This window comes from Protopterus annectens, chromosome 5.part0 (assembly GCF_019279795.1).
Source record: "Protopterus annectens isolate FY-2018-M chromosome 5.part0, PAN1.0, whole genome shotgun sequence".
Taxonomy (NCBI): domain Eukaryota; kingdom Metazoa; phylum Chordata; order Ceratodontiformes; family Protopteridae; genus Protopterus; species Protopterus annectens.
Window position 1 is genome coordinate 847,125,812 of NC_056735.1, and position 72,089 is coordinate 847,197,900.

Genomic DNA, 72,089 nt, shown 5'->3' on the forward strand with positions numbered 1-72,089 from the left:
TTTCTTCCAGCACGTGAAAAGAAAAAACAACATTGGCAACATATGTTCTGTCATTTTAATGATGTCTTGCCCTCTTTGGCATTATTTTTCCTATTATTAACTACTGTGGGTAAAGCTATAGATGTGTAAGAATGAACAGAACTGTCTCAGCCAGGAAAACACAGCACCCCATTTTAAACTTATGTGGTACAAATTCTTTTGTCCTGAGGAGCAAGTTTCTTTAAGTCACTTTAGTCATTCTTAAAACTCTGTGTTTGGTGAAAAAGAAAAAAAAAACAGCAAGACCTACGGGAAACGCAGATTAAGCGTTGAGTGTGCATGTTACCATGGGAAAATATTTACTAAAAGTATATATCATTGTTGCTGTAACTGAGATCACATCTATCTATAAATGTTGTAAATGGTGCAAATTCTCAGTTACTACTGCAGGATCTGTTAATGAAGGACAACATTTTTTTATCCTTAACATCAGTTGCTAGCTTTACTGCAGTGGTGGTGCTGCGGTAGCGTTGTCGCCTCACAGTAAGATGTTGTCCTGTTCGATTCTCAGCTAGAGCGTCTTCTGGGTGAAGACATGCATGAATGGGCGTACCTTCGTTGAAGGTTGTGCATCAGGGCCGGCAACTCGGCATGTAAAAATCTACTGCCAATCATTAGCAGACCGGAGTTCCGCTGTGGCGACCCCTAACTGGGAAAAGCGAAAGACACAACAACAATCAGTTGCTAGCTTTACCTCATTTCTCTGCTTTTCATTAATACTTTTTTTCTATCTGGTTAATTTTTTCCATATTTACATTTCACAGCATGGGACAAGGCATGCAGAGTTTATAAATGTTAGGATTCACAAGGACCTAAACTGTGGCAGAAAACAAGGTTAATACCAAGCAATAAGCTAAGCATTGTGGCTACATGTACAGATTGTGCAATGTGGTGTGAATTCAGCAATAAAAGGGATAGCACAGCATGCAGTTGGCAATCTCCAAACGGAGTATACAGTAAAACATGACTAAGAATATCACAACAAAATTCACAATTAACAGTGTCCAAATGGTATGCAGCAAAATATGGCAAAGTAACAGATTAGAAACCCAGAAATGTTAATAGATCCTAAACCGTTATGCAAAACATACAACTAAAACCAAAAGGAAAGCAATAGTACACAGGTAACAGCAATAATGGGGCAGATGGAGAAGGAATACTATACAGCATACGGAGCAAAGACATAATACCCATCAAGTACTTCCAGATTCTTTACTATCCTTCATAAAATCCTTAATTTGTAGCATAACTATAAGGATTACAGTCACAAATTGTAACAGACAGTATTGGTAGAAAAATCATATTTTTCAGAAAATTTAAATTAATAAAATAGTTGCTATTCTATTAATGTCAAGCTCATTAATGTCAATATTTGAATCATCCCATAATGGTGCCCTTTCTTATTTTAACATGTCATTGTTTGAGGTGTATAATTCAAAAATATCATAGACTGTGGCATGTATTACCCAAAATGCAGGCCCATTTACCTGATAGATAGATCCAAAGTTCCAAAGTTTTCCATATTACACGTGTCTTATCTTCCAATGTACTATTACAACCTGCACTCAGTTACCCTGCACTCAATACAGTACCTTATATATATATATATATATATATATATATATATATATATATATATATATATACATATATGTATGTATATATATATATATATATATATATATATATATATATATATATATATATATATCAGTTAGAGCGTCTTCTGTGTGTCGACATGCGTGAATGGGCGTTCCTTCATTGAAGGTTGTGTGTTAGGCCTGGCAAGCCAGCACGTAAAAATCTACTGCCAATCATTAGCGGACCGGAGTTCTTCTGTGCGATTCTAACCGGGAAAAGCGGAAAGACACAAACAAACAAATATATATATATATATATATATATATATATATATATATATATATATATATGTGTGTTTTATTACCTTATCTCTCCAGATATCATTATTCATAGATTCATAGATTAGTACTAGGCTAATTGCCTGCCGCATTAAGCATAAGCCTAGCCAATCATCCCCCCTGTGATCAAAATCTGTACCTTGTATTTGTAAGGCAAACACCTTAACCATTAGGCCACCCTCCCTATTTATTATTTTTTCCACTTATCTCAATTATCCACCTGTTTGGCAAGTTGCTCTATTGCATTGTAATATTAGTTTTTGAGGTAAGCATAATGAACTTTGTTTCAATCTGATGTAGAAAAGGCGTTCTGAAATAAACATACACATGTTGAGCAATGCATTTAAAAAAATTAAGTCACATTAGGTATGATGCATGATTATAATGAAAAAGTATCACTGCTATTAGAAGCCTTTTAATGTAAATAAAAACAAATTACTTGTATTACTTGTATCAACTACTGCAGACATTTATTATTAATCAGCTTAACTACGTTTTACTCTTTATAATTTATTATTTTTTATAGCAGTTTCTAACAGATTTTGAATATTGTGTAACTCTCTCAAAAACAGTGGAAAAAAGTTTGATTTCCTTGACAGAACACATAACTCTATACATAACTAACATGAAATATATTTCACTTCCCTTATTACTCTTGGCGATGAGTGTTACATTGTCTATTAGCTAATATCACATTTCTAAGCTAGCGACTGCATAACCATTTATAAGCTACCACTGACTGCAAGGTTAGGAGCAGTTATTTTCATAAGTAGAGTCATATATGTCCTTAAATTTAATAACTCTTCCGATGTCTAGTTCAGTGGAAAGTGTCGGATTGAAGAAATAGAACCAGGTGCATGATTACAAGTACTGTTGCATACACAAATGTGTTATTTTTTAGGTCTTTTGCAAAATAGTTTGACTTTTTTATTTTATCTTTATTTTGTTTATCCTATGTTCACTGGGTTAGTCCCACTAGTCTAGTAGCCTCTTTTCAAGGGGAGGCTCAAGATGGTATTAATACCACTAGAGAAAATGTGCTCAGGGTATTGGGAAACTTCCCCTACCCATTAGGAGAGTGCTTGCTCTGTTCCTAGTGCAGTCATAGCTGGGAGAACAGCACTCAAGGAGATCCAAGATGGAGGATAGCACAGAGGGGAATGTCAGTGTGGTGTCTAAAGCTCTACAAGATTCTAAGAAGCTGTTTCAACAGAATTTGTTTGTTTCATCTGAAGCAAATGTTCAAAACAATGATGGATGTGTTATTACAACCTTACTACTGGAGGGTTGCAGGATATTTTGGGTGAATTGTTGTCACAGAACGAGCCAGAGAGTGGAAAAGATGTTTTATGGGGTGAAATTATGGACAAAATTCAATGAGAGGAATTGGAAGCTATTTTGATAGAAGATTGCCAGACAAAGAAATCATATGCCGAGGCTGTTAAAGAAATTGCAGGGAAGGTGATGAGAGGTGAACAGAGGAAAAGGAATATCAATAATCAAAGGAAATTTATGGTGAGAATTCAGAACACAGAAGAAACAGAAGTGGACAGATATGACATTTCAAGTAACTGAATGGCCCATTGACAGTAAAGGCTCAGGAGGTAAAAGCTTTTATTCTTATTTGTAAAGAGATATTTTTTGACATTATTTTTTGAGACTGGTTCTGTTCTGGAATGTTTTTTGGGGTAGCATGAGAAAAAAAAAAGAACTGTAATCCATGGAATTCTTATGTGGTTGAAGCATTTCAAAGAGAACCAAAATAGAAAATACATCTTCAATTTCGAACTGAAGTTGAAAAAGAGACTTTATAGAGACATTTAAACAAACTTTATAAAGAAGTTATGGGCATTAGCAAAGTCTATCATAACAGAGGATTATGGGCTGGAGATGGGACTGTCATACTGTACTGAAATGGAGAAAGAAAACATTGTTCATATCCCTAGTATGATAAATGCAGATGGTAACAGAGGTGTTGTAAAGTACTGGGGACAACAGAAACATGTTTTGTTTTCCTGTTTAAAAGATAATCATTTGATAATTAACTGTGATAAGAGGAAATGTTATTTTTGTGGGAAAACAGGTCATAATGCAAATAAAGTGTGAATTGAAATGTTATAAATGTAACAAAATTGGGTATTTATGGTTGGATTGTAATCTAGAAAAAAAGGATAAAGAAGAAGAAAGTAAAAGTGAGGACAGTATACGAAGAGAAGAAACAGTCCCAATTAACAAGAAAAATGAAGTAGGGAAGCAAGACCAAGGTAAAAATAAAGAGAAAAATGAAACAGAAGATAATATAGGAGAAGGTTCTAAAATAAGAGATGAGGAAGATATAAACTGGAAAAATGTTGATGGATAAAAAGAATTCTATTCACAAAAAAGAAAGTTTCAAGAGATAAGTGTAAAAAAGAAAAAAAGAAAATGGATACTGTAAATGAGGTAAATACTTCAAATTTAACATAATTTCAGGCAAGCTACAATACAGACATAATGACAATTTTAGAGTGCTTTCAGTAAATGTAAATAGTATCAAATATAAGTAGAAAATAGTTGGTGTAGTAAGTGTGATGCTGACATAATAATATTAGACGTTGTAAGACTTATGACACACGAAGAAAGATTACAAAGAAACTTTGGAGAGGGGATACAATATGGAACCTCGGAAAGGAACTATGTTCAGACATAGTTGTTCTTTGTAGAAAGTCTGTAAAAATATTGAATATAACATTGGCAAAGATGGGAAGGTTAACTATTGTCGAGCTCCGGTGGCATAATCAAGTATGTAGAATTAAAGCAGTGCACTCCAGTATTACAAGTAAAGAAAGGGAACTTTTATTTCCTAAAGTTTTGGATTATGTAGAAAATTTTTGAAGTTATAAAATGTGGTAATGTAGAGATTTGGAATAATAATTTGTGGGCTTATAGTTGAGGTATATATAAGACAGAAACAGACTATTTTATTATATCACAAGATTTAAATAATGCTAAGGGATAGACACTTGTAACAGGTTTTTCAGATCATGCAGCCATATGGATAGAAATAGAAGAAAATAAGGAGTGTACCATTCAACAGTAAAAACTGGGCTAACTTATATAACAAAATAATAAAAAGCCGGTAGATAAAATCAAAGACGTTATTATTGAAAAAAAAAACTTCAATAAGTGCTTTCATCTCTGAACATACTGAGACTTCATCAGACTGAAAATGCATCTATAAAGAACTACTTAAATACTTAAAATCACATCACATGATTTAATTGCCAATTAATGTTTTAAACCTTTCCTTTTTAAATATGCTATAAGTCTTCTTGATTATTCAACCCCAGCGGGTAACATGCATTGAATTTGACCTGCTATGAATATTCAAGCGACCCCAATTCATCTTCAGCATTAAACATTCTCTCAGGATTTTTAAAATCACCTAGTACTACAAACTTGAACACAGCCTTATACTGCCCATTCTTGAAATGCCTTCCCAAGGCATTCCTCTCATCTCCTGCCTGTACTGCATGTTTATGTTCATATATTCTTTTGTATAATTCTCTTACAGTACAGCCCACATAAAATGCCATGCATGAGACACAAAAAAACAAATAAGCCACAAATTTTGATTTACAGGTGTGACATGCTTTGATTTTTATACTGTAATTATTTTGTTTGTGTCAGTATACAAATAATCTCATAAAATACAGTTTAAATATTTAAACATGCCAGCTTTATAATGTTTCTCTTTTGGCATATTCAGTTTGGCTTGAAAATAATTTTTAAAGCTTTTCTCTTTCTTTTGTGTAAATACTGGATGATCACCTAAAACCTTACTGCTATCAGAACACTCACTAAAAATCTTCAAATTATTAATTGTAATATTTTTAATAGTTTTGGCATCAATACTGTTCCAGATCTGCCTAGATGTCATAAAATCCCTTTTGTTAGAACTTTTACTGTCAGCACTTTCCTGTTTCCTAAGCTTAATTACTTCAGTAAAAATGTCAGACAGCAATTTCTTTGGGTACTCTCTACTCAGCAATTTGCTACATAAACGCAAATCTTCTGCCAAAAAATCCTGATCCCTCACTGTCAAATTACTGACTCGCATGAGTTGTCCTTTAACTAAAATTTCTTTCGTGTTTTTAGGGTGTATACTTTTATAATGCAAATCCACATTATTATGTATATCCTTCTTATATACTTTCATGAGTAACCTAGTATTAACTTTAAAGACAGTGACAGCCAAAAAAATTAATATGAGTCAAGCTATACTCACATGTAAATTTTAAGTAAGAATTGATGCTATTAATATACTTGATAAAATTCTGTAATGATTTATTATTAACAGAAGCTTTGTTGCTGGAATTTTTCTGAGCTAAATGCTCTGATCTCCATACACCACTCACTTCTCCTTCTATGTTGTTGTCATTTCCTCTTCCTCTCTCATCTTCTCTCACTGCTTCAAAATTCTGTGCTGATATCTGATTGACATATGCCACTTCCCTCTCATAGTCTGCATGGTCCTTCTTGAACTTTTTCATTTTCCTTTTGAATAAAATGTCATTTTCTTTAATAAGTTAGATTTGTATTAGACAAAACTTAGTGTCAAAATTATTGACAGTTGTATAGTCTTTAAGGGAGAAAAAACTGGAATAGATTTTTTCACTCAACATTCCAATTTTTTTTTTTTGTTATAGGTAGCCAAAAGCTCCACATACTGTAAACCAGTCTTTTGATTTAATTCAATCCATTTATCAAAGAGTTTTCTATGTAATTCAGCACCTATAGGCAATTTGGTGACTCTTAAGCCTTTTGGAACCCTTTGCACTCATAAGCAATTCTCAAAATAAATGTCCCATTGCAAGCATTTTAATTTCAGCAAGTCCTTCTTTAATTCTTTAAATGCTTCCATATAATTAAAAGGCAGAGTACCTGTATTATTCATTCCATTATTTAAAAATGGATCCTTAGATGGAGCTAAACAACCCATAAGTGCCTCATTACTTCTGATAATGGGAGCATTGGAATTAGGGTTATTCACTCTTTGTTGTACCGATCTGTTCATACTTCCTTCTTGGCTATCCACAAATGAACCAGTAGGGGTATCGTACAGAGTGAAACCCATTGGCAACATCAAAAAATACCATTCAACAGTAAAACCATACTAACTTATATAACAAAATAATAAAAAGCCAGTGCATAAAACCAAAGAGAGAATGTTTAATGCTGAGGATGAATTGGGGTGGCTTGAATATTCATGGCAGGTGAAATTAAATACATGTTATCCTCCAGAGTTGAATAATAAAGAACACTTTGTAGCATATTTAAAAAGAAAAGGTTTAAAACATTAATTGGCAATTAAATCATGTGATGTGATTTTAAGTAGCTAAGTAGTTCTTTAGTGATGCATTTTCAGTCTGATGAAGTCTCAGTATGTTCAGAAATGAAAGTGTTTACTGCAGGTGTTTTTTTTTCAATAATAAAGTCTTTAGTTTTATATGGAGTATAACATATTGGGAGAATGAATAAAAAGAATAAATGATAAATTATGGGATGAAAATGGAAAAAAATATGTATCTGTTTATGGAAAGATCACATTTCCACTACAGTGTGTTATAAAAATTGGTCTGAGTGATGGCTAGCTTTGAAAGAAAAATATTTAAAACATTTTTTTAGAATGGCAGTCAGATGTATTAAAAGCGGAAAAAAGTATAATACATTGGGTATAGATGCTTTAAAAATTGTAAAGGGATGATAGAGAATATTATGTGAAAGAATGAATTTAGGAAATGAATCAAGAGAAAATTAAAGCATTATTTTTAAACAAAGATATTTATAAGGTAAAAAAGAAGAGGTATCAGCTTATTTGAGTAACATAGTTAAAGAGAATACTAGTATAATAAGAGAAATGAAAGGAGATAGAGGAGAGGTAAGAAGACATCAGAAACAAATTAAGTATATCATAATAAATTATGTAAAGAAAATTGTTCAAGATAGAAAGGACAAAAAGAATGGCATGGTAAAACATTTCACAGAAAAAGAAAATAAAGAATTGGAAAAACAGATTTCCTTATATGAATTAGATAAGGTACTTAGATAAGTTAAATTACAGTCAGTTTCAGAATCAGATGTAATATTATACCAATTTTAGCAGAAAAAATACTTCTTAACATGTATGAATGAGGGGTTAAATGAATGTTTTATGTATAAAGATTTATGCAGTGGTATACTTAAATTTGTATGGAAAAAGGAAGATAAAAATAAAATTGAAAAATGAAGACCTATAGCATTGAACAATACAAATTATAAGATTTTATGAAAATAATTCAGAATAGAATGGAAAGTAAAATATAAAGTATTATGGAAGATAGTATATATAGTTTAAAGGGAAAGGGATGTCAGGAATTATTATTTATAGTAAGGGAGATTGTGGATAATATTATAAACATGACTGATGAGACCAAGATCATGATAGGAGATTTAAATAAAGCTTTTGCTATAGTAAAACATAAACTTCTGTGGACAATTATGGAAGAGTATAACATTAGTAAGACAAGAAAGTATGTTGTTCTTCATGTAATAAAAATAAATAATTTTTGTGAATGAATGGTTAAGTGAAGAAATAGATATAAACAATGGCATACATCAGGGATGTCCCATGAGCTGTATGTTATTTGCATTAGTTATGAATGTATTCATCAGAGAAGTAAATTTGCACATGAGAGTTGCTACTTAAATTACTAATGAAGGGATAAAAATTCCAGTCATGTTTACTTATGCAGAGGATATTATACTGATTAGGGGAAACAAAGTATGGATGAAAGAAGTTATATGTTCTATTCCTCACTGTTTAAATATAATAGGCATGACTTTAAATAAAGAAAAAAGTAAAGGACTGGGTGATATAGTAAAGACAGGAGGAGTATCTTTCTCGATCAAAGAAATCTCTGTGTTTGGAATAAGATTTGGGAGGATGTAAGTGAAGAACACTGGAATAAAATACTAGATGAAATAAAGGAGCATTGTTGTTTCTGGAAAACATGCAAACTATCATTTAATAAAAAAGGTTTATTTGATTAATTCATTTATACTGGGAAAGATTGTATTTTAGCTAGTGTCTATATGTTGCCAATGTTTGTTTGTGTCTTTCGGCTTTTCCCGGTTAGGGGTCACCACAGCGGAACTCCGGTCGGCTAATGATAGGCAGTAGATTTTTACGTACTGGCTTGCCAGGCCTAATGCACAACCTTCAACGAAGGAATGCCCATTCACGCATGTCGCTACACAGAAGACGCTCTAACTGAGAATCGAACGGGCAACATCTAACTGTGAGGCGACAACGCTACAGCAGCACTACCACCGCAGTTTGAAATATAACAAGTAATTTTTTTCTTTCATATGGAGTTCAAGAAGAAATCCAATGAAGGCAGGAACTTATACATGGACAAGGAAGATGGAGTTTTAGGATTAATAAACCCAATTATTGATGCTGCTTCTTTGAACTGGTATAATGTTTTGCTTGGGATAAATGATAAAAATGAAAAGGTATTAGTACATTTACTAAGGTATGAATATAAGCAGCATTTGGATATGCTTAAAAAAATTCAAGAGGAAAACCATGTTTAAATGATGTAATGAGATGTTATCAAGAAAAAATATTTTATGGAAAGTAAAAATTGATTAAATAGAAAATGAGAGGAAGGTGTGGTGTAAAAACATCATTATACAATATTATTATGTTATTCCCTGGGCTGAACTAATGAATGAAAAGTTAAAGACATAAAATTATGAAAGCATGGTGTAATAAGTAAATAGTATGTCAAGATTTTTATGGAGGTTAGAGATTAATAAATTACCACTAAAGGGAAATATGCCATATAAAAAATCAAAAACAAAGACTGAAAAGGTCACACAGAAAAAAACAATCAGTAAAAGCTAAATGAAAATTCCAGCCAAGCTAGAACTTCCACTGAGTGACCTCTCAAACCTCTTGTATCAGAGGCACATGGGATTTATGCAAATGACCCTTATGAGCATCGGTGTTTCAGCTATATGGCCTGACTGATACAAGAGGTTTGAGAGTTCACTCAGTGGAAGTGCCATATAAAAAATCAGTGAAGGAGTTTGTATATGTGGTAAAGAAGAAACTGCATCACTTGCCTTACAATGTATAAGGGTTGCAAAATTGTGGGAAAAATTGTGTAAAGAAAATTTCTTTGAAAATATAAATATGGTAAATGAACTAAGTATGTATATAATTATGTATGGATATTATAGCCATAAACATAAGGAATATGTTAGTAAAACAGATAAAAAGATAATTTTATGTTGTGTGAAACATTTGGAATGAAAGGCTAAGTGAAATCATGTTTAATGGTAAATGAAGAATAGCAGCAATTTTAAGAAAAATTAGATGGTTGTGGAAAATGGAGTGGGGTTCAACTATAATAATCAAGGTTTAACATAATAATGAAAAGCACTATATCTATGATGGTATGGCACTAATGGAAATATTTGATTCTATAACAGTAATGGAAAGGAATGGAACTTTGTACATTGTATAAATTTGTAAATATGTAAGTTTGTAAATAGTATTGCACATTTTTTTAAATAAAGAACCCTCACTCTTTTAAATAGTTGCTGTTGAATCTTTTGCATCCACCCCAGATACCACCAACTCAAGTAGATGGGGCCCTCGGGTTAACATCTCATCTAAAGGATGGCACACTCAGGAGTGCAGCACCCCCTTTATGCTGCATTTCAGTGTCAGCAATTGATCTACCTAGCATGGGAATAGAACCCATAGCCTTCTTAACCAAAGGTGAATGTGACACAAACAGCTGCAACAACAACCAGAGCTGGATCTGGCACTAGATGACCCGGGCACCTGCCTAGGGCTTACTGCTGGTCACTGGCCTTAAAAAGTTAAAAATTATGCTCTTCTACCTTTCCCAGAAGCACTTGAATTGGTATAGGAGAAAAATAAAAAAAATACCTCTGCTGAGCACTCAATTTGGCACAGGAGATTGTTTCAGCAACCCAGAAAAACATCTTCACATCCACACTCGCAGTGGCAAGGTGTCACATCTGCACAGACATGCAGTGTCAATGTCTATGCTGCAGATTTGTATCCAGGAGATCAGGCAGGGAATTGGTTGAAAGCAGAACCACAGCACTTTGTTTTTTCCAGTATTCAAAGTCTCCTGTAAATTGGATTTATTTTGTAAAAAGTCTTGTTTTATGTTTGTTTGCTCCCAGACATGAGGTAGTGCGCAGGGGATAGTCACTGATGAATGGAGATATGTTTTGCAGAATGTTATGTGTGTGTGTGTGTGTGTGTGTGTGTGTGTGTGTGTGTGTGTGTGTGTGTGTGTGTGTATTTCCCCTTTCAGTAATGAAAAGTTAGTAGTAAATTTATTAAAGTGGCATTGGGATATGTGAAATATCTATAAAGACCCTGTGGAACATAACAAGATGCTAAATGGATAGAAGAAATAAAGGAAACCGAAAGACATTCAAATGTACAGGATATGAAATGGGATGAAGTAATATCCATAGAAACTGAAACAAAATTAAGAAAATCTCCCAAATGGAAAACCCCAGGACCAGATACAGTACCTTACTTCTGGTTAAAAGTATTAACATCTTTACACATAGATTTAGCCATGAGTAAGAACTACTTGCACATCCCAGACACCAGAGTGAACCTGCAAGCTATCTTAAAGACTATAGACCAATAATTTGCCTTCCAGCAATGTATAAACTACACACTGGAATTGATGCTGACAGAGTTTATAGTCATTTAGGAGAAAATTCAATCATGGCAACAGAACAAAAAAGTAACACAAGAAAGGCATATGGAACAAAGAATCATTTATTGTTAAAGTCATAATGGGGAATTGTAAAAAGAGAAGACTCTAAGTATGGCATGTATAGATTACAAAACAGCATTTCACAGCATTACACATTCATGGATAAAGGAGATCTTACAGATGTATAAGATACACCTTACACTGATCAGTTTCTTTATAGCAGCCATGAAGCAGTGCAGACCACTTTGCAGCTAAGCCATGATAAAGGAGAAATTATTATCCCAGGGATAAAAATTCAAAAGAGGGTATTCCAAGGTGACTCTTAGTCACCACTGCTGTTTTGTTTTGCCCTTAACCCATTAAGTTGTCTACTTAACATATTAGGTCATTGTTACAATTTGGCTCCCAGATAACAATGGAGCATAGAGATTATAATCTTCTTTTTGTGGATGATTTAAAACTGTATAGTTCATCAGATGAGGAGCTGGAAGCACAACTACAAGTGGTCAAAATTTTCTCAGATGATATAAGAATTTCATTTGGTCCTGATAGATTTGCTAAAGCAACATTTAAAGCAGAAAAGCTGCAGCACCAGGAAAATATCAATCTGGGACAGAAAAGTAATATAAAAGAACATTAACAGGAGGGAGTGTACAGATGTTTGGGAACTGATGAAGGATCAGCAAAAAAATATGAACAAATGCAAACAAAACTCAGTAAAGAATATTTTAGAAGACTAAACTAATACTGAAAACAGCCCTGATATCTACGAACAAAGTCCAAGCTATAAACCAGTTTGCTCTTCCTGTTCTAACTTACAGTTTTGGGGTGATTGACTGGCCCCAAAAGGTAATTGATCAGCTGGACAGGAAAATAAGAAAAGTTACATAAAAATCAGTCCCCGGAATTCAATAAACTCCATGCAGGACTAGTGCTATTCCTGCACAGATTGGTTCGTGTCCATTTAGCCTTAGCTTTAACAGCAGCGCGCCTTGCATATTCATAAAGGCACACTCCTGTTAAAGCTAAAAGGACACGAACAGTGAATGAGTGCAGGGGGTGTGTCTAAGCAGTGCAAACACATCCAACACACACCCTGCACTCAGAAAGTGCCGTATAGCACTTTGTAAAATTATTTCAGTCAGACATTGAAATTAAATAAAATGAGCATTTCCATGTTCATGGACACTGAAATAGCTAGGGAAGCAAGAAACAATGCAGGGGGTGTGTGACAGGTTCTGTCACACACACCCTGCATTGTAAAAGTGCCATACGGACATAGCCATCAACTGTACAGGTTTCTCCAGAATGCCCAGAATCCTGCCTCATATATATATATATATATATATATATATATATATATATATATATCACACCCTCACAGAGGAATAAAGCAGTACAAAGCCATAAATAATGGGGGGGGGGGGCAAAGCCACATAAATAGGGACACATTTTAAATATTGCACTGACAAACCCGAAAGCTGATAGAATAAAAGGTTTGCAGTAGCATGGACTTCCTGCAGGGTAAGAAGACTGAAACGCAAATGTTTGCCAAGTGAAAGTGCAATACGGCCATAGCCGTTAAGTGTACAGGTGTCTGCAGAATGCCCAGATGCCTGCCTCACATACTTCTCACCCTCCTAGAGCAATAAACAGTACAAAGCCATAAATAATGGGGAGACAAAGCCACAAAAATAGGGACATGTTTTAAATATTGCATTGACAAACCTGAAAGCTGATAGAATAAAAGGTTAACATTAGCACAGACCTCCTGAAGGGTATGAAGACTGAAACACAAATGTCTGCCATCTGAAAGTGCCGTACGGGCAATGCCCTCAACTGTACAGGTGTCTGCAGAATGCCCAGATGCCTGCCTCACATACCTGTCAACCTCCTAAAGTAACAAAGCTGTACAAGGACATAAATAAATAAAAATATATTTTTTTCATAATAAGTTATGTTTAACCATAGCTGAGTGGGTGTACACATTATGGCCCTCTGGCCAGCATTGCTTAAACACCCCAGAGGAGATAAATAAAAATATACAACTAAAAGCTTAATGCTGGTATAATGTAGTGGTTAGAGTCCCAGCTTTGTATGCAGATGTGCACAGTTCAAGTACCAAGACAGGCACTTTATTTTTACATAAGAAAGCAGTGTTAAAATTATTTTTTTTGGTAAATGATGTAGTAAGTGATATTTGTCAACCAGGGTAATGTAGCTGGTCTAAAATGGAAGTGTGAGTGCATATAACATGTGAAACCACCCATGTATACACAAATGTCCCATACAGTATAGTCACACCCCTTGGTAATGTAATGAAAGCACACAGAGGGATGTTGTGTAAAGTAAATCATATACACTTACTAAATTAAGTCATTATTCTAATATTTTTAAAAATTAAAAGTGAGCAATGATTAGCAGTCCTCAGCTATGCTTAGCCGATTTAAGCAGTGCTTAGATGTGAATGGTAAGCAACAGTCAGCTTAGCTAAATGGATTTGCGCACTGTTAAGCAGTGCTCAACAATGTCCCCTTTAAGCATTGCTAAAATTAGCTTACCGAGTTTGCGCACTGCTAAGCTATACTCAACATTTTCAAAATCGACCAATGACGGCAAAAGGTGGGAATATGGCCTTATTTAAACCGCAGAGGTGGGAACACAGCCAGTACCTGTTATAGTTCAACTTGTGCAGGAATCATGGCTGGCGTAGATGAGGGTTTGTGCTTTAGCGTGCAGTGCTGGGGCATTGTGGAGTCCAGGGTCATGGCTGTACTCCTCATAAGTAACCATGATGAGAGACTGCTGCAGGGCCAGTACTAGGGCTCACAATATAAAGTGGAGGCCTGGGGCCATCTCACCTGTGATCTCATCAGTGCTACTGGCATCCCCCAAACTGGTGAGCAGGTCTGGCACCACTCTGCTGACCTAAAGCAGAGGAAGGGGGTGCTCTTGGACCAGTGGATCCAAGATGCCAGGGACAGCCGTGCTCCAGCAGTTTGTAAGTATCACAGATATAGGTGTATCAAATTCTAGCCTGAGGATGTCATAGACATGTATGCATAATGTATGTTTTTCTCCCCAACAGCTACAGCAGAGAGGGCTGGTAACATGGAAGCCCATGCGACAGACAGCTGAGGCTGTGCCAACAGGCTGGTGAATAAAAATCTATTATGCAGTTTATTGTGCAAATAACTAAGGAGTATTAGTAGGTATACTGTTACTGTTTTAACTGAATAAATAAAGTTTGTCCTACTAATATTGGTCTGAAATAAACATCTATAACACAAACTGTTGTGCTTACTTTGGTATGTTCTTGTTGACTTAGACTGGCACTGCAAAACAAGATATAAATGCCCTGTGTTAATCTTTGCTTTCCAGATTGTACTAATTCAAAGGATTAATGCACAGTACACTAACTGTCATGCATGCATCACAGGATTGCAAGTTCAGACTGTCTAACCAAGAGACTAATAGGCAGAAACCAGTGAAACAAGAAACAGCAGTTTACCAGTAGCTCAGTATGATGAGAAATAGCTTAGTTGTTATTTTGCACGGCCAGACACGGTTCAAATTCAGGGAGTGGTACTAAGATGTGTGCATATCTACACACAAGGAATCAGGAATATATATAAAAACAGTCAAGTAGTGTTAGCAGATATTTTTCCAGAGGTTTTACAGGTAAGGAAATGTTGGTAGTAGCTGTTTGAAGGGTATACTAATAAACTGTGTACAACTGTTCAACTGTCCCACCACATACCTGCAAATGACAGCAAGATAGGTGCATACTACATGCACACTTCTCAGGTGTCAAACCTTTATGGCCAGTGGTCAGTGCTGCAATAACCCTGGCACAGATAGGAAACCAGTTGAAGTTTGACAGTAGCACACTCATATAACAGCAGTTCAGGGTACCCCTTCTCTGCCAGATATGTAACCTGACATGTTCGAGTCCCCTTTAGTCATATACCCAGAGTTGTCACAGTTTTCCCCATACCATTTCAGGTTGACAGTTTAATAGGTATGTTTGTGCTACAGAATCTATGGGCCATAAGTAAATGTAAAGTGAGGGCAGACCCAGTATTGAGCAGTACTGTTGTGGAAAATAGAAGCATAAACAGTTGTTAATGGACTTTTTGTCTCTTCCCCCCACCACTCATATGCATCTATAATTATTATTCATATACTATGGGTATGCTGTTCTCCAAACCTAATCTTGGGACTTGTGATCTATTATTGTTCATATATTTGATTGGTTGCATGTTAACATACCTTGTTCAAATACCATTGTTGGTGGCCTGTTGCCATCAATGTTACTGGCATGCTGTTACGATGCATACTGTTATTCCATTTATGCATGAATTCTGTTTATAGGTTCATAGGTAGGTACTAGGCTATTGGCCCTAGGGCCTATAAAACCTAGCCAAAAGGTACCCTGGCTTTCGCCACCCAAGAAAATTATTTTCCTGTGCCACTGTCAAGCAGAGCCACAGAAGAGATCCCCAAAGTGAATTTCCTATCTCCCATCCAGTCATCAAAATTTTTCTTGAAGAGTGCTAATGAGGAGCTTTGTTTGATATAGATAGGTAGTTTGTTCCAGACTATGGAAAGTCTCTGGGACAGGAATCTATCCCTCCAGCATGTTCTGTTTATTGTGGGGGCAAGGTTTAGGTCCTTAGAGCATGTAGCTCGGAGGGATTGGGATTTCTTTAAGTGGAGTATGTCCAAATGCTCTGGGTTTGACCTAGCTTTGTGCGTTAGGCAGAGATCGCCTCTGAGTAGGTGATATGCGACAGAGTAAAGCTGCAGTTTTTTGAGACGGTCTGCATAAGGCATCTGTTTGAGGCCAGTAATCCTCTTTGTGAGGTATTTCTGTGGCTTTTTCAGTTGTTGTAAATGTCTTGTGAGGTACATACAAAAATGGGCGTTGTACTCTATAATGGATCTAATGTGTGATGAGTAGAGGGGAACAATGACCTGTTATTTCCTAGATGAGAAACCTTTTGTGATGAGGTGTGCCACATAGAAGGATTTCCTGACTACTGTGGTGATGTGATTATCAAAGGAGAGACTACTGTCCACCTGTGTCCCAAGGTCTCTTATCACACATTCGGTGTTAAGTAGACTATCGCCTATGTGGTAGTTCATGGGTACAGAGTTTTTACCAAAAGGGATGACAATGCACTTTTTGGCATTGAGCTTTAGGCCATGGCTTTGACACCAGGCATCTGTCTCAGCAAGGCCCTTTTGTAGGATGTCCACATATTTTGGAGTTTTGATTATGGCTCCTAGTTTGCAGACATCTGCGAACTTCATTAGCCAAAGACCTTCTGTGTTAGCCTGTACTTCAGAGAAGTAGATACCAAACAGGAGAGGACCCAGGATTGATCCCTGTGGTACTCCACTTGTCACTGGTCTGAAGTTGGATTTGGAGTCTGCTACTTTCACAGTGTGGGTTCTGTCAGTGAGCCAGTTGGCAACCCATCTTGTGACATGTTTGTTATGCAACTGTTTCAAATCTGTTTTATGGAGTTAATTGGAACACCCACGCATGCTGTTATAACTAACCTTGAAATGTGTTGTTCATGACTAACCAACATATTCTGTAAAACCTCAGCACCATAGCACGTTTGGGAAGGCAGATCCCAGTGGATCCACCTGTCCCACCTCATCTGGCCATGGCACCAGGCCCTAGCACGTGTGGGACCCAACCTGGAATTTCTTTCTCCGTTGGTCCTGCACCACCTTTGGGTGGAAATGCCTCTGGGGACAGGAACTGTCCCCCCCCCAAGAGCAGGCAAGGACAGGAGCCTGTCACCCACAGTCAGTTCTGGGGTACGGTGTGCAGCAGCTTTCAAACAGAGTTGGATGACCGGCTGTGCCAGATGGAGGGCTGCCTGGTGCACTTTGTGGGCAGGCTTCCCCTCTTGTTCAGCCCCCAACACAGCCACCTTTGGGCCTATGAAGGTGCAGTGGTGACTGCCCATGGGTGGGGACCTCAGTCCCACTGTATCCATTTGGGGACTCATGGGCTTCAAATTCCCAACCACCATCACCGTCAAAGGTGTTTACCCCCCCGCTCATGTGTCATATACCAACCTTGTCTGCTGTCTTGTCTGTCTTATCTATCTCCCTACCCAACCTACCTCCTCAGACGTACCTACAATCCTTCCCCAACATCCCACTCTCACCTTTAAAAAAAAAAGGGTATCTGTCCCAAAAAAAAACATCACCCCATACATAGCTGTCCATTTCACACACATGTCCACTGGACACATGTAATCTGGCCCAATTGGCTTGAAAACACATTTGTGTTTTCCTCACCCCTCTTTCTGGGGTTTGAGTGTCCAAATTCACCTCCAAATTCTGTACAAATGCACAGCTGTTGCTGTATAAGAAATGGACAGCTATGGACCTTCCCTACACAAGTCCTGCATATCCCTAGCTACCTCTTATATTGTTTTTCTCTCTGCATGCCTCTTTCACCACTTTACTATCAACCCTTTTTCTTTTCTTTTAAAGAAATTAGCACCGGAGTAAGTGGGAATAAGCACTGCTAAGTGAAGCCAAAATGGACTAACCATGTTTTGGCATCGCTTAGCGTTGCACAAAACCATGCAAACCCACTTAAAGCCACTTATAACTGCTTTAATCACTCTGTCTCCATTGGCCTCTGTTCTGCTCAACAACAAAATAGATGGCTGTGGCAGGTCTCAAACCCAGGACTCTGTACACTATGGTCAGAGTAATGTACCACTACACCATTTGAGCTGTAGGAATCTTTGTTACCTTTTCAAATATATCATGCAATAGAGGCATTCAACATTAGGGAAAAAGCTCTGTGGAATCAGTCATGTTTTGCATATATAAATATACACATTATATATATGTACGGTGATACATATATATGAAAAAAGTATATACATAATATATATATATATATATATATATATATATATATATATATATATATATATATATATGCATACATATATACATACATAAAATATATATATGGTTTCACTTCATAATCTCGAATTGCTGAAATCTCAAATTTCAGCATTTCGAGACCATGAAGCTGAAACTGCAGAATGCCGAAAGGGCATAAGAGCAAATTTGAATATCTCAAATCCACGCTTATGCATTTCCGGTATGTTATGTGAAGTATTTGGCTGGTATACTGTCTGGAATTGAAGGTGAGTGAGTGAGTGTATGTGTGTGTTTTTGTACGTCGTATGTGTGGGAAAGGATAGGGAGGTGTAAGTATGAGTGTGAGTGTTGGAATTGTTGGTGTTTGTGTATGTGTTATATGTGATGTGTAATTGTGTGTGTGTGTGTGTGTGTGTGTGTGTGTGTGTGTGTGTGTGTGTGTGTGTGTGTGTGTGTGTGTGTGTGTGTGCACGCGAGTGTAAAATGCCGTGGTGTGATTGTTTTTTTTTTTTTTCGCTATATGCGATCTCGGAGTTGGTATATATAAGTAGGGGGTGGGGGTGCAATCCCCCCACATGGGGGGTGCAAGAGGGCTTGCCCCCCCTTCTTACATAAAATGTAGGGTTGTGTGGTTTGCGTGCTGTGGGTAGAATGGTGTGTTATGTGGTGTATGGTGTATGTATGTTCATGATTGTGGGTTTCAGGATTGTGAATGGTTTAGCTTTATAGTTTCAAAATACTGAAATCTGAGATTTCAGTAATTCAAGATTATGAAGTGGAACCATATATCAATATATATATATATATATATATATATATATATATATATATATATATATATATATATATATGTATGTATGTATGTATGTATATAACATGCAGTGCAGTCATACCTCAGAATCATAACTCCCAACTTCTTAGTGCAGGAAATCCGGACAAAGTCCATCAAAATGGCGGGACAATGGGCCACAAATAGGGACATATTTTAAAAATTGCCCTTACAAACTTATAAAGATGCTACAGTAACAGGGTTTGTTTCAGCATACATCTTTTGAAGGATATGAGGTCTGAAACAGAAATGTATATGTCATTATTTACAGACATAACTCCTCAGATCATCACAGTGATTTACCAGACACATACAAATAATTAGTGGAACAGACAAAAAATATGAGCCAAACATCTGGGCATCCTGTGGAATCCCTGGCAGTTGACAGGTATGCTCAGAACCCCTTAGTGCAATGAATCCGGACCAATTCGGACAAAGTGGGGGGACAAACGCATGATAACAGGGACACATCTGAAATACTTGAATAGATAATCTGAGCAAGTTGCTGCAGTAACACCGTCTACTCTAATGTACAGTATATTGCCTGAAATATTACAAGTCCGACACACAATTGCTTCTCATAAATTAGTGACCTCAATCCTCACATCATCCCACTGACTTGTCAGAAATACACAACAGTTATGGGGACTAGGTGAAAGATATGAGTCACACAACTGCACTTCCTACGAATAGCTGGACATAATGTAACATTAGGGAAACTATACTGAGCTACCAAGCACCATCCAAACTACAGTCAAACCAACACAACACCACCCCAAATCAGCTCTGTGGACTTATACATCTATTAGCAAATAAAACAGGCATTACAGGGATGTAACAGTAGTGGAAAATAGACACTGGTGTGACAGTACATACCCATAACCAATTGCACCACAGTCATAGCGATATACCGGTAAAACAACTGAATACTACAGTATAATGACTGTGTCAACAAAAATATCCTGTTTACCATTCACACACTACCCCTACATATACTGCCCTAAGTCACAGTGTAGTGGGAATCATGAAGTGTTACAGGACATGTCACAGTCTGCCCATACAAACAGATACAGGCAATAGACCACCAGAAACTGGAGCAGCATGCACAGTCAGATAGAAAGGACCCATGACACTCACATGTGCCCCCTCCCTACACAGCCCAACTAACATTTACACACTACGCTGCTACACTATCCTGTCAGTCTGTTAAAATGGCCAGACATACACAGACATCTCAACTCTACAGATTCCCACAGACTGTCCAGGCTTTGGCCTCATATCTATGGCCTTTTCCTCGTAACATGTCTTGGAGTCTGCTACATCACTGGGGTGATAGCAGGAATGAAGGCACTAAATATGATGTAACATACTTCTGAACCTCTTAGTGCATGACATCTGGAAAAAGCCTGACATAACTGGGGGACAGAGGCCCAAACACAGGGACATATTGGAAATATTGCTGTCATAAACTGAGAAAGTTGCTGATGTTACAGGGTTTGTTGTAACATATCTTTTCTGAGGGATATGAAGTCAGAAACACAAATGAATGTCAGCATTTACTGACTGCAGTCCCCAGAGTATCCTTCTGGTTTGACAAGGACAAAAACTGTCTGGGGAACAGACCAAACATAACAGGCAAACCTCTGGCCATTTTGCAGATAGCCCTACAGTTGAGAGTTATGTCATCTACATAACACTGTCAGACTTGAAATCATGCTGAAAATGCATAGGCAGGCAAACCCTGTTAAACTAGCATTATTCCAACTGTATAACAGCAATATTTACATTCTGTCCTTAAGTCTGGAACATTCTCCCCCAATTAGTTTCACTGTCTTCACAAGTTTTATTGTAAGATGGATTCCCACCTACCCTCTGTGATGCTGTAGCTCACACACCTCCATGATGTTCTCCTCACAGGCAAGTAAAAGGGGCAACACACACATGAAGTACTCAATTATAGGAGTGTGTTGCCATGCCATTGGCTATTGGAACAACAACACAACTGTTCTGCATGCTATTAGCAAGTGGGGAAACACCAATTGGTGCACAGGCCATCACCTGCTCATGACCATTACCTACAAAAGGCAAGCTGTTGCCTATGCAAAACAGGTGTAAACCTCTACATAAGTGGACAGAGAGAGAGAGAGAGAGAAATACTACAAAACAAACTGAACAAAACCAAAACACAACTATTCAGGGCTACTTGGAAAAAAACAAGAATGTGAAACAAGTAAGAATGTAATGGAATGCAGTTGGGGGCATGTAATAATGAGAAATAGGAAGTTAAACAAATATGTCTCAACAAAACTTGTTGTACTGATATATTGCTGAATAGCACCTATGGCCATATCATCCAGCTCTGTCTGCAGTGACACAGATCACAGCTCAGGCCCCTGAGTCATCCTAGGAAAGGACAGCTCACATATGACTACTATTGAAGTGTCTGTTGAACAATACTGACTGTGACACTGCTAGGCCAGCTACTGGGATGTTGTACATATCCATATGTTACTTGTGAATATATCTATAATACACATATTTGTGTTGCAAATCTAAGAGACCTATACAGGGTATGTGCATAGTAAACTACTGTCGCAGAAGTGTGTGTGTTGAACTGCATTCGATATACTGAGCTCATACCATTCAAATGTACAGTGTCCTGTTGCACAATAACTACATGTGTGCCTAATATTTGTAGTCATTTACACATAGAGGTGTGTTATGTCTGGCAACCTATTGGCAAATCTGTGGACACTAACATCAGAACACAATAGCGTACTTATGAATGTTGGACATCCTCCAGGGTATTTCTTAGAATGCAAAGCCTACTGTGCTACCAACTGACTTAAGTATGTTACAGCAATAGTCATACAGTGTCAATATTTTTGGGTCTTTGCACCCCATTTATGTGTGCTGTCGTCCAGGTGTCCTGCTCTAACAGGTTGAGAGGTATGACTGAACAGCAAGAGTGTAAATACAGTGTGCCATACTGACATAGAACAGAAATGTATATTAGGTATCACCTGTGCACATGCATGAATGAGTAGGTTCAGCTGGAAGCCAGAAAACAACAGACATGAGTTGCGAGCAGTCGGGTAAATAAGCTGTACATATTGTACACATGTGTAGTATGAGTGTTAGTGCATCTAACAGACATATATGTCTACAGCTACTGGTTGTTGCATTGCCCTGGCACAGAAATGGGTACTACAATAAGCATAATTATCAGGTTGAAATTGGAGAAGTGTCCAACTGTGTTATGACCTTGTGTCCATGCCTACTACAAATAGTTATAGGAGCACCTACATAGCTGTATGGTTTCAGCAATACCTGATTCGTAAAAACCCGCCTCCACCAAGGTAAGGCAATCCTCTTTGTTGGACAGCAGCAATACACCAACCACATAATAGGTCACTATATTGGCAGTACAGGGCCAAGTAGGTGCAGGGACCAACATGGAAGCATGTCCACCTTTGTCTGAACAAGCATATAAGGTCACATGTGAATCACAGTAAGGCTAACTATGAGTACAAATTGGACACATCCACTCCACCAAGGCCAATCACAAGGCCGTCCTCACATATGTCTTCAGTCTCAGAGGCAACAACCCAACCCACCCTGTACTGGTGGTCAATCACACCACATACACACATGCCATAGCTATAGCGAACTCCCTGCAGACAAGTTAACTGGAAAAGTCCCCCCCCGTCCCCCCCCTCAGTATAGGTGGATATGCACAGCACCCACACCCCACTTCTCATCATCAGGGAGCAGGTCCATAATGCCTACTGAAAGGCAACAAAATTAGGTCTCCATGGGACCTGATAACATCCATGTCTGCATCCTACATGAATTCATGCATGTGCTCCCAGCTCCATTACACACTGTAGTCAAACAAAGCCTGAGCACCATCCACACCCCATCCACATGGAAGATGGCCACTGTCATCCCTCTACACAGAAGTGAATGATGAAGAGAGGATTATGCAATTTACTAGCCCTCATTGGGGGGAACATGGCACATAAGGACCAGGAGTGCAATCCAAGCTGATACTGTGCTGATAGCTGACAGGGGTATGATGTGATTCTGAGGGGTGGCTACTGCTAGTCAATGTTGATGTGCAGGTTCTGTAAATACTGTTGACAAATGTATGAGGTCCTGTGATGTGTTTCCCTGTTTATGTTTTCCAGTTTCAATGCATCATGCCAGAAACCTTGCTTACACGGAGGTTGAAACTGCAGTAATAACTGACCACATCATCCAGCACTACATTGTAATGTTCAGCCGGAGCCAACAGCATCTGCAGGAGCAGACTGCCCTGTGGAACGACCTTGTCCACAGGGTAAATGGTGTCGGTCTTCATGCATGAACATATGGGCAGGTCCGGCATCATGCAACTGACCTGATACACCATGCCTGGCAAAGGGCTGCTGCCATGGCCAGGGACCACACAGCCACAGATGGGGGTCCTGCCATGCAGGCCCAACTTACACACACCGAAGAGCTCTTTGCCAACCTTGGAGCACCCACCCCACCCCAACATCAGAGTCCAGACATCCACAATGTGGAGGTGGGTGGCAATTGGACAATGGGTGAGGAGCGTGCAGGCAAGGCCCCAGTGGAGTTCAATAGACTAATGTAGCAGCCATACTGACATCCATAGAGTATATATATCTATATCTCAGGTCAGAATGCAGTTGTGGTTGGGTTTTGTAATGCACAGATATGCACATCTATGGTGAAGGACAGCAAATTGTGTAGTATTGGAGCTTGTATCGTAAATGTGCAGAAATGTTGCATTCATCTTGTACCAATGCCACATGTGAGTCTGCTGATAATACCTCTCTTCCCAGAACTGCATAGGTCTCTCTGGTCTGGATGTGGGACAGCAGCCTGAAGCTGGTGAGTATGGAATTGTCCTGTTGTGGTTTGCCAATACCCAAGGCATGTTAAGGGCATGCATTTTACCATGTACACAACTGTCACTCCTAGCCATATTGCATTATGTGCATGTTCACTTGTGGTGGGGTTAACTGCTTTGCATCACAGTGGTCACCACAGGGGCCTATATGCAGGAGATGTAACATTTTCGTAGCATACCTCAGAACCTGTCAGTGCAAAAAATCTGGATAGAGACTGACAGAATGGGGGGACAAAGGCCCAAAAATAGGAACATATTTGAAATATTATACAGTGGATATAAAAAGTGTACACACCCCTAAGATGCCAGGTGTTTGTGATATGAAAAAATGAGACCACAATATTTAATTTCCCACCTTTTCCCACCTTTAATGTGACCTATAACCTGAACAATTCACTTGAAAAACAAACAAATCTGTCAGGGGACCAAATATGAAGGATACAAAACCTACAATAAGCTGGATGCATACGTGTGCACACCCTTCAACTAATACTTTGTTGGAGCAGCTTGTGATTTAATTACAGTATTCAGACTGCTTGGGTACACACCTGCCATCAAGTAAAGACACACTGAGTAACACCAAATAATGGACTGCTGTCCTAGTAGGATATTCCTGACATTTACTCAGTTGCCTGCTACAGTAAAACTCATGGTTCACAGAGATCTTACAAAGCATCAAAGGGATCCCAGTGTTGAACGGTATCAGTCAAGAGTAGGATACAAAACATTACCACAGCATTGCATATACCATGGAACACAGTGAAGAGAGTCATCAAAAGGTGGAGTAGATATGGGACAACAGTGACAATGCAAAGAACTGGACATCCCCCAAAACTGATGAAAGGACATGACAAAAACTGGTCAGGGAGGCTGCCAGGAGACATACAGCAACACTGAAGGAGTTGCAGGAATCTCTGGCAAGTACTGGTTGCATACTACATGTGACAAAACCTCCCGTTTTCTCCATAAAATTGACCTATGGGGTAGGATTGGAAGATGGAAGCATTTTCCCACACAGAAAAACATCCAGGCCTGGCTACAATTTGCAAAACATTACATCAAGTCTCTGAAGAGCATGTGTGAAAATGTGTTATGGTGTAATGAGGCCAAGGTTCAACTTTTCAGCAACAATTCCAAAAGGTATGTCTGGTGCACAAGCAACACTTCGCATCACCTGACCACCACTATCCCCACAGTAAGGCATGATGGTGGCAGTGTCCTGCTTTGGGAGTTGCTGTTCATAAGCTGGAACTGGGGCTTTAATCAAGGTGGAGGGAATTATGAACAGTGGGGCAGGCCTAACAAGTAATGAAGATATAGAAGGAATGGTGCAATATGCCCCCCCCCCATATTAGTAAGGACAAGATCTAATATGTTGTTCCCCTTAGTAGGTACTCTGACTATTTGTTCTATGTCATTTGCATTGATAAAGGCCAGGAATATGTCTGGTTGTGCACTAGTGCTGGTGTAGGTTTCCCAGTCTATAGACGAATACTTTAGATCACCTAGAAAAATGGTGCTGGGTTTAATATTGAGTGATTCTAGTTCCTGTAGATGGGTTTTGTGGCCTTCTTGTTTTATATAGCTAGCTAATATGTGGTACAGGACCTTTCTGATGATAATTTGGACATGAAGAAGCTGTAGTGCATCATGCTGCTGTATTGTCCTTGATGTGAGCCTCTTCTGGACAAAGAATGAATCACCTCCTTTTTTTTCCCATCCTGTGTAGCAGCTGGTCTAATTGTTTGGAATGCATTACAGCCCTGCATAGCCAGAGTGATCTCTACCATTTATGTCTCAGTCACTACACAGATAACATCCTCCAGGGTGAGAAGAGCTTGTAGCGAGTAGAGTTTCTTGTTTAGACTTCTAGCATCGATCAGTAAGTAACACCTTCATATTTTTTGCTTGCTTCATTATGTTGATAGGTTTATCAGGTTGGTTTGCCTAATAATATTCTATGGGTATGGACTATGTCTTTGCCAATAACTGAAACCCTGGAAGGAGCAAATGCAGGCCATTTCCTAGCAAAGCAGCATGGTCTGTTAATCATATCCTCCTGGGCTGACAAATATTGGACCCCTTAGCCTGACACCAAAAACTAAGCTAAATATTAAAGTCAATTATTTTTGGCTCATATTGTGGCATCTCTCTTGGAGAAGGTAGAATGCTTCTCAATGCTGGGAACATACCTGCCTAGGACAAATAATCTGAGATATCCATCATATCTCTATTCATATAGTCCAAGGAGCTCCATCTCAAGTCATTGACACCCACAGGTACTATAACACCAGTACTTATTGTTCAAGGACTTGAGTCCATGTGAGATTTGACAGATCTTGACACTAGACAAGTAACTAGCTGTCATTCTTTTCTTGCTCAGTCTGGTAATATGTTACAATGAAGTCACCTATAACTAGAATGTTTGGTTGGTTAGATGCCTGCCTTACGGGCTGAGCATCCATGACTTTGGGACTCCTTGTGCTATGTGACGAGGTAGGCTTAATTTGCTGAGCATGCTTTCAGCCTGTGTTGCATTTTGGAAGTCTTTGAGGTTTAGGTAAGTTAATATTTAGAACCTCATTATATGACAGATTATGTCTATCGTGATGGCCTTGATCAGCTGAGGTGTGTGGTGTACAACTGACTATTTTGGTGTCTGAGTTTATTTCATATGAGATTTTTGCCTGCAAGGATATTATGCATGTATATTTCTCACACACTGTGCTATGCTGCTTGAGTAATAGATGAATGTTAAACAGCATTAGACAATTCTTACATTGTCTCAAGATACCGATCTCAAGCAGGCTGGCTACAGAAGTTGTAGACAGGTGCTGGTCAATGATCTTGACAGGAATGGTTCAGGTAGTTAGGGTGACTATACGAGATGGAGTTGGTTTAATAAAGATAATGTTTTGGTGGACTTACTACTAAGACATGGGAAAATGTCTAATTATCTGGTCCATGGTGTTCTGCAGTTCAGGTTGTGTTTATTTGCATTTGGTGTGGGTTATTTGAGCCTCAAACCTGGATTTCTAAGGTTAAATAGATTTTACAAGTCTCTTATTGGGAAAAAATGCTATACTATAGAGTGAGTCTAACCGTGTCAGTGCACTGAATCCAATATAGCTCAACTTTTTTTCTTCTGTTTTTGGTGAAGAGCATGTTTCTGACAATTCAGTGCTTTCCAGAATTTTCAGTCTTGAATAAAAGGCCTTGGATGAGTTCAGATATGGCAGATGGGCTAGATAGGAATCCAGTCAAGTAAAGTCAATAGTATACTTCAGAACCTTAAGCAAATCACAGTTCTGTTAGTTCTATGATGCTGAGGTACAGGTCAATTACCCCAGGTAGGTTAGAATTTTAAAAATGTTAGCTTTTACAGTGGGGCAGAGAAAAACTGTAATTAGTCCACAAACAGGTGGGAGCAGCAAGGAGAGCAGTACATATTGTATCAGTGGGGGCTGGGAGGGGTGTAACAATGTAGCAGCCATAAGAACAGGGGAATAGTAGCAAATGTATCAACAGTAGAAAATGCATCAAACAGAAAGGCACAAGGATGCAACTTTAAGCAGGTAAATGATAAGCAGAGCATGTTTGTTTGTCTTTCGGCTTTTCCCGGTTAGGGGTCGCCACAGCGGAACTCCGGTCCGCTAATGATTGGCAGTTGGTTTTTATGGTGTCGATTTGCCAGCCCAATGCCCAACTTTCAACGAAGGCACGCCCATTCAACGCATGTCTTTCAAATGCCCACTCGACCGCGGGGAGGACATGCAGACTCCACACAGAAGACAGAGGATAAGCAGAGTATAAAACTTTAAAATCAAAGCTGGAATGTAAACAGCTGTAGAAGCACAGTAGCACAAACCTTGCAGCAAAAAATTACTATATTGCCACTATTGCAATCCAAACTACAGTTTAAAGCACCAGACAGGGCAGAGATTTAAAAGTAACATCTATTATGGAAAAATGCAGTAATAAATATAAATGAGTAAATAAGGCTCAAATCCTGCAGTACTTCACAATTTTCCCACAATTGTGAATAAAACATCAAGAATAAGGTCCCATACTGACTACAAATACAGTTAAATTTTATAAGTAACTGTACTCATAGAAATAGAAATGGAGTATAATCTATAAATGATGCGTCACTCTTGCAGTACTTCACAATTCTCCCACAACTGCGAATGAAGCTACAAGACTAAGGTCCCAAAAGAAGTTACTTCTGATACAAAAATAAGACAAATGGCAGAACAAGCAGAAATATTTTATATATTATGCTTTCATTTACTAGGTTTGCCCAAAAAGGTTTAGTAAAAAAAAATATTTTCAGTGGAGAACTGGGGAGAAAAGTTCCAAACTATTACAAACATTTTTAAACAGATATACAGTAACATACATGATATACATTAATGATTAAACATACATTTGTAAATTAGATTGCATTCATATTAAAATAATGGCAAATATCACCGTATAAAAGGGTTTACTTTAGAATGATGAAAAATTAAAATATCGAGTGCTCACATGAGGGAAAAATCAGGAATTCGATGTTTAGTTTTTTGGATCGCAGTACATTGAAGATCAGAATATTTGTCCTTTCCTCACTGTAGTGCGAACTCGGAGTAGGAATATATATTTAGCGAGGGGATTTCACGTCTCTGATTTTTCGCTCATGTGAGCGCTTGATATTTTAATTTTCCGTTGTTTTAATATAGACCCATATAAAAGATGGGTCTATATTAGAACACCGAACGTTCAAAATTTCGAGTGTTCTAATATCGACCCGTTTTCAGCGAAAGCTGAAAATATCGAAAAACAGAAAAACTAATTTATTTCCTAGGAAAGAATTTGGTTGTCTGTTTCTGTTGCTTCGGTATTTTCAGCGCTGTGGTGGGAAGTTACAGGTCGGGTTCAGGTAAGTGTGCGATTGTGTGGACGTGAGGGTTAGGGCATGGGTCAGGTAAGTGTGCCATTGTGTGGACGTGAGGGTTGGGGCAAGGTAAGTGAGTTAGGGTTAGGGCATGGGTGAGGTGACTGTGCAATAGTGACGGACCTTAGGGTTAGGGTTTGGATTAAGGTAAGTGGATAGTTAGTGGTGTATGTAGAGTTTAGTGTAGGGTTAGGCGTAAGAGTTTAGGTGCATGTGTGTGGATTGCTGTTTGTTTGGTGTGCTTCTGTTGTGTGTATGTGTTTTGGAACAGCAAATTTTTTTCCCTAGGAATAAATTTGCTGTTCTGTATGTTCGATGTTTTAAATTTACGATTCATAGGGTTCGATATTAGAACACTTGAAATTTTGAACGTTCGGTGTTCTAATATAGACCCTAAAAGACTTATGCATTAGTAGATGTTGAACATTGAGAATTTGAAGAGGTATTTTAGTGGGTTTGCCAAACAGATAAAGATCATGTTATTTGTGCTTAGAAGTTTGAAGAAATGGAGGTGAAGGAAGGAGCTAGGTAGGACAGAAAATGCTAATACTGCAGCAAAATGTGGGGTTTGTGTCTGTGTGTGTGTGTGTGTGTGTGTGTGTGTGTGTGTGTGTGTGTGTGTGTGTGTGTGTGTGTGTGTGTGTGTGTGTGTGTGTGTGTGTATGGTTATGATAAGGTTTATATTAGAATTGTGTAGGTGGGGGTGCACTGTGTCACAAAACTATGTATATAGCTGGGAGATGGTTGTAAAACTATTCAGTTATTTATGAAGACTGGTTGTGAGGCATTGGATTCTGAATATTGTTGTCAAAATTTAGGTGAATGCAAGTTTAAAAAGTAATAAGGAATAGAAATTGTATGAAATGGAGGCTTACTCAAGTTTTAATAGTCCAAGGGGAGGCCCTTCCCAGTTTGAGTTGGCAGTGCCCAGTAAAATGAGCATAGGAGAGGAGAATGGAAAAAGCTTCATGGCCAAGTATACAGGAGATGAGAGTGGGAGAAGATTTCAAGGCCAAATATACAGGAGGGGTGCGCAGTTCAAAACCCTTCAAGTTTAAAAGCACAGCAGGGAAAGGGCAGATGGACTGAAACAAAACTGATTTAAATGGTAAGAAATGTGGTGCTGCGGTAGCGTTGTCGCCTCACAGTTAGACGTTGCACGTTCGATTCTCAGTTAGAGCGTCTTCTGTGTGTCGACATGCGTGAATGGGCGTTCCTTCATTGAAGGTTGTGCGTTAGGCCCGGCAAGCCAGTACATAAAAATATACTGCCAATCATTAGCAGACCGGAGTTCCGCTGTGGCGACACCTAACCGGGAAAAGCCGAAAGGCAGTTTTTAAATGTACTTTCCTGAATGCAAAATGGAGTCCAAATCCTTTTTTGGTTTTAGCATCAGGAGAACTTTCAGCTTCCAAGAGTCTGAAAGATAGAGATATTTAATAAATAATAATAAATTTAATAAATAATAATTAATTTAATAGAGATATTTTATATTAGACTGCTCATCTAATATAAAATACCAGGAGAAGATGATGGTTGGAAACAGCTTAAAGCTCTAGCCGGTAGTACTTATCTTCCCAGAAATTCCTTGATCACTCGATTTAATTACTACACGCTCCAGCTAAAAGCTGACATGGCTGGGCAAAACTAGATGTATGTTCTAAGTTTGAAAAGTGACTAAAGCAAAATAATCAGATACTGCAATGCTGATTAATCTGAGCTCAGAAAAATGATGGAAATTGTAAAACCAAAATCAGTTTTATAGCTGTACCTTCAGATTCAGAGAAGAAATAGTAAAATGCAGAAAAATGAGAGAGCCTATTCAAAACTAATTTAAATACTTTAGCACAGCACAAACCCCACTTAAAAAGCACTGAGAACTGTAAAATGTTTTCATTTAATAGCTTTAACTTCAGATTCAGAACAAACACAACATAGTAACTACACAAAATTGATTTAAATGGTAACATAAGTGCAATAGTTTAAATGTACTTCCATGAATGCAAATGTTTTGTTTGGTTTTATTTTCAGGAAACTTTTCAACTTCTAAGAGTCTTAAAGACAAGGATGGTTGAATGCTCATGTAATATAAAATACCAGAAGTCAACAAAGCCTGCAAACAGCTTAAAGCTCTAGCCAGTAGTGCTTATTTTCCAAGAACAGGGGAGTCAGAGTGTCACATCAACAGTGACATCACCCATATCCACTGTTCAAACCTCCAGGTGGCTATCCCTACCACAGGTGTTTTTTCCATACCACACATATACACATTCACACCTATAGCCAATTTACAGTGTCCAGTCTACCTTGTGCATGCCTTTAGAATCTGGGTGGAGAGTGGCGCATCCATAGAAAACCCACACAAAGACACTAATGACATACAAATTCAGCACAGAAGGCACCCCAGCTAAGAATCAAACCAGAGGACCTCTTGCTGTGTGATGACAGTGCTACCCACTGCATCACTGTGATGCCCAGTGACAGATTCAGTTACCTTACAGTCTTGAAAGAGTGAACATCATAAACCAAATTAATTTGTCCTGATAGCACCTGTGAGGGTAAATAGTAAAACATGGTAAAACCACAAGATGTTTTGCATTATAATAGTTATAACTATGCATGTAAAATAGAGTAAATAATCTTTTCAGTCTTATTCACCAGGGATAACAGAGTCACATGCTCCATCTGGAGCATTCTTGGAATAATATCACAGTCTCATTTTTGTGCTGTTCTGATATAATATCATCTGGTACTGATTATAATCCTTTTAGTTGTTTGTACACTTACTATTCAGCTAATCTGGAGGTATATATATATATATATATATATATATATATATATATATATATATATATATATACTCAAACAAGCAACATATTTCAAAGACTGAATAAAAGTGAAACTGAACACATTATGAGGTAAGATAATTGCGTTAAAAGAGGTGACAAGCTTTCTACTCATCTCTCTGAAAGACACTGTTGATTTTCATAACTGTTCAATTTTCTAGTAGCAATTAAATGAATGTTGAGTTAATGAGTGTTGGCAATGAATTTTCTCAGCTAATCATTAATTGCCAGGATGTTTATTGCTGTCGCAGAATTATTCATTTTCAGCCCCTGCAACTTTGAATGAAGAAGACAAGACTGACAAGGATACTTTATTGTCTTGCTATGGTAGTCTTGTACTAAGACGATCTGTATTATTCTAACAGGCATTACATGAAAGGATTATTCTTAGTACTGTTTCTGCTGCTAACAATTTGCATCAATAAATTGCATAGAAAACACCTTCACCTTCAGATGAGGTGTGCTTGCACAAGATGCTAACATAAGCAACCTTCAAGGACAAACATCGAAATGACAATAAAATTGCTGGTTCTTACATTCTTCCTCACTTTGCACAGACCTTGAATGATCCAAGTCCTTTTCTGAATGCAAAATGTAGACCACTTTTCAACTGTTTCTTCTGCTACCCTATGTTATGATGGCTTCTGTCCTTCATTATTTACAGTTTATTTTGATAATATGCTTCATTTTACGTTCATTTCGGAACCATGTACCATGCCCTTATACCTGCATTTACTTATTTGTATTTTGATTTGAACATTTAACTCATTAACCACAATAACCAAATAATTGGCATGGCAGAGGAAAAACATGGGAAAAATCAATTGCCAGTACATAGCGGAGACAGAATAAAAAAGCACTATGTAGCAGACATCTTAAAGTGGTAAAATTTGTATGATCCCAGAAAATCAATATAAAAAGGCATAAGTCTGCTGTAGTTATGCAATTTTTTAATTTAAGTCCAAATGCCAAACAGCAAAAATAAAAAGAGCTGTTTCCATGGCGTAAAGTAATGATGTTTTGACCACACTGCATATGATCTTTCTGCAGTTGTGACCCAAGTCTAGAGAATCCTGACAACTGTGAGCAGGAGAAAAGCTGATATTGATTCTCCAGTCACAAGAGGGGGGAAACTGGTTTTAAGTCCATCTGCAGGACCACCTCCTTGGAATAAATGCCCAGTCTTGTACTTTAGTACATAATAACTTAGAGATGCAAGCTTAGGAAAAAGAGGGCAGGTACTCCCACTGAGCATTACAGGGATGTAGAAGTATACACTTACAACAGTTTAATATAGCCAAGAAATGTAGCACACCTGCCTGCCAATAGGAGGAAAGTACTGTAGCACACCTGCCTGCCAACAGGAAATGGGTACTGCAGCACACCTCCCTGCCAACAGGAGAAAGGTACTACAGCACACATGCCTAACAACAGGAGAAGGGTACTGCAGCACACCTACCTGACAACAGGAGGAAGGTACTGCAGCACACCTACCTGACAACAGGAGGAAGGTACTGTAGCACACCTGCCTGCCAACAAGGATGAGGGTACTGCAACACACCTCCCTGCCAACAGGAGAAAGGTACTACAGCACACACGCCTGACAACAGGAGGAGGGTACTGCAGCACACCTACCTGACAACAGGAGGAGGGTACTGCAGCACACCTGCCTGCCAACAGTAGAAAGGTAATCAGAACTAAATAAATATGTTGTTTATTTATCTATATGATGTGATTTGTTGACTGAGTATACTGGCCCAAGGACCATTTTCAGCCATGACCTGTGTCAAATGACAAAGAAAATAACAATATAATAGCTCCAAGTTGATACAATAAACTGAATACCCATAACAAAAGGTTACAATAATTCTATACATAACAAAAATATACCAATGATTACCAAAGTAAAATTGTGTAGCAGATACAAAAAAAGTCATGTAAATTGAACTATAGAAAAGAGACGGAGATATTAATTATCCATTGTCTCTCAATTAGGTTCAGTCTCCCAAACTTCCTTGGGATGAACAAATTGCCATCAGCTCTTGCTACTGATTCCTGGATTTAGAATGAATGAGTCCACTGGGGACATTGATTGTTGTACAGTAGGGGTGAGCAACTGCAGCAGTTAAAACAGCTGGAGAAAATGATGGATGCTTAAGTTGCTAAACCGTAAGAGCTAGTAAGAAGTGCTAGCAGAAAAGATGATGCTTATTTGGGAGGACTGAGACAACAAATTATTCATAATCATCCAGATGAAGATGTGTACAGCTTAACAATTGTTTGCATTACTAGATTTACTTGTAAAGACCTGAAATGATTCCTGGAGGTAGTTTCAGAGATTAAAAAAAAAATTAAAAAAAAATGATACCACTGATGTCAGACTAAAAAGGAACCCACCTATATTTGTGCACATTCATTCTTTATTCATTTTTATTTGTTTTCAATCGGTTAACTTACCTGGTTTGAGAATACATTTTCAGTGATGACCTGGGCCATAAGCATAACATGGTCATGAGCCCTACCAGATCCAGTTACAGTATACAAAATATGAAGCACACATCAATAAATGTTATAACCACAAAGTCTGAAAGGACAGATAAATAATGCAGTAATGCATATATGTTAATTCAGTTGTTTAAACTGAAATAGTGGCATAAGGTATAGCAGTTTAAAAATTATACACCTAATAAGAGACCATACTGTGTTGGTAGTAAGAACATTATATTAATTATATTCTACCCACTGCTGTCCACTCCAACTCCTATACAGACTCTATAACAGCTGTCACTATCCACATAGTTTATTAGACAAATAGAGAATGGAAATAGATTGTCAGGCCTTTCTTGTGTATCACACAATCTATGCACAATTATGAGTCCCCAGGTGCTCTACTGGATGTCTTTGGGATGTGGGAGGGAACTGGAGTAGTCAGAGAATACATATATTAAACAGATGAAGGACATGCAGACTCTCTGCACAGAGTGTACCTCAAACAAGAACTGAACTGGTGAACCTCATGTTGTTAAACAGTGCTACTCACTGCACCACTATGTAGCCCTTTTAATTATATTAAATGCAGCCACTGACACAGGAAGTAGTAAATAGAACACATTACTCTGTATATGTCAGACCAAAAATTATGAATGGAATATTGCTGCTACTTATGGGGGAACAGTTAGGAGTTAGCTATGGAACAACATCAGTGCTAATTGTGTGCATGGGGCTTACACAGAATACTTATATAAGTAGTCCAAGTACCTGGTGATTCAGAAGGTGCTTTCACTGAGTAAAGCAAGCTGACTGATCTCAAATTTTGTAAGCATTCCATGTAATGGCATTCAATTCTGTAAACATTCCATGTGGTAACTTCAGATTTTGTAAGCATTCCATGTAGTGACTTCATTTTCTGTTAGCATTCCTTTTAGTGATTTTAGATTTTATAAGCATTGGACATGGTGTCTTCAGATTATGTAAACATTTCACGTAGTCATTTCACATTCTGTAAGCATTCCAAGTAGTGAGATTGGATTCTTTTGTTAACACCTTTATTAAATTATTACTTATGACATAGGCAAACATACATTAATATAAAGGAAAACTAATCATATTAACATGTCTGCAATTACACACATTATACATCATATATGTTTTTTTATAACTATCAGTCCAACATTACATAAATTGCTCAATTCCTGCCTTCCCTTAAACCTCACTCCTCCTCCTCCTCCTCCTGAACATTATTCTGCATGTATTGTCCCCATTATTTCCATTTATTTCTATGTAATTTGCTCTTTCCCTTTTCAAAACATCCCATTTCCAATTCTTTTATCTTGTTACAATGTTCAATACTTCCAATACAGTTGGTTTAGACTTTGATTTTCATTTTCTAGTCATTGCTTTTTAGGCAGCCACCAGAATATGTCTAGGAAAATCAGATCCTGTGTCCCAGCTCAAAATAATCATTACCTTAGTTATAGCCATTTGCAGTGGTGGCTGGTGACTTCAAATCAAAGGAGGGCTGCAGGAGACAGCTGAATGGGTCGGGTCAATGGGAAGGGGTGAGGCCAACTAGAAAGGGGAGGAGCTATGCTCAAAACCACAAAAACTAAATATACTGCCCTGGGTGCCAAACCGTCATTATGAGAGTCCAATCAAGACAAAATGAAGTGTAGAAGAATAAAAATATTTCAATGCATTGGCTGCATGACAGCTTAATATCTAGATGGAAACAAAAAAGGTTGTGAGCATGAAAAAATAAATTTCTTTTTTTTAAATACATTAATGGAATGCCAGTCAAAATCAAGTATAAGAAAAACAAGCAGCACTCAACTCAGACCACTTCTTGCACTGCAGTTCTAATTATAATTTATATTCAGCTTTATTAAAGTACCAAGTAACATGCTGAAAGAAGAAATCTCTGATGCCCCCACTTGTAAAAATGTTCCTTATCCAAAAAAAGACCTGCTGCCTGACATCTACTTGTTTCATGGGGAAAACATGATCAAAGTAAAAAATGAAAAGCAAACAAGAAATAAGCTCAAGATACATTGCTTAAAAGGATTACTGTACAGGTTATGGATCACACTATTGGCATTCTGTTTACGGGTAAAGCCTGCAGAGATGACTTGAAGTCTCCAAGTGTAATGAGACTCTTAAAATAATGTAATCCTGTCCTTTATTACAAATACTGGCATATGCATTTTAATACCCAAGGCTTATACATTATCTAGTTAAGTATTCTCTACATGGCAACAGAAAGACTTTCAATGTTGGCAATTCTTTAACAGTATGCTTATTAAAGCTTACTTGCATCTTGTAATCTCAGCCAAGCTTACCTGATGGTCATTAAAGTATTGCTACTTAAACACAGAGCAACAGGCACTTTGAGTAATAAACATAAATCAACAGTACAAAAAATATGACAGAAACCAGACCATTCTGTAAAAATCAAGGACAGATGAAAAGCCGCTCTAGTACTTGTGTCTACCTTGGACGGGGGGGATACTCTGCACATTTACACTGCATAACTACTCCTTGCCTTGCTTCAACACATCCAGAATCACTACATGGGGGAGTGGGGTGCAACAAGTATGTCACAGTTTGAAATGTCTCTGGCTGACTTGTGATGGCCCTGACACATTTGTCATACCTCTCAACCTCAGAGCAAAAAATCTGGACAAAGCCATACAAAGAAATGGGACAAAGGCCCAAAAATAAGGACAATTTTTAAAATATTGTTCTTATAAACTTAGAAAGATAATAGAGGTCTTGCATTAGTATGAATTTTCTGAATGTATGAAATCTGAAACTCAAATGTCTGTCATTATTTTCTAACTTCAGTCTTTAATGATTTGTCACTAATTTGCCAAAAAAAAAACACAATTATATGAAAAATGGACCAGAAATGAGATGTAAAAATATAAAATAGCAACACAATACAGCTGGAAACCTGTCAAAGAAGGGACACTTTAATATTAGTACTGCTAACTTGAGCAGCTGACAAAATAAAATAATCTACATCCATTTCTGAAATAAAAGTAATCTGATTATTACAGTTATTTCTTAATTATAAACCTTCCATGTTTTCTTCCAAAATTGCTATTTTGCGGAGGGATCATTAGGGGAAGAGCAACATTTTGAGCCAAAATCAGGGACAGTTGAGAGGTTTGTCTGTGCCTAATTCTATAAAGCAATTTATTTGCATGTACCTCTCAACCTGTTTATGCAATAAATCTGGACAAGGCCAAATATATTGGGGAACATATAAACAGTACTAAAAATTGCTCTTGTATAAACTGAGACAGTTGATAGAACAGGTCTTACTTTAGCATGCATTTTTCTGAAGGTTATGAAGTCTGAAACTCAGTGTGTCATTATTTAGTGACTTAATTCCTAAATGATTTGCCAGAAAACCACAAATTTTATGAGGAACAAACCAAAAATAAGAAGCAAAAAATTTGAAAATCTGGACAGTTGGGAGGTATGGTTCAGCTGGGGCTGCCTAAGTTTGAAGCCCTTCCCCCTCACAAAACCATGGTCGAATGGAGCCTCGCCCTGCAGCCATTCCAATGATCCATTACTTGGCTATTTCACTCCATTTACCATAAACACTAATGTGCATACTGATTTACTTCTATGATGATTTGAACTTCATTTAAAAGTTTTATTTTGCATTTTACAGCACAAACACTAAGACATCTGCTAAACAAACTTGACATTAAAACATCTCTGCCATTGAAACTCACATTCATTGAAACAACATTGAAACCCACATTCAAAGAAAATACATTTTACCCATGGCAGATAAAGATTAATTCTGGGCTGTTTTCAAATCATAGGCCCCTTGCATATGAAACATACATGTGCTCTTTGATACACCTTCCTTTTGCTTTGAACATTTTTCCAGTAAACAATGAAACAAAACACATGCACCAATGACAAAACTGCCCAAATTCAGAACATTTCCATCATAAAAGTCTACTCAAACTTCTACAGTCCACTATTATCAGTAAATATGCACAATTCTACAGTCCACCATTATCAGTAAATATGCACAATCTCTGAAGTAGTAAAAAAGTCATCTAAATAATTCCATGTTAAATAAATCTGTAATGAAGAGGTTGCTGCTAGCAACCACCTTTATATTTCATGGTTTCATCGAAAAATAAAGTGTCTGATGCCCCTAAGGAATAAATTGCCTAAATTACATGAAAAATAAGCTAGTAATATTGCAATAGGAAATGGATGGCAAACTGATAACAGGCTCATAGTTAGTATCTTAACTTTCAGTACGTTAGCATTCACCCCTTATGGGAGTAGAACCAACAACCTTCTGCATCAAAAGCAAGTACACAACCTGTTGTGCTATTAGCAACGCGAGCTTACTTAGCATAATCAGCACTAAACTTCTCTTCCCCTGAAGCTCTCAGCTCCTTGTAAAATCTACTCAATACTCAACTGCATCTCAACTTTGCAGCACAAGAAATCTGGAAAAAGCCAAATTTAGTGGGGTGGGTCAAAAGGGCAAAAATCAGGGACACATTAAACATTGCTTGTATAATCTTGGAAAGCTGCTAGAATAAAATGCTGTGTTACTACCATATATTTTACTACCAAGGTCCCTGTGCAAAACAGTCAGAGCAACATACCACTATGCCAAATCAGCTGCTTTGTGAAAGAGAGGAAGACTGAAACTTAAATGGCTATCATTTAATGAATTCAGTTCTCACCATAGCTGTCAACCTCTTAGCACAAAACACCTGGACAAACCCAGTAATGAGGGAATACAGCCTTCAAACATATTCAGTGAATTCAGTTCTTGCCATAGCTGTCAACCTTAGCACAAAAAACCTGGACAAAGCCAATAACAGGGTAATACAGTCCCAAAAATAAGGACACATTTCAAATAGCCATCTTATAAACTTAGAAAATTGCTATAATAAAAGGTTGTGTTACTATATATTTATTGCTAGAATAAAAAGTTGTTTTACTATGTATTTTCTGAAGAATATGAAGTCTGAAATTCAAATGCCTGTCAATTTTACTTCTGACCGAACAAAACAATTTTCAGCAGAGGCCCAGGGAGAAATACTGTAGACACATGTCTTTGTAAAATGGCAGGACACCAGAGCAAATCCACACAAACACAGGGATAAGATGCAGACTCCACACAGAAGGCACCCCAGCCAAGAATCAAACCAGAAAACTTATAGCTGTGAGGCAACAATACTGCCACTGCACCATCAAATATGTAAGGAATTAAGCATTCAGAAACCTGAAGTCTGAAATTCAAATGCCTGTCAATTTTATTTAACATTTGTTAATCAGGACAGTCTGACTTGGAACAAAAAAAATTTTCAGCAGAGGCCCAGGAAGAAATAATGCAGACATGTCTTTGTAACATGGGAGGACACAAAAGCAAACCCACACAAACACAGGGAGAAGATACAGACCCCACAAAGAAGGCACCCCAGCCAAGAATCAAACCTGAAAACCTGCAGCTGTGAGGCAACAATGCTACCACTGCACCATCAAATATCAAGCATTGCAACATTTACAAACCACAGATATTATGAGGAACAGATCAGATCAAATATGAGGCAAAAATCTGCAATTTTTTTACAAATGGTGGTGGGTAGGGAATTCAGGTCTTTAACACCTGCATACAAGGTACAGGGTTCAAGCCTGAGGTATTGCCTACCACACCACCATGAGTCTAACCATCAGTATATTGCACCTGGGGCATTTTCAAACACACACACAGACACACACACACACACACACACACACACACACACACACACACACACACACACACACACACACACACACACACACTTACCTGTAGTAGATCTTGTAGCAAACCACCATAAATCCAAATCTCTGTCCACACATACATCCGAGAAAGCTATGAAAACCCACGCAAATACACACCAGACCCTGCCCGTTGTGAGATCTTCCCCCGACGAGACTGCAGCAAACTCCAGACTACTGCACATGCTGTCTCAGCAGCAGTCCGGACTAGTGCGCAAACTCCAGACTGCTGCGCATGCTGTCTCAGCAGTCTGGACTAGTGCGCATGCGTGAAAATCCGCAATTTTTTTTATCTTTTCATTTTCTTTTTATTTCTTTACTTTTTCGTTATTTTACAGTTGAGGGGGCTGCAGTCCGGCAGTCCAATAGCACGGGCCACCCCTGGCCATTTGCTCACCCAATATTTCTGACAGAATACTCTGTAGAGAATTTTTAAAGTCAGCCAACTCATTACTCCCAGAGCATATGTTCACATTTATTTCTTTTTTCCCTGCCACAGCTCCAACATTTGCTATCTACCTGAGGAAAAAAATCATTGTAGACTGCTTGGGGCATAAAAATTCCTATGTAGACCCTTCCAAGCATAAATCCTAAACCTTCTGGATTTTGTTGCATACTTGGGACCCATACATATATCTTCCTATTCTTCCTTCTAAATTGCTCATCCAGCTGCTCTTCCCCATCTTTTCTAGTTTCCTCTGATTGACTCTTATAGATATAATGCAATAGTTTATATGCCCTACTAATTATCCCTTTTTAACAGCTGCTTCTGTTCTAGATTCAATTAAAACATCTTCTAGAAAAGGTCTTTTACTTTGGATTCCAATAACCCTTTATCTTTTCCTATAGTTTGATATTAATTCTGGTAGGGAGGGCAGTCTCTAGCCTGCAGTATAAAAGTCTTCTTGGCTTCATCCCATTCTATTACCTTTCCTTCTGTAGTTATTTGCTCATAATATTTTGATTCCTTTACCAGTTTGCACCAGAAAATTCTAGCCCCCTCCTGCTTATTCTTTATACCCCTACTGGCAGTCATCCTTATCAGCAAAATCTCCTATCTCCATTCTTGTGTTAACTTAGTTCTTAGAATACTTTCTGCTACTTTATGAATATAAAATTCTGTATGGCTATTGTTATTCTCCTTAAGGATCTGTATCCAAATTCCCACTCTCTCCTTATTTTTTGTATTCCACCCCTGCATCATCATCATCCCTTTCTCCTTTGAATTACAACTTTCTGCTTGTGTTATGCATATAAGTCTTAATTATGTAGCTCTAAAATATCAATTCAAATCAGGTAATCCTAAACCACCTTGTTCTGTTGAAAGGATCAACTTGTCCCCCTTAACCATTGCCTGTTACTCTCCCAGATAAATTCCTTCAACTCCTTAATAATTATTTCCACAATTTGTCTTCTTGTTGATAAAAATATGCCTAACCTGTATACAAAACGAAAGGGATTAAAACATTTTCACTGCTTGTATCTTACTATCCATATCCATAAACAAGTGTTTCCAGTTTCTCAGATTTTGTATTACCTTTTGTTTAGTCTTTTCCTCCATATCCTTAGCTGCCTTAACAGAAGCCTTTTTAATCCATACTCCTAAATACTTTGTTTTATCATATCCACATAAATATGGGTATTGTTGAACCAAATAATGTGTAGGTACATCATTTATAGCTATAGCTTTGTTTTATCTCATTAATTTTATATCACGGAAAGACATGAAACTGTCTCAAAATATTCTACAACACTGAGATGTACTTTTCTGGATTTATCAGGTATAAAATAATATCACCTGAAAATAAAGCCAACTTTTCTTGATTACTATACCAATTATATCCTTGGATTTCTAAGTCCCTTATTTTCTTTGCCAATGGCTATAAATATAAAACAAATAACAGAGGGGAAAGAGGAAACCACTGCCTTGTCCATCTATTCAGACAAATCATATCAGAGAGGAACCCTCCCATTTTAATTCTTACCTCTAAACTGTCATATATCCTCTTAATTAACCTTAGTATTCAATCAGGAATGCAAGCACTTCCATTACCCTACTCATAAAATTCAAGCTTACTCAGTCAAATGCTTTCTCCACATCAATACCCAATAACAACAGTGGTATTTTGATACATTCTTCTTCCCTATGGATCATCATTGCTCTGTTAATGTTGTCAAATGTTAGGCTCCCCTCCATAAAACCACATTGATCCATATCATTCAGTTTTGGCAATTATCTTTGCCATTCTTTCAGCTAATAAAGACATAAAAGCTTTATCAATCATGGTTTACAATTTAAATGGGCCTATATGAAGCTGGATTTGATGGGTCTTTACCATCTTTAGAAATACAGCTACCACAGTCTTCCTCCAAGATGTTGGTGCTTTCCATCCTTTTAAAATACAGTTAAAAGTCAAGTTGCATATTTTTGCTTTCATAAAATAATACATTCTCTTCCTTCTAGTTTCTCTGGTACAGCAGAAAGTCTTAGGTTTTCTCTGCATGCTCTGTCTTCTAACTCCTCTAATTTTTAAACAGCCCTTCTTGAGCAGCCTCATACCCAGACAGCCTTTTCTTCATTTCAGTCTCTGATTTTTGCAGTTTTGTTAGTTCATCTGAATAGCTGTTTAAAGCTTCTTCTATGTTCCCCCACCTTTTATTATTTGAGTTGCTATACTCCTTCAATGTTTCATTTATTTTAATCAGCTCTGAGTACATTTGATTTATTTTTTCCTCTAAATTACTGAAAGCCACCTGTTATACCAAAGCTGGAGCTTGAACTGCTTTTTTACTGAACAGCTGCAGGATTCTTCCAAGTTACTGTTTTTTCTTCACCTTTTCTAGATGATTTTCTTTCAGACTCTCTACATTTATTCTTTGCTGGCATCAGGCAGTGTACTTCCTAGCCAGTAACTGAGTTTTACACAAGCTGGCAGAATTACTAGGTCTTATTTCTTAGTTTCTTTTTTCACAAAGAGAGAGCTGAAATTAGGCTGTTGATCAGTATGCAGCTATCTTGGAAGTCTTCTAGTGAGACTGGATTCTGTCAGCATTCCTGGTATTGACTTTCATGTAGTGACTTCAGATTTTGTTAGTATTCTATGTAGTGACTTAATTGTCTGTAAACTTTCTGATAAAGCCACATGGGATTCTGTAAGCATTCCCAGCAGTGACTTAATTTTGTGTAAACACTGCATATATTGACTTCATTTTCTGTAAGCATTCCATGTAGTGACTTCAGACTCCATAAGAATTCCATGTGTTGACTTCAGACTCCATGTATATTCTGTGTAGCCATTTTCTGTAAGTATTCCATGTTTCGACAACAGATTCTATAAGCATTCCATATAGTGAATTCAGTTTCTGTAAGAATTTCAAGTAGTGACATCAACTTCTATAAGCATTCCATGTATTCCATTCTGTATGCATTCCAGGTAGTGACTTCAGGTTCTATAAACATTCCACATAGCAAATTCAGATTCTCTAAGCATTCCATGTGATAAACTTTGATTCTATAAGCATTTCCAGTAGTAATTTTAGATTCTGCAAGCATTCCATTTAGTGACTTCAGATTCCATAAACATTCCATGTAGTGACTTCAGGTTCTGTAAGCATTCCATGTAAAGACCTCATATGCTGTAAGCATGCCATCTACTGACATCAAACTTGGTAAGCATTTCATGTAATAATTTCAGATTCTATTAGCAATCCATGTAGTGACTTCATATTTTGTAAGCATTCTATTTAATGACTTCAGATTCTGCAAACATTCCATGCAGTGAAGTAATTTTCAGTAAGTATTCCATGTAGTGATACCAGATTATGCAAGCATTCCATTTAGTGACTTCAGGTTGAGTAACATTCTAAGTATTGACTTTAGATTTTGTAAGCATTCCATGTAGTGACTTCACAGCCACCTGACAGAAAGAGCTCATTTTGAAGACAGAAGAAAGTAGCAACTTCTGTAGTCATGTAGTGACTTCAGGTTCTGTAAACATGTCATGTTGTGACATCAGGATCCATAAGCAATCCATATCCTTATTTCAGGTTCCATAAACATTCCATGTGATGATTTCAGGTTCCAAAGGTATTTTATGTAGTAATATGAGATTCTGTTAGCATTCCATGCAATAACTTAATTTTCTGTGAACATTCCAATAAAGTCACATCAGATTATGTCAGCATTTTTTGCAATGACTTCATTTTCTGTAAACACTGCATATAGTGACTTCATTTTCTAAACCATTCCATGTATTGACTTCAGTTTCTACAAATATTCAAAGTAATGGCTTCAGAGTCTGTACATATTCTATATGGTGACTTCAGGTACTGTAAGAATTCTATGTAGTGACATCAGAATTCATAAGCATTCCCTTTAGTCACTTCATTATTTTCAAGCATTCCATATAGTGACTTCAGATTCTGTATGCATTCCAGGTACTGAATTCAGATTCTGTAAACATTTCATGTAGTGACTTCCGGTTCTTTAAGTATTCTATGTTGTTATATCAGGTTCCATAAACATTCCATATAGTGATTCCAGGTCCCTTAAACATTCTATATAGTGACTTCAGGTTCCAAAGGCATTCCATATAATGATATCAGATTCTATAAGCATTCTAAGTAGTGACTTTAGATTTCATAAGTATTTTATGTAGTGATTACAGATTCTGTTAGCGTTCCATTCAGTGACTTTATTTTCTGTAAACATTCCAATAAAGACACATCAGATTATGTCAGCATTCTTTGCAGTGACTTCAGATAATGTAAGCATTCCATAGAGTGAGTTCAGATTATGTAAGCATTCCATGCAGTGAAGTTGTTTTCTGTACGCATTTCATGTAGTGACATCAGAATCTATAAGCTTTCCATGCGTGACTTCAGATTCTGTAAAACATTCCATGCACTGACATCAGATTTCATAAGTTTTCCAAGTAGTAAGTTCATTTTGTGTAAGCAGTCCAGGTAGTAGCTGTAGATTCTATAAGCATTCCATGAAGTGAATTCATATTCTCTAAGCATTCCATCTGATGACTTCAGATTCTAGAAGCATTCCATGTAGGGATTTCAGATTTTGTAAATATTCTATGAATGACTTCAGATACTGTAAGCGTAGAGGTACCAGATTCTGTAAGCATTCTACATAATGTTTTTTTTCAGATTCTGTAAGCATTCCATATGATGACTTCATTTTTGTAAGCATTCCATTTTGTGGCATCAGGTTCTATAAGCATTCCATGCACTAATTTCAGATTTTATAAGTATTCAATGTAGTGAGATCAGATTCTGTAAACACTCCACATAATGATTTCAGATTTTGAAACCATTCAATGTAATGACTTCAGATTCTGTAAGTATTCCGTACAGTGACTTTAGATTCTATAAGTATTCTATGTAGCAACTTCAGATTCTATAAGCATTCTATGTAGTGACTTCAGATTCTGTAAGTAATCCATGTAATGATATCAGATTCTGTAAGCAATCCATGTAGTTTCTTCCAACTTACATAATTAGTGACTGCATACTATTTATTTATTTATTTATTTATTTGCAATTTGATTACCGGGGAAGTCCACTGGGCCAAATTGACCCATTTTCAGTGGATGCTAGGGGAGAAAAGCTCCATTATACAATTTAGATACAAATGATAGTTAATATTAAAGATCTTATGTAGAATAGTTACTCATAAATGCATTCAATATCATGCATAGTTAACAAATTCATTAAGCTTGAAGGTAGGGATCACACAGTTTCATTTGAGGAAAACAGATATGGGTTAGGTGTGGAAACAGTTTACATACAAACTTTTTAAGAAAATGTAAATATGCTTTACATACACACATCAACAGTAGAATGCTATTTACAATATTTACAAGGTTGGGCTGTGTGAGGGTAGCTGTAGGAGGTGAGAGCTTAGAGAGAAGCTATAGAAATTGTTGAGAGCTTAGATAGGCTCATAGGAAGATAACTATGAGAGTTGTAGAGCTTGGAAACCAGAGCGAGAACCCCCTTGGATTAGGTTGGGTGAAGGCAGGTACATTTCCATTTAGTGGAGAGGTGTTTGAATAGTTGGGTTTTGAAGTTTTCTGAGTTTGGTATGGTTCTTAGTGTAGAGGGAAGGGAATTCCACTTTTTGCCTAGTGAGAAAGATAGGAGAAGTTGGCCAGCAGGACGTTTAGGTTTATGGATAGTAATTAAGCTCTGATTTTCAGATCTGAGAGCTCTGTTGGGTGTATAAGGCGGAAGGATGTTAGTTAGAGGGGGACATTTTGTTGGGTGAAATATGAGTCTATGTGCTGTAGTGAGTTGGAGATAGTCTAGGTAGTTTGGGAGTTCAAGCCAATTCAGGGATTGTAGGGTTAGTCAGTGATGGGTGGTATTTTTAGATTTAGAAGCAAATTTAGAGATTTTGTTGTAGCAGTTTTCTAGTTTAGAGGTGATAGAGGAGGACGGGTTGGTTAGAAGAGGGGCTCCATATAATAAGGAAGGAAGAAGATAAGTCAAGGCCAGAGTTTGCCTTGTAGAGTTGGAGAGAAAGCGATTATTCCTATACAGCATACCTAGCTTTTGGTGGGTTTTTTTAATATTTTGTTGAATATGAATAGCAAACTTGAGCTGTTCATAGGTTCAAAGGTTGGTTCATAGGTTGCTACTAGGCTATCGGCCCTAGGGCCTCTACAAGCCTAGCCATAACAATTCCCTGGCTATTTCTTCCCACACTATTTATAGGTTCATAGGTTGGTACTAGGCTATCATCATCTACAGTAATGTCAAGTAGTTTGGCAGAGGGGACAACTTCTATAGGTGAGTTGGTTTGACTATAGACTTTGAAGTTATTTTTATCGTAGAAGAGGGTCTTTGTGGGAGGGAATAGTAGAATCTTTGATTTATTTGCATTGAGAGAGAGGTGGTTTTGGCGCATCCAGTTTTCAGTTGTTGAGAAGGCAGTTTGGGTTTTAGTCAGCAATTCAGAGAGGTTTGAGGCAGAGCAGACTAAGGCTGAATCATCTGTGTACTGAATGATTTTAGCATCAGGAATAGCAGTGTGACAGCTATTGATTGAAGATGTTAAAAAGCATTGGCCCAAGGATGGATCCCTGTGGTACGCCAGTTGGGGTAGGTAGAAAAGAAAAGAAGAGATGGAATTCTTCCATTTGACTGCCTGTGATCTGTCTGATAGATAGCTGGAGAACCAGGATAAAGCACTATGTGAGAGATTAAGGTTTGAGAGATGACAGAGAAGGTGCTTCTGGGAAACAGTATCAAAGGCTTTAGACAGATCGAGTAAAACAGTAGAAACAAAGTGGCTTGAATCTCGGGCTTGATTGACAGTTTCTAGAAAAGAGAGTAGAGCAGTTATTGTGCTATGGCCTGGACGGAAGCCATGCTGGGTAGGAGTGAGAAGATTATTTTGGGTCAGGAAAGGCATAAGTTGGAGGTGGATGCATTTTTCTATGATTTTGGAGATTGGTGAGAGCAAAGCAATGGGGCAAAAGTTTGAGATGCTGGTATTTTTGCCTCCTTTATGAAGAGGAAGAATATAAGCTGAGCTCCAGAGTTTGGGGACGTATGATTCTTTTATGGATCTGTAGATAATGATGCTGATTGGGAGTGCAATGCCATCAGCAGCATATTTTAGGAAGGAAGAAGGAATATTTTCGGGAGCGTTAGAGCAAGGTTTAAGTTTGGACAAATGTTTTTTTATAAAGTTAGTGGAGATGGGTTTGAGTTCAAACAGATGAGGTGAGTTAGAAGGGGGAGAGTGTAGAGCAGTTGGGTTATTATTGGGAAATGTCTTTGTGAAGGTAATAATAATGTCTATGAAAAATGAGTTAAATTCAGAGCCTAGTTCGAGATCAAATTTACTTGGGTCAGGACAGGGATTATTCTTGGAGCCTGGATTGAGGAGTGTGTTTACTGAGTTCCAGAATTTTTGGGGGGTTTTATTGTTATTGGACTGAAGTTTGATATAGTAGGATTTTTTGTCTTTGGTGATTAGTCGTTTTGCATGGTTGCAGAGCTGTTTATATTGGAGCTAGGTATTGTCCAGTTTATTGTTTTGGTAAAGCTTCCATAGTTTGTATCTGTGGTGCATAATCTGTTTTGTCTCTTTGGATAACCAAGGAGCAGTTTTAGTTTTTATCCTTTTGTTTTTTAGTGGGGCTAGTGAGTTTAAAGTATCAGGGAAGACAGAGTTGAAGTATTCTATAGCCTTGTCAAGAGGAAGGATGTTTAGAATTTGCCAGTTCACTTGTTTGAAAGTATTTGAGAAAGTAGTTGGGTTGAAGCTACTGAGGTTATGAGTTTGAATGTACTGATGCTGGTGTGGGGAGGAACTAGTTGAGTGATGCATGAAGGCTGGGAGGTGGTTGCTAAAGGTATCAGGAATTGTGCCAGAATTGATTATTTTATTTGGATCTGAGACTAGGATCCAATCTATAGTGGATCCGGGAGGGTTTATTTTGTTAGTTCGAGTGATGGAGAGGATTACTTGAGTGAAGTTATAGAGGTTAATGGATAGGGAGGGAGAGGGGCAATTGATTTTATTCCACTCAATATTCACATCACCAAGGATATAAGTTTCATAGATAATTTCAGTAGAGACCCATAGGAGAATATTTTCGAGTGCAGAGATATTGTTACCAGGTGAGATATATAGGGTAATGATGCAGATATTTTTATGTTTATTTAGTTTTAGAATTCTAGCAGTTAGTCCAGTGTTCTGGAATTGAGGAATTAGAATTTGGAGGGGAATTATGGTAAGAAGGTTGGAGTAGACTAGGGCAATGCCTCCACCTTTTTTATTTAGTCGGTCATTTCTGAGACAATGAAATCCTGGGGGCAGAATCTCAGAGTCAGAGATAAAGGGCTTGAGCCAGGTTTCAGAGATGGCTAAGATATCTGGTTGGTTTTGGCTTAGCCAAGCTTGAAATTGGTATACTGTGTTGTTTAGACTTTGTGCATCAATTGTAAAAACTTTACGGTGTTGAGATAGGAGGAAGAGGGTAAGGGATGAGTGTTGTTAATGAAGGATGTAGGACCAGGGTTAGGATGGATATCACCAGTTTGGACTAGGTTGTTGAAGGAGATATCCTTTATCCATACTGGTCTGCCAGGCATGAATTTTGGTAGATTGTAGACTGAAGCAGGTGACAGTATCTTGACTTTAGAGGAGAAGAGTTTAGGGTGGAATAGGTGCAGAGGGTTGGGCTGAATGAGAGAAGAGGAGATAGAGTGGAAATGGGAGTAAGAGTGAGGGTGAAGGTGGGTTTGTATGGTAGTTGTCTTTGTAGGTGGTATTGGACAAGCATAGGTGGAATATGAGGTAGCATAGTATAAGGGAAGTAAAAACAGAAAGAGGAGGCTGGGGGACTGGAGGGTGTGATAACTTGAGGACATCATGTTGGAGCAGAGAGAGAGTTGTATGAGTGGTTAGGAAAATAGAGAAGGCTATGAAGAAGAAAGAGTTTAAAAGTGATGGAGGTATTCTAGAGATTTAAGGAAAGAAGGGGGGACTATAATTATTGGGTGGAGTACAGATTACAGAGTTTAAGAAGGATGGCTATAGGTGGGAGGATTAATGAGGGGGTGCTGGTATTGGGTAATTAGGCTGAGAGGGTGGGGTAAGATAGGAATAAAGCTAGGAGTACTGAGGGCGGGTGGGAAATGAGGGCAGGGTAGGGGAGCGAAGTGAGCCCCATAGGGCGAACGGAGCAGGAAAGAACACTAGAGGTGATTATGGCAGAAAAATTATCAGCAAAGAGCAGTTTAAAGGCTGCATTTGGAATGTATGGGCTAAATATTTCCAGCCAGAAAAAGAAGGCTGCCTTTACAGAGGGCGGTTTAGCAGGGGGAGAAGATATTTACAGTCTAAGGATATTAACTCATAACCAACTGTTTGTGAAAAAATAAAACTTGTTGGGATTATAAAGAATATCTAGGATTTATATTGGTAGATGCTGCCACTTAATGGTAGAAGGAGATAGCAAACAGCAGGGATAGTTGGACCAGTCTTAGGTTTAAATATATTCTAGGGTAGTGATAACAGGAGGGGGAGAGGGCAAATGGTCTGCGATAGGCTGCTAGAACGCACACACAGGAGGGTAGATTAACTCTAAAGATAGTACATCAAGTCTACATTTAATTAGTGTTAAGCAACATACATTAACACAATCTTGTTGAGGGGAGTGTCTTCTCAGTAGTATTTTTCTAAGTACCAGACAAGCTGGCCAATTCAGGGTGTCTTCAGGTGATGGCCGGAGGTATTCCTTTTGCGTTTAAAGCAGAGAGGGAGCACCCGGGATGGATTAATTCACACAATCTTGTTGGGGGGGTCTTCTCAGTAGTATTTTTCTAAGTACCAGGCAAGCTGCCCAATTCAGGGTGTCTTTAGGTGATGGTCAGAGGTATTCCTTTTGCGTTTAAAGCAGGGAGGGAGCACCCAGGATGGATTACTGTAGAGGAGAAGGAGACAGCAATTTACACAATCTTGTTGGGGGGGGTCTTCTCAGTAGTATTTTTCTAAGTATCAGGCAAGCTGGCCAATTCAGGGTGTATTCAGGTGATGGCCAGAGGTATTCCTTTTGCGTTTAAAGTAGGGAGGGAGCACCCAGGATGGATTAATTTACACAATCTTGTTGGGGGCGGGGTCTTCTCGGTAGTATTGTTTTAAATACCAGGCAAGCTGGCCAATTCAGGGTGTCTTCAGTTGATGGCCAGAGGTATTCCTTTTGCGTTTAAAGGAGGGAGGGAGCACCCGGGATGGATTACGGGAGGCGGAAACAAGCAGCCTAAACAGCAGGACTAGCACAGAGGAGCTGTGGATGCTCAGGACAGGATTTAAAAATATTAAACTGTTTATTCTGTCTATGAATGCTGTTTTTTGTTCTGCCCTCGTGGTCACTGTCATTATATGGATGATAAAAATATGCAAGCATCAGGTCACTTACATGGTTAATAAATGATCACCCGAGGTAGTTACATAGATAAAAAGATAGGTAGAGGAAGAGAGTATGAAAGAAATAATGTCTTGCTTTACAACAGCTACTGTTCTTTCTAAACACACACACACACACACACACACACACACACACACACACACACACACAAACATTTTAGCCTATATTTCGGTGTGTGTGTGTGTGTGTGTGTGTGTGTGTGTGTGTGTGTGTGTGTGTGTGTGTGTGTGTGTGTGTGTGTGTGCGCATGTTGCATGTTTATGAATTCATATCTGAAATAGTTAATATATATCTCACTGACTCACAAATACAGTTCCTGTCACACTCTAGAAGTGAAAACACCATACAAAATGCAAGTTTTATTCACTGACAATCCCTATGTGGAAGACTGTACAGCACATCTAACTACTTATTCTAACTCCCATGTGGACTACATTACATCTTCTAATTGAACATCTGCACATCCTTCCTCTATGGCAAGTTATTGAATGTCAAAAGCACACTTCATTTTAATTCACTCAGTGATCAACCATGATAAAATGAGCTGTGCACCAACCACCGGGAGAAAATGAAGATAATTTTGTAAACTTTTACTGAGGTTATTTAGCATGACAAAATTGTATAATTCTCAGAATCAACATATTTAAGATATTCCTTGATACAAATCCAGCAGAGCCACGTATGCATTATCTTGCAGCACATGAAAAATATATTTCTTCCCTTCAAGTATGTCTTATGCAGATGTCCTACTTAAAAATAAACATCTCACGTCTTTCTTTCTTTCCCTTAATCTACCTCATAATGCAGACAGATTCCATCAGTTCACTTCTCTTTACATATTGTTCTGTTTTTCCAAAAATAAAAATATAACTCAATGTTTCTATGGAGATATTCACTGGTGATCAACAGTTCTTATAATATCAGCATCACATCTGTTAAATAAATGCATAGTATTTCATTTCATTGATAATCATTGCCAAAAAAAAACAAATGCCTTTTTTTAAAAGTATTAAGGAATATCCTACAGTATTAGTTGTATTTATAGCTACTAACAGATTAGTGACCTGCACACCTAAAAGGCATGGATGGAAATAAATGCTAGAAAAGAACAAAAATGGATTACTTTATTTTATTTTATTTCAGGGTGGTTGTTTCCACCTGGGCTCCAAATATGGGACTTGCAAGCGCTGAAGACGATGCTGTACACATTCAAACCTGTTTACCTTTTCAGTGCCATTTTTCAACAATGCTGATTTATGGACAATTAAATGGATTATCATTTGTGTTTCATTGACTTCAGGCTGATTTATAAAGTGTTCGTCCATTACTGTGCTGATATATTTTTTTATTTGTCCTGTTGATATCAAGCACATAGTCTTTGGTTATCTCAACATGTTACTCTTGTTTTGCTTTCATTTAGAAGACAGCATATACCTGATGCCCTTGAAAGAACAGTTGGTGATCCCAGCCTTAGGAAGTTATCTTTTAACTAACATTGATTTTCCACCATGTCGAAGTATTTCCAACTTCCCCCTATGCTTGAAATGTGTTGTGATGATGGTTTAATTCAGCTTGATTACTAGCAAGCCACCCATGATTACTCTAATTACATTAAATCTAGGTTCAGGCAGTAACAAAGAACAGAAATATTAAACATTCACATCATGAATTACCTCTTCTTGATAAATAAACCGTAGTATGATTTTTCTGTGATCCACAACACTTCATTGTTTGTTTTTTTAATGGAGTGAATTATTGCTGTTTAATGTGATGCCTAGATGACTCAGTATGACTACCTGTTAGCACTGTGGCTTGGTTGTGATAATACTCTGTAAGTAGGATGCAGAATATTGTGATTGATAGCAATCTAATCCTACCAATCCAGTGCCCTGATGGAAACCACAGGAGTTTAGTCTTTTCCCCTCTCCTTTTTACACTACATGGCAATTACTTAGAGATTTGGGACAGATTTCCATAACTGTACAGTATGCTTGCGTGTCTTTTTATCTGTCATTTATACACAGTGACTTCCTAGTACTCCTTGTGATAATTACGGTCAAAGATTCAGTACTACTTTGTTTAGTTCATAATGTTATATTGATGATATGCGTGCCTCTACCATGATTGTGTGAGTTGTTTTGCTATTACAGAAAAAAGAAACTGTCTTTTCTTGCTTTTGGACATCTTGCTTCAGGCTAAAGTGATATTCAAGTTTCTGCTGTTCAATCAGATGTCCAAAATCAATCACTTTTGGAAAAAAAGGTGCAAGGTGTTATATAGCGTAATCTGGAAGGCTTAAGAAGTGTGGACAAGTGCTGAAGCAAGTACTCTAGTCACAAAAGTGCATTTTTATTTATATCTATAACTGTGTATGTATTCATTTATTTATACTTTTTTGTTTTGCATTATGGGGGATGGGAACAAGTACTCATGGAATAACTTGGACTATGTCACAGCTGTTTGATACTTGTAAGCTATCCAGTGACACCCTCTTCAAGTGTAACGTCTGTCTGTTTCCTGGCTACTGATGTTACCAAGAGAGAGAAAGAGAAAGTTTCTGAGGTTTTGACTCTGTGGGTTAGTTAATGTATACTCCTGGGCAACATATTCCAGAATGTGAACAACTGAAAGCTGATGTCTGATGGTCTTTTTAAACAGGAGTTGTTTAACAGGCAGTCTACCAAACAAACACAGCAGTCCCATATTTGCATTCTGCTTATGTGGCTATGATCCAAGATCAAGCAGCACTTTTAAATCTTTACAGCAACTCTTTTCCTAAATTACTGAGTGCATAAATATAGTGTTATTTCAAAGTGTTTGTCTTGTTGTGGTACACAAACATCTAGAAAAGTTAAGGTGCTCAGCTGGATACAATATCAGTGGATTATTGGCACTGTTAATGTGAATTGTGTCACTTTTCTAATTGTTTATTTTTGCTCCCCTAAAGCTGACCATTAACTGCCTCAGTCTCCTGACCTCCAAAGTTTACTGTTCCCCCAGCATTAGTATAGCAAGGGTGGGGTGAATGGGGAAGCTGGCCCTGGTGCCAAGCATTAGAGTGTGCACTTGGCAGTTGCAGACTCGTTTTCAGTGTAGTGCTTTACTGGCATTCAGAAATAAATTCTGGTAATGCATTTGGTGTCAGAATTGAAGTGCTTAGCACTCCACGTGTGGCATAAACAGTAGCAGCAGATTGCTGAGTGGCTGCTATTGCTGCTTTATGTGAGAATGCAAATCCCTAACAGAGAGCTGCTGTCCAGCAATAAACTGTGTCACACAGAGGAGTAAATTCTTTTTGAATTTAAATTAATTAAAATTAACAGCCACTGAAACATGGCTTTGTAACTCACAACTCATGCTCAACCCCAAAAAGACCAATCTACTACTTTTTCCCCCAAATCCCTCTCTCATGAAAAAACAAAATTTAAAGTCTTCTCTCTTGATAATACAACCATTGAAGTCACTTCTCTTAGCAAACTATTATGGGTGTTAGTGGATGATAATCTTACATTCGACCTGCATATACAAAATTGCATAAGAAAAACTCATCAAAAACTAGGGATGCTTTACAGAGCCAAAAATATTATCACTGCTGCAACTAAAGCTACAACTGCCACTACTTACCTCCTCCCCACTCTTCTTTATGGTGTTTCAATCCTTACTGACCTCCAGACTTCATAAAAATTTAAACCTGAACAATGCTATAACAAAGTTGCTAAATTTGCAGCACATACCTCTTTCAGAACCCATCACTGTATAGCAGTGAAAACCCTAAGTTGATCAGAACTGCCACATCAACTAGCACCCCATAAGAAACTAACACAACTTTTTACCACCTATAAAACTATCCAGCATCCATCTGCCTGTCCAGCACTAAAAAACTCTCTACATATATTCGTGGAATGGCAGGGAGTGTTCTGGGAGCTGAACTGATATGGGAGTGGAGAGGGGCAATTCTGCCAATGGGGATGGCTGTGGTTGGAGATGCAGATGGTGGGTTGGGGGTCTGGAGTTTGTTGGAGGGGGCTGATGGAGGAGCCAATGTGTTATGAGCGGATGGTTGGAGGGGGAGGTGTAGTGGAATGGGAGGAGGCCAGGGATTTGTTTGGGCTGAGGGTTGGAGATTGCCTTCCCTCTCTGGGATTTATGTCAGAGTGTAGGTGGGGAGGGGGAGGGGGGAAGGGAAAGGGTCCTGGATGAGGGACCAGAACTGATGGTGTTTTTGATGGAAGCTGGAACAGAAGCTGCCTTTAAGGGGGAATAATTAGTAGAGCACATGAGATATTGCATGATAATTATGGGAATCAGTTGGGAAGCTTGGAGGGGACTGGGGAGAGGGTTTGGGTGGGTGGTTTACTGGGAGACAGTGGGGGGATATGTGTTTGTCTCCCAGGTGTGCAGCTGAGTCTGGAGCATTTGGGATTTTTACCTGGAGGTGTTTGCATAGATGTTTTTAAACCCCAGGTGGACTCTGGGAAGCTTTTCCTCAGGTGGATGGCAGATGTTGGAGATGTGATGGGCAAGAAAGAGGTGGCTGAAAACATCTTTTTGGGAGTGTGGTGAGCTGGCAGACTTTGGGGATTTCCTGTGGACTGCTTTGTCAGAGATGCTGGGTGAGCAGATTAGATGAACTGAGGAGATTATTTTGAGCTGTGGTATGGAATCGGAATTGCTTAGACATGGTAAAGCCTGCCAGGGAAGCGGTTGGTGGAGGGTGGAGGTCAGGGTCTAGACCAACTTTACTAGCAGTAGTAAATATAGTGGCAGAGATAGAACTACTGGTGTTGGGATCTTTGGAGAGGGGGGCAGGATGCATGGGGTGGAAACTGTTGGTGCAGCATGTGCAGAGAACCGAGGTTTGGGAGGCAGGATTTGGGTGGGCCATTTGGTGCTTGGCTAACAATGACTGGATACATTGTGGTGGTGTGTGGTGTTTGCAACTGCAGTTTTTTCGGTGGTGTCTGCGATGTGTGGCGTTTGCGGCTAGGGTGGTGTCCTTTTGTTTGTTTTTCATTTGTATGGACGTGGGATTGCCTGTGTCATGTGTGATAATTTAATGGAGATGTTTGTTGAAAAAAAAAACATTCTATATAACTATGTTCCCAGTCAGTCATTGTGATTCAGTGATCAAAAACTCCCGTTTGTTTACAAACTTAGCAAATCTGCTGGACATTGCCTGTACTCTTATAAGGTTGCCAAGGCCTGGACCTCTTTACCAGTATCCGGCAAATCTATACCCTCCATCCCATCTTTCAAAACCACTCTGAAAGACTTCTTAGCTAAAATCTGGTTCTGTTTTTGCTCACATCCAAGATAAATTATATCCCTAAATGTGAACAGGTATTTTTTCATTCCTCATACTTCCTTACTCTCCCTTCTTCACTTACTTCCTTACTGATATCTAATTATCTTCCCTGACTTTCTCTCTAAGTAAATCATAAGCCTGTTTTTCCTCACTTCATATTGCAATTCCTATTTCTTTTAGATTAACTTACCTTGAATTTCTTCACAAACTGTCTAAAATGTCTCTAAATATTAAATGATAGTCAGATACCTTGTATCAGTTTTTAACCAATGTTGTTATATTGTGTCTAATTTGTTATAATTATTTAAACTGCAGATGTTTTTTGTTTTATTTTTGAAGGTTGTAAAATTATTGTTCTTAAAATGTTTTGTAATAATTTGGAGCTTTTTTCCCTGGGCCTCTGCTGAAAATGGGATTCTGCCCAGTCGGACTTTCCTGGTAATGAAATGTCAATAAGTAAATAAAATAACAATCTTAAAACTCAGCCAATGGTGCCAAGATGTCAATTTGTACCTATGCCGAAACATGAAATTGTGATTATCCATGATTTTTAGTTTCAAAATGAGAAACAGATAACTCTGCATCACTGTGTGGAACAAAGTCACCTAGTGATATGCACTGTAGCAATGGGAAATAGCAGATGACTATGAATGAAAAAGAAAGGTAGTAGATGGCTTCTGGCTTGTACTTAAAAAGTAACTTTTGTTTCCAGCTGCAACCAGAAACAAAAATTGCAGGAAGAAGTAGTACTGAAGTTAGGTTATCTGGTGCCTGTGCAGTTCTCTGGTCTGGTGAACCACTCAACTCTAAGTTGAGAACCAAAAAAAAAAAATGGGCAAATGTAACAGATGGCTTCCAGCATTTGAAATCCCTCACATGAAGCTTTTCATCCCTGACTGTAAATCCATTATTGGCATTCATTTCTGAATGCCAGTACCATACTATTTCATCATCAGTATCTACGGATTATACTCCCTAACACCATCTTACCAGAGCAACCACCTTCTTCATCCTGCCCTAGCTATGCTTCTGGCAAGGAGCTGTAATAGTGGAGAGAATGTAACCTGGTAATAATATCATGAAGATTCTTTTGATATAAGTGGACCTTACAAATTAAATTACGTTTTGAGGAGTACCAAGAACAACAAGAACAAAGCAACTTCAAAATAATATTGATACCTGGGTCTATAATACACAATAAGCTCCAGAGCCGGAAAATAAAAAGAATCTTTATTAAAACAATAAACGTTAAGTGATTTTGTCACTTTTAGCTATTAACGGGATTTCATCAGAACAGTTAACTACTAAAACACAACCCTTATATACATGAAATACCACATATCAATCTCCTTTGTTAATTGATGCTTAACAATGTTCAAATAAACTTGCCACAACTCTTTCCAAAGAAAAAAAAAAACAGTTAAAAACATTTCAAATACTTTTTACTCAATAAATCTAATGCTTATAAATTCAAAGCTCTTTTCTTCAAAATATGTAATAAAGAAAGATATTCATTTAACCCAGGGGAAAAGGGAGTTTAACTTATCAATCCATTGGGATTATTTTACTTCAATGTCTAATTCCCACCAACCATCCCTAACATTAATAGGCACTACATCCAGGATCTCAAACTGAAATGTATTAAACCCTTGACATAATAAAGAGTGTTTATACAAGGAATTGTTCATATTTGCTTTAGAAATGGCATGTCAATTTTCATATATTCTTTTTCTAAACAGTCTTGCTGTTTCCCCACATAATACATACCACATTTATCACAGATTGCAATATAAATCAAACCTTGGGTGGCACAATTCCCTTCACCTAATCTAATGTGCCTAGAAATACCTTTAACTTCCACAGAATCAGCTTGCAAAACATGGGAACATTGCTTACATGATTGGAAAATGAAACAAATTCCCATGCACATATGGCAATGTGCCCGGCCAAAAAAAACACCTGGAAGTCAAAAAAACCCAACGGGCCAGCACTAGATTCCACACAAACCTTTAATATAAAAGTTATTTAGTGGGCATAAATACCCATGGATGAATATACAAAACGCATAACACCCAAAGGGTGACAAAGCATACCGGTTTCAGCATAAAGCCTTCATCAGTGCTACCTAAGAAATGATATAACAATTAATATATATATAGCAACCAGTTAGTGCACCACACAATTAACCAATCACAATTGTTCATTGACTCCTGGAGAAAATAAGCCACTTAATGTAATTATCCACATCCTTTCTCTAAGATCCAAAAGAGAATGCAAATTTCCAGAACATCCGGATTCCCTTTAAAAATTATCCAATTTTTTGCCATAATATCCCTAACTTCTTTGGACCCAAAACCATAAGGGACAACCATACTACTGGAAAAATCTTTAATAGAAATAGTTTCAGCCTTTTTTGACATTATACCTTACAGTTTTGTCAACTAACACAGGTTTATACTTCTTTCCCCAGCCTGATAAAACTTCATCAACCGCTTTCTGCAACTTATTAACTAGGTAGCTTCTATTTTCAAACATTCTCTTAATTTAACTATTTCTGTTTTGAATATGTCCACCTCAAAACACATCCTAGCAACTCGGACCAAATAGCCTTTAAAAATATTCTTTTTCATATGCTTTGGATGATTGCTATGAAAATCCAAATAGTGACTGGAAAATGTTTCCTTTCTATAAATTCTAGCTGCAAAACAACCCCTTCTTGTACAGGGTAATGTCAAGATAATTAATAGAAACACTATCCGTGGTGGAAGTAAACTTAAAATATGTACAAATGTTCTTTAAGTATTCTACAAAATAATCAGCTGTCTCAGTGGTATCTTTCTACAAAATAAAAATATTGCCCAAAAAGTGATAATATGGTACCCAATTCTCAGAATATGTGGAACAAAAAACATGTTTTTTCTCCCAAGCATAGAGAACTAAATTGCTGTAAATGGGTGCACAGGTGGCACCCATAGCTATACATGAAATATGTTAAAAATATTTACCCTCGAAGGTGAAATAATTGTTAAGTAAAACATATTCCATAGCTGACATAACAAAATTAACCAACTCTTCACTAAACCTTATAAGGCTCTGAACTGCTTCATAAAATAAGTCTAAGTCTTCTTTATGGGGGGTAGATGGGAATAAATCAACATCGATGATAGGAAAAGAACAAGCTTCCCTGTACCAGATCATATCTATCTTAGTAAGAAAATCCCAAGAATTTTTCAGTAAATAAAGGACGAAATCAATACAATTTTTTAAGAACCCTGTAAGTGGGGCTATTGTGAGCTGAAATAATAACCATAAAAGGTGGCAGTTCTATGTCTGTATGGGCTTTTTGAATATCAAAACCCACTGGAATCAGGGGGTGATCATTTCTTAGGAAATCAAATAGATCTTCTATTCCACTTCTCAGATTATGTGGAATAAACAGCATGCCTTTTCTCCCAGCCACTGAAAACTAAATTGTCGTATATGGGTGCACAGCTAGCTACCCCCGAAATTTGTTTAAATATTCACCCTCAAAGGTGAAAAAATTGTTACATAAAACATATTCCGTAGCTGACATAAAATTAATCAACTCTTCACTAAACCTTGTATGGTTCTGAACCACTTCATAAAATAAGTCTAAGCCTTCTTTATGGGAGACATAGGAATAAAGCAACCACATCGATGGTAGAAAAAGAGCAACTTCACTGTACCAGTTCATATCCATCTTAGTAAGAAAATCCCAGGAATTTTTCAGTAAATAAGGGACCAAATCAATACACATTTTAAGAATCCTGTTGCTAAAACACCCCAAAGGGTAAGTGGGGTTATTGTGAGCTGAAATAATAACTCTAAAAGCTGGCTGTGTGAAGCTGCAGCCCAGCTAGCTAGAAATTTGTAAATAATTCTATGTCATTGTAAATATTAATGTGATTCATAGGCTTGTCTACAAATGTAAGTAACCTGTCTGTTATGTGCTGAGCTTCAAAAATGTAACCACAGTGCACCCTGCTGGAAAAGAGCAGAAATGTATATGGACTATATGCCTTTGCAAATGTATGTTTTCATAGTAGAAATTGGGACATACAGAGTTAACTTGCAAACTCTGAGAAAATAAGTAAAGAGTTTTATGATTGTGTTTACCACAGCTAGAAGACAGAATGTCTGCAGCTAGAAAATCTTTTGAGCGTTTGGAGACAGAAATAATTACTAGGTTTAAAATGTAAAAGTGTTAATTGTTATATGACTTCCAGTTTCAGGCAAGCTTCTAAGAGATAAGTGTCAGCTTCTAAGAGATAAGTATTTTTCATAGAGACATGTTAAATTCTGTTGGTATCTGTTTAGCCTGGGAACTAGAGGCAGGTGTTAAGTAGTGATGTCACATAGCTAACCCAGTAGTAATGTGTATTATTCATTTAATAAAATGAATTTAAGTCTGTGCATTTTGTATTTGTCACTGGACCTGTAAACATCTCACCAGCACTTGCTTTGCTCTGTAAGTAAGACTTAAATCATACTATCTCTCTTAGAGATAGATAGGAATATAGTAAGATCAGTCCAGATGTTTTCTGTATTTATGTGAGCCTGTCTTGCAATGTTGTTTTAAAATATTTACTGTGATTCTGAACTCTGTTGTCACTGTATTGAGTTATTGAGTATTGTCTTGTTTTTGTATTATTTATTATTAAATATATTTAAACCTTTTAATTGTGGCTGGTTTGTGTAGAGATATTTAAGCTCTTAGAGTACTTGCATATGTATTTGGTAGCACTGTACAGGCCACTCCTAAATATCCATGGCCATGGACACACCATTTGGATAATAATAACATTACACAGTAGAACTGGTCACCCTTTGTAAAGGCCTTATAGTAGCTGATAAGAGTGGTTGGTGGCAGCTGGTACTACCTTATAGTCTGGGCAGAAGGGGGCATAGCTAGAGAATCTGTGCCAGCCTTCCCCAGGAGTGTCTGTGTGTTTGTATATAAATCAAATCTCAAAGTGTGCAGCTACTTGGGCAGGGACATGAAGCACTGGTTGGACAGAGATGGTGCTGGAGGTTTTGGCTTGACCAATCAGCTGAGATCTGAACCCTATAGCTGTGCCAGTGGGGAGTCTTAATGGGGATCTAGAGAGAGAGAGGGAAAAACAGCCCCAGAGTGACTGTGATCTTTGTGTGGCCTTAAGGGAAATTGTACTTTATTGTGTGTGTACTTGTCATCCTTCCAATGTGTACGTCCCTCACTGGTGTTAGTGGTGAGGTTTGAGGCCCCCTTGATTACTTGGCCAGTGCAGGAGTGTCACATATTAATTGTTTGGCAGTGGTGGGATAGCCACATCACATATTAATTGGTTGATAGTGGTGAAATAGCCACTTCATATATTAATTGTCTTATAGTGGTGTGGATATTGAATTCCAGTAGCTTGTGTACAGTGATCACTGAAGGTGCTTGTACTCTTAATCAGCCATGCATTGAACATAAGGAGTTCATATCACAATTGTTATATATTTTTTTGTTCGCTTAGTTATTCAGAGAGAGCAGGCAAGCATGTCAGCAGAGGAGTATGGCAAGCTGACAAGGAGCCAGTTGGCTGAGATGTGCCAGGCTAAATGACTGGTGCATGAAAACCTGACTAAAGCAGACATGTTTACAGCTTTAGTCACAGCTGCATCAGAGAATAGCAACCAGGAGGATGATCAGACTGGCCATGGAGATGTATACCTCTCAAAGAATGGACAGCTCAACCTTTCCACAGAGGACTTAAAAATCCATCCAGAGTTAAAGAGACTTGAGCTAGAGGCCAAGTGTTTGGAAACAGAGGCAGCAGAGAGACTGAGGAAAATGAGAAACTGCTATGCATGGAAGCTGAGGAGAAGGACAGGCAGAGGCAATATGAAAAGGAGATGCTAACTCATTGCTAGAGTCATGGATGTAATGGGGAAGGGAGGAACTGTACCCCAGAAGCAACAAAGGTCAGTACATTTCTTCCACAAGTTTAGAGAGGGGGATCATTTTGATAGTTTCATTCATATGTTTGAGAGGGTATGTAAACAGTATAATGTTGACCAAGGGTTTTGGGTATGGTTCCTGACCCCTTACTCCATGGTAAAGCCGCAACTGTTCCATCTAAACTGTCTGATAATGACATTTTAAATTATAATACTGTAAAGAATTGTTTGCTAGAATTTTTTAAGTTAACACCTGAAGCTTATAGAAAAAAGTTTTGTGAGCATAGACGCAAGGCAGATGAAAGTGTGTGTGAATATGTTGTTGAACTAAGCACTTAATTTCATAGGTGGGTGAGTGGATATCAGTTCACCACTTTCTAAGGGCTAGCAGACCTTTTGGTGAGAGAACAAGCCCTTAGCACTTTGCCTGAGGACATGAGAATCTGGTTAGCTGATAGACAGTGCCTTACTGTAGATGAGTTGGGGAAGAAGGGAAACCTATACCTAGCAAGCAGGACATCCCTGCACAAGAAAGGGAGACCGAGTGCTGCTCATGGGTCTAAGGGAACCCATGGTGGGCAGCCTAGACTACCCCAACAGAATCTGTCAGTAGCAGGGGGAAGTCACTAGTCAAGGTACACATCCAGGACCTAGGGTTAAATGTTTTAATTGCAAACAGTGCTGCTATGTAGCATATACATGTCCATGGGGGCAAGGTAAGGAACAAAAGGTGGGAGAGCCCATTAAGTGGGAGTGACAAAATTTCAACAGTAGGTTATCTTGAGACAACAAGGGTACCAAACTACCACACTGCAGATGTCCTGATAGGGAATGATTTTGGTAATGCAGTACTGTGTGCTCATTCAGTTACATGCAGTCAGGCTTGGAGACAAGCATGTAGGTCTGGAAGCCTGGGGGAGACCCAGACAGACTGCACACTTGCAGTCAGGACTGGTGAGGTGGTTACTTCAGGGAGGGAGCTACCATGTAGCAGTTTGACTGAATGTGAGCCACAGCTGCTTGTGGGTACTGATGTTCCCTTGAACAGGGTGATGGCAAGGGCCGAGGTGAGTAGTAGTATCCAGGCTGACAGTGAGGCACCTCTGTCAGAAGATACCAGACTTCCTGTGGAAGGGGAGCAGGGATGGGTTGCAAAGAGACAGTTGAGACAGGCTCAGCTCTGAGACTCTACATTAAAAGGCCTGAGGGAGGTAGCTAGTGAGGCACCCGATTCTCAAGGGAATGGGCAATCTGTATACTGGGACAAAGGATTACTTTATAGAGAGTGGACCCCTGAGGGAGGGCTAGAGGTTGAGAAAATACAACAGTTGGTAGTGCCCAGAGCCTACCACCTGTCACTTCTAGCCATAGCCCATGATAATCCTTTTGCAGGTCATATTGGCATAAAATGTACAAAGAGACATGTTATGCAGAACTCTTATTGGCCTGGAATTTCCAGAGATGTAATAGGATACTGCAGGACCTGGGAGCAGTACCAAACAGTATGCAAGGTAAAAGCTCCTTGACTTATCTGTTGTTGTTGTTTTTTTTTTTTTTTTTCCGGGTTAGGGGTAGCCAATATGCCTGTGCAAATGTATGTTTTCATAGTAGAAATTGGGACATACAGAGTTAACTTGCAAACTTGCAAACTCTGAGACAATAAGTAAAGAGTTTTATGATTGTGTTAACCACAGCTATTGAGTTATTGAGTATTGTTTTGTTCTTTTATTATTAAATATATTTAAACCTTTTAATGTGGCTGGTTTGTGTAGAGATATTTAAGCTCTTAGAGTACTTTCATATGTATTTGGTAACACTGTACAGGCCACTCTTAAATAACCTTGGCCTTGGACACACTTACCATTTGGTTAATAGTAACATTAAACAGTAGAACTGGTCACCGTTTGTAAGGGCCTTATAGTAGCTGATAAGAGTGATTGGGGGCAGCTGATACTACCTTATAGTCTGGGCAGAAGGGGGCATAGCTAGAGAACCTGTGCCAGCATTCCTCAGGAGTGTCTGTGTGTTTGTATATAAATCAAATCTCAAAGTGTGTGTGTGTTAGCTACTTAGGTAGGGACACAAAGCACTTATTGGACAGAGAGTGACCACTCAGCTGAGATCTGAACCCTATAGTTGTGTCAGTGGGGAGTCTTACGGGTGATCTGGAGAGAGAGGGGAAAAAACAGCCCCAGACTGACTGTGATTTCTGTGGGCTGTTAAGGGAAATTGTACTTCACTGTGTGTGTACTTGTCATCCTCCCAATGTACACTTCCCTCACTGGTGTTAGTGGTGAGGATTGAGCTCCTTGATCACTGGGGCAGTGCAGGGGTGTCACAGGCTATTCTATATCTTTATGGACTTTGGAATACCAAAAGCCACTGGAATCATGGGGTGGTCATTTCTTTGGAAATCAAAGCGATCTTCAGAAATAGCTCCATGTAAAAGGGAATCTTCCAAGAAAAACTGTACTTTCTTATGAGCTAAAAATACTTCATTATTTGAGCCATCATGATATGTCAGTGTCATGGAATAATAATAAAAGATTGTTAACATACTCCATCTTATCAAATATCACTATACCCCCTATCTTGTCTGGCTTCATAATTCTTAATGTTTCATTCTTCCTTATTTCCTGCATTGAACTAAATTCAAAGTAAAAGGCGTGTAGACTGGAAAATAAAAACTTTTAATTCAAAAGTAGTTAACAAAGGTAAGCGCTTTCGAGGTTGCCCTCTTCTTCAGACCTTAAAAATGTGAATATCAAGACAGTTTAAATACATGCCAACAACCAATAAAATCACTTAAAATAAATCAGTGCTGCAAGCCTCTCTTTCTCAGGAGAGGTTTTAAAGAAACAGCATTGTTAAGGCCAGGTGATACATGTGCTTTAAAATCAGCAATCCATCTTAATTCTATAAACTCTGTTTCATTACATATATCACCTTCTCTTAAACTTTCATTAATAATCTGTAGCACCAAGAATTTAGAAGTATGTTGCAAACCAAAATCTAAATAATGCTTAGCTAAGGCATTAGTTACTTTATTGTTCTTTATATCATTGAGATGCTCCATTATTCTCTCTTTTAGCATACGATTGGTCTTACCTATGTAGTAAGCATCTCATAAGCTGCACTTAGCAAAATAAACTATATTTTTGGTGCAACAATCACTTCTATTGGTTTCAGGTACACTGGATGCATAATCATAGTAGTTGACCAGGTATTACTGCAAATTGTGCATGCTCTACATGCATAGGTTCCCCTGTGTTCAGAAATAGACTTGGCTCTAACATTATTATGTCTGTAACATAATTTTTGTTTAAGATTTTTATTATTCTTAAAACTAAATTTAGGAGTAGGACCTAGGACCCTACTAATATCTGGATCTGTAAGTAGGATGGGCCAGTTCTTTTTAACTATTTCACAGGTTTTGCTCACATCACTAGAGAATGTTAAACACATCCTATTGATAACCTGATTTTCCCTTTGTATCTAACGTTTCTGTTGAAATCCCACTTGAAAAATATGGCTTAGTCTTATGTTCATCTAGAGAGTTAATCTCTTCCACAGCCTTGTCAATCTCATTTATTTTATAACCTTTATTCTCAAGATCTACATAGAGGCCTTTAACTGCATCCTGCAAATCTCCCTTATCTGTATACAGTCTTTTGTAACATAACAATTGATTCTTAATAATGTTTTCAGTAACATGGCCTGGATGCATACTAGACCAATGTAAAATCTTATTTTTCCTGCAATTTTTCTTATGCATCTTGGTGGTGATGCTACCAAGCATATCCTTATTGACATTGATGTCCAAAAAGTCAATTTGAAATTTAGAGTGTTGTGAAATAAAAGATAGATAGGTGGTAGTACTACCTAAATAGCTGACAAAAAACTCTAGTTGGCTCTCATTACCATGCCAAACAAAAAAAAAATATTGTCAACAAACCATTTGTAAAAGGTGACATATTTCACAAACAAGGGTGAGCAGAATACCTTATCTTTATCCCATTGGGCTAAGACAATGTTCGCGTAGGTATTAGCACAGGCTGTGCCCATCGCGACACCAATTTTCTTTAGAAAAAACTCTGTCTCAAAGAGAAATACATTATTTTCCGAAATCAGGTCCAACAGGGCACAGATCATGTTAACCTTACTGTTGGAAAAGTTGCTTTCTTTAGATAAGAATTGTCTTATATTCTCAATACCTTTGTCATTTGGTATAACAGTGAACAAAGAGTTCACATCCAGTGTTACAAAGAAAGCATTCCTGATGTCAATTGCAGATCTAGAATCAGCCCATGAAAATAAGTGTTCTAAGAACTGTTTACTATCTATCAAAACAGCTGGTGCAGTACCCAATACCTGTTTGAGTTGTTTCTCCACATATATGGACATCGGCTCAGTTATCCAACCTCTTTCTGACACAATCGGTCGAAGGGGTGGATCTGAGAGGTCTTTGTGGACCTTAGGCAGGCCATATATAGCAGGTATAATGGGATGTTCAATAGTAAAGTAGACATATAATGGATAATCAATCTGATCTGTCATTAGTAGGTCATATAAATAGAAATTGAGTCTACTTATAATACCATTCACATGGAACTTGTGTAACATGACATATACATTTTCATCATAAAGCATCCTACGCATTCTATCTAGATAGTCCATGGTGTCAAAGACAACAATCCCCCCTCCTTTATCAGCAGGTCTAAACACAAGATGTTCTGCCTTAGTCAGATTAAACAATGCTTCATTTTCATTGATAGTTAAATTATAAAAAGATTTCTTAGGTTTATCAAAGGCTGCATTCATAACATCTTGTTCATACATCTTGATAAAAGCCTCCATTGCAGGAGAGTTATTCGGAACAAAATTACTTGTTTTTTTAAAAACATATATATATATATATATATATATATATATATATATATATATATATATATATATATATCCACATTCACTTTGTCATCATAAATGGTTTTCAATATAATATTCCTAGCAAACACATTTAAATCCAGAATAGTGTCTACAATATTCATTCTGTTAGCTGGAACATATGACAAACCCTTATTCAAAAGTGACAATTCATCTTCTGTCAATTCCACAGAAGACAAATTAAATACTAAGTTATTTATTTCCAACTGCATGTGTTCATACTTTTGTGCATTTGGGCAGAAGAATTGGATTGTATTCTTCCTCACCTCATACGACTTCGAGACCTGCCCATCCATTTCTCCTGTCTTATTGGTAGGGCTTTCTCTAAAAAAGCTGCAGAAAGGCATAATTACCATTATATCTTTCACTATTAAAACCAGCATCCATACAAACAGCATTATTAATGTCCACATTGTCTGTACCTGGAAGTGTCTCTATTTGAATGTCATTAGATGGAATGATGCGTTGGTTATATTCTAACTGCTCATTTGGTTCAATCCGAACATCATGCCCATTTTTAAAGGATGAAAACAAATCTTTTACCAAACCAGGATTCAGATTTAAACTGAAACTTTGGCTGTTTCTGAGTTAGCATTAATCCCTTCAGTAACGTAATGACAATCAAACAGAGACACTATTGGGAGAAAAGCATATAGAACTAAATTGGCGTAAATGGGTGCACAGGTGGCACCCATAGCTACCCGTGAAATATGTTTAAAATAGTCACCCTCGAAGGTGAAATAATTGTTAAGTAAAACATATTCCATAGCTGACATAACTTGGGAGAAAAGGTATAAGCCGCGGTGGTGCAGCAGTAGCGTTGTTGCCTCACAGCAAGAGGCACTCCTGTTCAATTCTCGGTGAGAGCGCCTTCTGTGTAGAGTCTGCATGTCCTCCCCATAGTCGAGTGGTGTTCGAAAGACTTGCATAGAATGGGCGTGCCATCGTTGAAGGTTGGGCGTCATGCTGGCACCACGGCACCCATAAAAAATCTACTGCCAATCATTAGCGGACTGGAGTTCCGCTGTGGCGACCCCTAACCGGGAAAAGCCGAAAGAACTATGCTTGGGAGAAAAGGCATGTTTTTTGTTCCACATATTCTGAGAATTGGGTACCATATTATCATTTTTTTGGATGATATTTTTATTTTGTGGAAAGATACCACTGAGGCAGCCAATTATTTTGTAGAATACTTAAACAACATTTGTACATATTTTAAGTTTACTTCCACCACGAATAATGTTTCTATTAATTATCTTGACATTACCCTGTACAAGGACGGGGTGAGGGGTTGTTTTGCATCTAGAATTTATAGAAAGGAAACATTTTCCAGTCACTATTTGGATTTTCATAGCAATCTGAGTTGCTAGGATGTATTCTGAGATAGACGTATTCAAAACAGAAATAGTTAAAATTATGGGAATGTTTGAAAATAGAGGCTACCCAGTTAATAAGTTGCAGAAAGTGGGTGATGAAGTTTTATCAGGCAGGGGAAAGAAGTACAAACCCCTCTTAAGTAACAAAACTGCAGGCATAACATCAAAAAAGGCTGAGACTACTTCTAATAATGATTTTTCCAGTAGTATGGTGGTCCCTTATGGTTTTGGGTCCAAAGAAGTTAGGGATATTATAGCAAAAAAACTGGATAATTTTTAAAGGGAATCCAGATGTTCTGGAAATTTTGGGGCAAAGGCCCCTTTTTGTATATAAAACTGGAAGGAATTTCAAAAATCTTTTTGAACAAACTTACACTGAACCCCCTCTAGTTTTGAAGGGTACTAGAAAGTGTGGTTCATGGAAGCAATGTCTCTATTTTTTGGAAAGTGACTCTGAGGAAATTAAAGATATTTCTAGGCTCATTAGATTAGGTAAAGGGAATTCTGCCACCTGAAGTCTGCTTTATATTGCAATCTATGATAAATGTAGTATGTATTATGTGGGGAAAACAGAAAGACTGTTTAGAAAAAGAATATATGAACATTTACATTCTATTTCTAATGAAATTCCATTTATAAACACGCTTTAGTATATCATGGGTTTAATAAATTTCAGTTTGACATCCTGGATGTAGTGCCTATTAATGTTAGGGGTGGTTGGTGGGAATTAGATATTGAAGTAAAAGATTTCCAATGGATTGTAAAGTTAAACTCCCTTTTCCCCTGGGTTAAATGAACGTATTTATTATCTGTTTTGAAGACAAGGGCTTTGAATTTATAAGCATTAGATTTATTGAGTAAAAATAATGTGTTTGAAATGTTTTTAACTGCTTTTTTTTTAGGAAAGAGTTGTAACAAGTTTATTTTAGCATTGTTAAGCATCAATTAACAAAGGAAATTGATTTGTGGTACTTCCTGTATATAAGGGTTGTGTTTTAGTAGTTAACTGTTGATGAAATCCCATTAATAGCTAAAAGGAACAAAAGCTCTTAATGTTTATTGTTTTAATAAGAGTCCTTTTATTTTCCAGCTCTGGAGCTTATTGTGTATAATAGACCTGGGTTATCAGTATTATATAAGTGGACCTTACTGATGTTAAGTATTATCCTTTTATTTTATTTACACTTTTCTGACTGGCATAACCCCACTAGGTTAATGATCTCTTTTCAGGGGACACCAAATGTGACACTCATACTGACTAGGGGAAAACTTGGACAGGACACTGGAGAACTTTCCATACTCTTTTGGGAGACTTCCATTTTGGTGAGGGCAGCATTGGAGCGATGTTGTAGGTTACAGGCCAGCAGTCTGTTGCAGCAGGAGGTCCAATGTAACAATGGGTCTAATAAAATAAATAAGTTATAAGAAGAAGCAGGAGAAGAAAAAAAATGGGGCAGAAATTCAGTCTTCAGACATAGAGATTGCTGTCATGAAATCAGATGATTTACATGACAAGAAATTAAAGCAAATGATATAGAAGGAGGAATCTGAGGATAACTCTGTGCTTCTGGGGAGATATGCTGCAGAAAGTGCAAGAAAATGTTCAAGAAGGCAGTGTATTTTAGGATTCTAAAAAGACTATTATAAAAATATATATATATATATATATATATATATATATATATATATATATACACACACACTCTGTACAGACACACACACACACACACACACACACACACACACACACACAGCTATATATATATATATATATATATATATATATATATATATATATATATATATATATATATATATATATATATATATATACAGTGGATATAAAAAAGTTACACACCTCTGTCAAAGTGGCAGGTTTTTGTGATATAAAAAAATGAGACCACAATAAATAATTTCAAAAATTTTCGCACCCTTAATGTGACCTATAACCTGTATAATTTAACTGAAAAACAAACAAGTCTGTTAGGGGAAAAAATAGGAAAAATAAAAAACATACAATATGCTGGTGGCATAAGTGTGCACACCTTTAAACTAATACTTTGTTGTGTGTGCACACCCTTAAACTAATACTTTGTTGAAACACCTTTTGATTTAATTACAGCATTCAGTCTTCTTGGGTAGGAGTCTATCAGCATGGCACATCTTGACTTGGCAATATTTGCCCATTCTTCCTTGCAAAAGTGCTCCAAATCTGTCAGATTCTGAAGGCATCTCTTCTGCACAGACCTTTTCAGGTCACCACACAGATTTTCTATTGGATTTAAGTCTGGGCTCTAACTGGGCCATTCCAAAACCTTAATTTTCTTCTGGTGAAGCCATTCTTTTGTTGATTTGGATGTATGCTTGGAGTCATTGTCGTGTTGAAACGTGAAATTCCTCTTCATCGTCAGCTTTCTAGCAGACAGCTGAAGGTTTTAGGCCAAAAGTGACTAGTATTTGGGGCTGCTGATAATTCCATCTACCTTGACTAAAACCCCAGATTCAGCTGAAGAAAAGCAACCCCAAAGCATGATATTGTCACCACCATGCTTCACTGGGGGGATGGTGTTCTTTTGGTGATGCAAAGTGTTGTTTCCACGCCAAACATACCTTTTGGAATTGTGGCCAAAAAGTTCAACCTTGGTTTCATCAGACCATAACACATTTTCCCACATGCTTTTGGGAGACTTGATGTATTGTTTTGCAAATTTTAGCAGGGCCTGGATGTTTTTCTGTGTAAGAAAAGGCTTTGGTCTTGCAACCCTAACCCATAGTCCAGACATATGGAGAATATGGGAGATTGTTGTAACATGTAGTACACAACCAGTACTTGCCAGAAATATCTGCAGCTCCTTCTGTGTTGCTGTATGTCTCTTGGCAGCCTCCCTGACCATTTTTTTTCTTGTCTTTTCATCAGTTTTATAGGGGCGTCCAGTTATTTGCAACATCACTGTTGTCCCATATTTTCTCCCCTTTTTGATGGCTGTCTTCACTGTGTTCCATGGTATATCCAATGCTGTGGAAATTTTT